Source organism: Mya arenaria, chromosome 3 (genome assembly GCF_026914265.1).
Source record: "Mya arenaria isolate MELC-2E11 chromosome 3, ASM2691426v1".
NCBI classification, from domain to species: Eukaryota; Metazoa; Mollusca; class Bivalvia; order Myida; family Myidae; genus Mya; species Mya arenaria.
Genome location: NC_069124.1, coordinates 9,137,819 through 9,201,234, shown reverse-complemented (window position 1 = coordinate 9,201,234; position 63,416 = coordinate 9,137,819). Strand labels below are relative to the sequence as shown.

At 36.9% G+C, this 63,416-nt stretch overlaps 1 protein-coding gene across 3 annotated transcripts; it reads right to left on the bottom strand.

Moving 5' to 3' along the window:
- Positions 1-4,637: 4,637 nt before the first annotated feature.
- Positions 4,638-44,628, bottom strand: LOC128225560 (pregnancy zone protein-like). Of its 3 annotated transcripts, none has more exons than XM_052935425.1 (37): positions 44,469-44,628; positions 41,124-41,329; positions 38,975-39,222; positions 38,469-38,541; positions 35,081-35,203; positions 34,664-34,748; positions 34,320-34,437; positions 33,840-33,954; positions 33,063-33,178; positions 31,737-31,916; positions 31,273-31,497; positions 29,018-29,132; positions 27,584-27,787; positions 27,297-27,448; positions 26,072-26,221; positions 25,191-25,308; positions 24,839-24,894; positions 22,477-22,552; positions 20,344-20,497; positions 19,871-20,099; positions 17,417-17,566; positions 17,141-17,239; positions 16,564-16,615; positions 14,588-14,674; positions 14,032-14,208; positions 12,454-12,671; positions 12,190-12,306; positions 11,655-11,814; positions 10,989-11,209; positions 10,489-10,826; positions 10,227-10,314; positions 9,818-9,886; positions 8,909-9,008; positions 8,599-8,723; positions 8,121-8,193; positions 7,515-7,658; positions 4,638-5,764 (listed from the first exon to the last, which is right to left on the bottom strand). In XM_052935425.1, the coding sequence occupies exons 1-37, from the start codon at positions 44,540-44,542 to the stop codon at positions 5,535-5,537; spliced, it is 5,265 nt and encodes a 1,754-aa protein (XP_052791385.1). In that variant the 5' UTR covers positions 44,543-44,628; the 3' UTR covers positions 4,638-5,534. The 3 variants fall into 3 exon arrangements, with proteins under 3 accessions (XP_052791385.1, XP_052791383.1, XP_052791384.1); XM_052935423.1 differs by lacking the exon at positions 20,344-20,497 and adding an exon at positions 21,316-21,508 and having other exon boundaries at positions 44,469-44,627; XM_052935424.1 differs by having other exon boundaries at positions 20,344-20,506; positions 44,469-44,627.
- Positions 44,629-63,416: the final 18,788 nt, after the last annotated feature.

Below are 63,416 nucleotides of genomic sequence, written 5' to 3'. Positions count from 1 at the left end.
TATAGTTCCCGAAGTATATTATGATATTGCTCACGCAAGATTGCGTATGCACTGTAGCAATCTCAACGAATATCTGTTCTCCAAAACGATTGTAGATAACCCCCAGTGTCAATGTGGAGAAATCGTGGATACATATCATTTCTTTTTTACCTTTCCACTATATCAAGCTCAAAGAAATGATCTTTTTGACCAATATCAGGCCATTGTCTCTCCAAATAATACTGTTTGGATCAAAGGAATCCATAAATATATTTATTTTACTCCAAATTTGAGTCGCGACGAGTTTTGGCAGTGATTACCAAATGAAACTTGTTTCGGTACTTTTGAAGACATGATCGTTTTCGTCATCAGCAGTATGATCGTCGTCACCTTAATTCAAAGTAATAACCGGAATCTAGCCGGAATGAATCTTATTCAATTATTAAATCTTATTTGTTAATGTTATAAATTCCAGTCTAACGTATGCTATAATAAACATGAAGTGTATTAGCAATTTAAGGCAACTTCCTATTATGATTAATATTATAATTATGTTCTTACGAGCATTATTTTAACAATTTATGCGTGTGCCCTTTCCTTACAATGTTTATGTATATACCATTGTAAACATTTGTAACTATTGTTTGCCAATGTTATGTATATTGTTGAAGGTGAATTGAAGTTTGAACATCCATAGTAAAATAGTCAAGTTTGCTGACACGTTTTGACACCTAGTATAGTGATGTGGAACATTTAAGACGCCGCAATCAGAATAAAGAACCCACACTAGATAATTAACTTTTCCCATGTATCATATACGGCGTGTTAATGTTCAAACATTCATCTACAATCAAGCTTTTTTAGTTCTCGGAAGGATTAGTACATTCATTGTATAAAGTTTATAAAATAATTAAAAAGTATATCATATAAATATATATTTATAACTATAAGGGCACTCACAGAAGTCAAAAATATAAGTAGGATATCAAATATCTTGCATACTCATGGTTCAATCCTTCATACTATCGGTTTCTGCCAGGAATCATCATCACATTTGAACTCAGCGTGTAGCATATCACGCAAGGTACGTCGTGATCTTGTATGTCCGACCATTTACTTGAGCCAGTTGTATGATATTCAGTTCCATAAATCGAACTTCTAATACCACCAATGATGTCGTCGCCGTGAATCGGATCTTCGGGGTGCAAATAAATTTGCGTAATGGCCACTTGCAAATCCTTTGTATATTGCGAGCGAACCTGTATCTGACGGACAATCGCTTACTCCCTATCGGACATAGGTGCTTCCAGATGACATATGTCTTCTTTATATTATGGCTTGCAAACTTTCAAACGTTCAAAAGAGAAAAGTCATATCTGCTGTCTTAAAAAAAGGATTGTAACTGTATCAACAATATTTTGAAATTACCGATTATAATTATTTTAAAGGCACAATTAACAAACTTGCACATGTTAGATGGCTGTACACCATAAATTTCAATTTAAAGTTCATCGTACCATTCAGTGCGCTCGTCAAAATATTGATCCTGGCACCAGGATCCTTTTTGTCGTTTTCTAGCTCAACAAATTTACTAACTACGCGGTATTCGTAGTCAAAGCGACGTTTCATGGTATATCTTTCACTGCCAAAGCCTTCATCATTAAAGCAGCTCACATAAGTGTGGCAAACATATCCGTGTCTTTCATTCTCGTTAGTTAAGGTCCAATGCTTTAAACAGAGATGATTCTGTCTGTTTTATGCGCATTAAAACTTCTTTTCGTGTAAAACGCCGGGAAACCCCGAAAATGTGTACAAACAATATTTTCTATTAACCAGCATATTGTAAACAATGTTTAGTTTTACTGTTTAAAATGAACAGGAAAGAAAATAATGCTATCATAATTGATTAATATATTTTTTATTACAAGAAACACGGAAGACTGAAGGTAAAAAAAAATCAGCTGCTTAATTTATATTGCCATTCTTTCATTTTACCTTCTGAATTTTGACAAAAGCGATGGGGTGTACTTATGTTTAAAATAAGTATAAGTATTGCGTATTATATCAATGAGTGCAAATAGTGAAGCTGGAAATTATCTAAGTAGGTTAAACACACGAATGAAATTAATGTATAAGGAAAACAGATACAAAATAGTTAAAAAACGGACGGATATAAAATATAAATGAGCTTAATATCATTATGCATTTTGCTTTGCATGTATTTTGGTGAAACAGCTCCACTTTCATTGTTACTGAGATTTGCATATTTATTTAGTAATTTGTCGTAAGAGGTATTTACGAGTGTAACAATTTAACATGAAATGAAATATATATATACGCATGCAATAAGTATTTTGTTGTCTGGTATGCCCTTTCTTTAGTTTTATATCAATGTTACCTAGGTGACCTGTATCAATATTCTTCACCCCATGTTGGTTCGTAAAAACCCCATTTTAACATGAATGTTCTTTATGTGACCCTTCTTTAAAAATTAATTATAAATATTCTTTATAATTATTTTGTTGTTTCACAATACATGTAATTCAAATTATCAGCTTAAAACTATATACACTTATTCACAGTAAAAATTAGCTCATATAACTAGGACTTAAATATTGCAAGAGTTATGTCCGTTTGTCATTTCTAAACAAAAACATATTTTCATGTTTTAAAACGCCCATTTATAGTTTCGCCTGCGGCATCGTTTGGGTGGGCGGCGTCCATTATGTTTTCCTATCAATAGCTTTAGAATCCTTTATCTAATCATCTTAGCGATATAACGTTATCTTGGACTTCTTATTTGCTTTGGTTTTGTTTGTTGCTTAAACGGTTTCCAAACCTTACACTGAAATAATAATATAAATGCAAGTGGTGGTATAGCACCTACCTTTTCGTGTAGAACTTGAAGCTCATTTATCAGTGGTGCAGATGTGTTTCAATCATTGTGTGTATTGTCTTGTGAGTCTCAAGTTGATTTTGTTTACATTGCAAATAAAACATTCACTTTTCACCGTGAAATTATTTAAATCGAAACGATATGTTAAATTAATTAAATCGAAACAAGCGTCATAAGCCGTCAGCTTGGAAATCATACATGTGTTTAGTCTTGCAGGTAGAGACAAAGAAAGGTTTGCTTTTTATCTTTCATTCCATTTATCATTCTGCGATTAACATTGTTATTGCGCAGAAATAACTAGTTGTATGTTGTCGAATCTTAATATACAGATTTAAATGCAACACTGAAACTTTTGGTATTTTACAAATCATTTAATTAACAGCACAAAGCAAACATGTCTACATAACTATTTGAGAATAGCATAGATATTTGTATTCGTGATAAGTCATTGCGGTATATACGTTTTAGTCATCTTCCTTCTCGTTTGTCTTTCAAATTGTCATTGGTTAAGAGAAAGAACAATAAGACACTGTCAATATTTTGGATACGATAGAAAACAGCCTTTGTCGCAATTGATTTAAGTCCATTTTGACGAACCTTTAGATTAATTTCAATGCTTTAGATAGCATTTTACAACTAATCGCACTGTCAACATCACAATTTAACAAAATTTCGTTCGTATATCTACCGAATTATAGGCTGTGTAAACAAATATTTTTTTCCTTTGAACGATTGAAAGGAAACTCTTTTATAAACTTCTATACACTACCTTGGAGAGGAATTCGTAAACGTCTAGAGGCTTTCTAATTATTGTGTTCAATCCTTTCGCTCTTTCGCTACGCTCACCCCGCCAATTCCCAATCATTAAGATATAAGTTCATGTCATCTAACTTATACATAAAGGGTCCAAATTCTTTAAAACATATTCTGTTATATACAACTCACGTGACATTTCATCCAAATCCGGCAATTTCTTTTACATGAAACGCAAATAAGAATGCACACACTATTGTAAAGAGGCAAAGAATACCTCTTTTAGACCGACTGTACCCTGCCTATAATGATAGGCTTATACAACGCATTCATGTAAAGCAAACCCTGTCAATAGTGTATTGTTTACTCTGTCAAGTTTCATCTACATACGACATGGGTTTTGGAGATGAAGCGCACACCAGATCCTCCATGTTCACTGCATTGTAAAAACATTAAAAGGCCATTGCTCTTCGCATTTTCCACTATGGTTGCTAACAATCCTTCCTGTAAAGTTGTACCGAGATCCAGCCAGAAGTTTTGGAGATGAAGCGCACTCAATTAAATCACTGTACTGTACATCTTAATATCAGACAAGGGCCATAACTCGGTGATTATAGTCGGAGCAAACCTGTCCGACTGCATGTACCACTAGGCTTAATATTTATCACTTCTTTGAAATTTCATCCAGATGCAACCAGAGATTTGTTAGATAACTTACGCAAGAAAGTGTGTCTTCAGACATACGTACATACCGACGGACGGAATGACGTACAGACAAACAGATACATTAAATCAACTTCACACACCCGTACAACTGGATTTGAGCGATTCTATTAAAATATCATTATAATATTCTAATTTTGCTTAAAGGTAACAACTCCGTATCATTTTTCGTTCACATCAATTGTTACATATATTGTGAATGTCACCCACTAAAAATTGCATTCAGGAGTCACATACGTCACATACGCAAAACTAATCCGACGCTGACGATTACATCAATACAGAATTACACTTTTCTTTATGTTTTTATTCAAAAGTACAAAACATATATAAACACAAGCTAAATAGTTAATTATTGCACAGATAATGTGATGAAGCTTTACAATCTTGGTTTCAATTCACGCTATACATAGAAGCCCTTAATACACTGCTGTTCATGAAAAGTATACAAACTATTACGATTACTCTGTGTCGCGTACAAGAAAAGCAATATGATCAACAAGTGAATAATCTACAATGGGATTTTCGACTGTCTTTAACAGCGTCACTACCCATGTTGAAATTCAAACTTGAAGTAAGTCACTCTGTTCACATACAATGTGGCAAGCCAAGGTCATGGGGAGATCTAAATCAAACTACAATTAATTTCACATATGGCAACTTCCGTTTTTGGGGGCATATTCAAGCTCAAAGCCACATTGAAATCAACCATACGTTAACCAAACGCGACAATAGGTCATTAGTAACTGGTCGCAGATGTGTAAAATGTCATTTTCATATTGTTCAATATTAAACCAGTGTTTGTGAATTTAATCAATAATGCTAAAACGGATTAATGAACAAAGTCATAAGCTGACAATGATGCCAACATTGACAAATACACAATCTGCGTGTCAACAGCATACTTGACCATTGTCAAGCGCAGAGGTTAACACTGGATGACGATTTATAGATTCTTCATCATGTTGTGGAGAACAATTTTATCATAACAACTGATCACACCTTCTTAACCAGCTATCTTCTACAATCTCCTAAATTAAATTCAATATTCATAATCAATATGAACAAAGTGACAATATTAGCTACACAAAGTATTAAATATGGCATACTATTTATGAACTATATAAAGATAGGCTAGTATTGTTCACTGATGCTTTGTAGTGCAGACCTGATAGTAGATATATCAGAAGCCTAGCTTTTGAAACAATCTGTTCAATTTGCGCTCACTAGAGGCTGACTTTGAGCGCCTAAGCCTGTCAAGTTTTCCACAAATGTTGTTCCTCGAGGCAAGCTTTCGGACAGTGCGTTCCGTTTTACTGTTTAAAAGTAAGATGGTGTCGGCAAAATTGAAGTCGAGGTTTTCCCTGTCGTTCTCTGTTGACCCCTTACTTCGGAATATAATCGCTCTGGCCTCTGTAAAACGCATACTACACATATAGAAGACTACATTTAATATGGGTAACATAGGCAATTGTGATTTACCCTGCATATGTATTATTTATTTTGCCAGCCCAAAGTCTACAAATTAATAAAACCAACAAGAAACGCCGCAAAGCAAAGAAAGCAACATTTCAATGATTGACAGAAGAACTTAATCCTTCTTTGTTATATTCAGTTTCAGCCATTTTTCTATTTTTAGTAACAGTGACCTTGACTTTGCACCCAGAGCCTTAAAACGCAATTAATTCAAAGGTCGCCTTAGCTCTTCATAAATACTAAGATTAGTCAAGATATGTTCACCTTAACTATGTAATTAAGGTGCAACTATTTTTCTATTTTAAGTAACAGTGACATTGACTTTGCCCCCAGTGCCTTAAAACGCAATTAAATGAAAGGTCGCCTTAACTCTTCATAAATACCAAGATTAGTCAAGATATGTTCACCTTAACTATGTTATTAAGGTGCATCTATTTTTCTTTTTTAAGTAACAGTGATATTGACTTTGACCAAATGGCTTTAAGGCAAGCTCACGAAAGGTCACCATAAACTGTTTCTATATGAAGTTGAGACAAAATATGTCTACACTAACTAAATAATTTAGTTTCAACCGTTTTTTCTATTATAAATAACAGTGACCTTCAACTTGACACCAGGGGCCTCAAACGTAATCACACAAAATGTCTCCATAGACTCTTCCTAAATACTTAATTAATCAAGATATGTCAACCCTAGCTAAAGTGATTAATTTTTAACGCTTTTTTCTATTTATATAAACAGTGACCTCTTCCCATTAAATACACTATTCCAAACACCAACTTAAGTTAAGATATGACAACTCTAAGTAAAGTTATTTAGTTGCAACGGTTACCGTTTTTATATTCTTAAAAACATTGACATTGACCTTGATCCTAGGGGTCCCAAACGCACTCCCATGAAAGGACGTCATAATATCTTCTAATATAAAAAGTTTGATCAAGATATCTCTAACTCTAAGTTTTTCACTTGCAACCATTTTTACATTTTTAGTAACAGTGACGTTGACCTTGACCATAGAGGACCAATGCGCAATTCAATGGAATGGCGTCTTAATGTCTTCTTATATTCAAAATATGGTCAGGATATGTTAAACTTTACTAAAATTATTCAGATTTATAGGTAAGTTTGACGCCGCCCACACTGATACCTGCCCGTCCGAACAACCACGTAATTCGTTGTTACCTAATTGCTGTCAACCTAGTTGTCATTCTAAATACCAGGTTTCACTAACAGAAATCCTGATCATAATGTCTCTATTTTTAAACGGGTATAATTGTTTTGTTAACCTATAAAATAAAGTAACATTTGTCGTCTTGAAAAAATACATAATGGTCTGAAAACACAATTAAAATATTCCAATGATAAAAAGGCGTTCATAGAAGGATATGCTAAAACGAATTTGCACATATTTTGGTGCATGGCGATTTCCAAAATCGCTTTTTATTTCGTAAATGACATTTAGAAGAACATGCAAAGAAGCTGGGGGTATTTTTTTTGGCAGCCATATTAGATTTTTTGAGAACACAGCAAAGAAATGAAATGGTAAAAACAAAATTATTGTTCCATATTCTACAGGCCCTTATAAACAATTTTACTTATAAAAGTCACTGTTATCTGGCGAAGACCGGCTTGACACCCGATAAGGCATACTTTTCATGCCCATTTGCTACTCTCTATATACGATTACCTGTGGATTCCAAGATGGGACATGAACAGTCGGCGCCGAGCCTGTACCCTACAAAGTCGTCCATTGATTTCTTCTCTTTCGGTCGTAGATCGGCCTTTATTTTGATGGGGTATTCACCACTTCGGCCGACTATTGCCTTATATACTACAGAGAAAAATATCAGAATGTTCAACTAAGAATACCAGTATGTGTCTGTGTTTGTAAATTGCCTTATTTTTAAAAAAAATACTCTTGATTATTGACGTATTACACATCGACTCATGAAAATAACAAGAACAGATTTAAGTAATAGTTAATGCACTAACATGAATGGCGAAATAGTTCTGTACCTAATTCTCTTTACGTTTAACAAAAAGCGTGCTCATACTGTAATTTAATTGTATTGTACATGCACGGTAAAATTGGTAATGATAATATCTGCATTTATCAAAACAAAAAAGTACCCCTAAATATGGTATAACTTGAATAAATGGTCACAGTGAAATTATGTTATTGGAATACACCTTTAACTGGTGAAAGTTTTCCGCTAATACCTATATTAATATTTATAGAAACAGTTTATTATAAAAGCAATGTTTCTAATACGTGTATGAGGAGACTACTTACTAGCGTACGATTCGCAATGAAGTTTCTGTACTTCTTCCATAGAAAGTTCTGTATCAGGACAGCTGGGACAGCCCTTAAATAGAGTATAGCGAATAGCGGATGTTCCAACCAGTGTTGAGATGCGCATACAGTGTGTACATCAAAACAACCCACAAGATTGTGTCGCGTTGTCGTTTCATGCTACACACGATAATCTATGATAACGCGACCACGTCCAAAAATAGATTTAAGATTGAACTAAATATGAATAAGTGACATTTTACCCAATTGGTAACGTAAAAAAGTAAAAATCCTAGTTCAAGTAATATAACATATATGCCAAACGATGACAGCTCTCGGAAGTATTGCATTCTTATATTAAAGTAGAAGTACAATAACGGACGCAATAGTCAAAACTTAGACGATAAAACTATCTAATCCTTCATGTATTCCGCCTGAAAGTTAACGTTGATTTGCTAGTGATATATCACCCAATTACCCTGCTGAATTCCTCCGTCACGCGACACTGCATCACGGAGCAATCTATGCCTTCATTATCCAAGGGGATTTCTTGCTTCGTTCCACACGTCGTTGCGATACTGTAATCCACTGTAACGCTGTATCCTGCAGGTGTAAAATGTAATTGGAATGGTAATGTTTGTAACAGGGAATGATACCAGGGATTCTTAGACTAATTGTGAATTATCATAGTGTGGTTTTTCAAATTAGATTTAGATAAGTATATGGTATATCTAAGTCAAGTAGTTCGTTGTAAACACATCAATATTGAAACTTAGCAGAATGCTTACTTGTTTCGTAGTAGTCGTAGACCTGTACACGGGCGGGGAGAGGGCTCATTCGAATTTCCTGCTCAACCTCGAAGTCCACACAGCTCTTTTTACTTGTAAACTTATTGACGGAAAAGTTTTGGTTTTTAAATACAGAACATGCTGAACTTCATATTTAAGGTTCATCTAGACCTATATGGTGACATTAGATTCATTTAAATGAATTGGGGTTCCCCTATGATATCTTAACATATATTGCCAATATTTTTAATGTTCTATATATTCCATGTATAAACAACATGTTTACTTTGTATTCAAGGGAAATGTTCACTAATATTGCGATTTCGAAAAGTAAGTTTCTTTTAAAATTTAACAAGTGTTACTAATGTTTCACCAGACAATATTTAACATCTTGGATTTAATTAAACTATTATGTCGGGTAATCATTTCAAACTTTTCAGGGAATAATTCTGAAAGTGTTCGGATTCAATTAATGCTCATATTGCGTGTTCAATAAAATTCATGTGGTTTAAATTCTATGAACATTAAAAACAAGGATCGGTTAAAATACTTTATGACCTTTCGGACACTATTTTTATATTCAGGTATTTCAAATTCTGCACCATCTGTTCTGGTGCTAGGAACAACTTTGATAATTTAACTAAAAACCATAGCATGTATTTTCGAACACTGAATGTGTTTGAGCATAATAAAGATTTAATTTTCAGGAAATTAACAACATGAAATGAATATTAACATATAAAAAGTTGGTCAGACATTGCACTTATAGTATATTACACCTGTGTAAGCTACCGTACTGGTCATTAAGAAAATATTGTACTGAATTTTCACATATAATCAGAAAAAGAAAGAAGAAACAGAAATGGTTCAAGTGAAAGTCGTAAACAAACTTTAGTATCAATCCCTTACCTCGTCAAAGTAGAGCTCTACAAAGTTTTCATCGATCTCGTACTTCTGGATCCGGCCTGTCCCAACGAGCTGAAAACAGGGTGGTTATGTAAACGCATTCAAACTTGTTACTTTGCTGATATTTCAACCAAAACTGTTTATTAGCCCGGTCAATGAAATTGAGCCTTCTGCATTTACAGTAAGTGCAATTTTACTTACCAAAAGTAGTCTTTACACTGGACATGTTTATCTTCTTTAATATTAATATTAATATTCTATACGACCTGATCTAGTGTGCTTGTAATCAACCCGAATCTGCTGCTTTATACATCTAGTTCAATAAAAGCGTCCAAATGGCCATACCTTCAAAACGTAGACTTTAAACAGTTCATTGTTTTATATTCCGATATAATAATATATTGTGTATGACCTGATCTAGGGTGCTTGTAACAGGAACCCAGCCAGTAGGCATTTTGATCTCCGCAATAGCCATATTTGAAACTCCACTCTTCAAGTAACTGCAAAATAAGCATGACATGAGTTAGCATGTTCTCTCTTTTGATGGAAATAATAATACACATATGTTGTTTTCTTGTTGTTATTGTTTTTCACAAAGATTTAGAAAAAAAAACCGTCAAACTTCATTGAAAAATAAAAGAAACATCATCATAACGGCGATGATAATCGCATACCTTGCACAGACTTCCAACGTTCGCATTGCACAGTTGTTCTTCTGCGTCCTTGATCTGTAGACCAGTACTTCAACGCTAAACGCCGGACCTGTATCTTCCGTCCGATAGACATTATATTTTAGGTTCACCTGGGCGAGAACACAGCCCGAACCGGACACTGATATTTCGACAGGTTCTGTATTTAGAAGGTCGGTGGACTGGTATACAAGATTATTGTCGGCTGTCACTCTGAAATTATATGCCTGACGATCTTGTCTTACATCAATTTGCAAATCCTGTTCTCCCGAGAAGGATACGGCGCCGAATTTAGCCAACGCTTGCAGCGCCACCACAGTGTCCTGTAGAAAATAGCCAACATTTTACAGCTGTTGGATTGTGGTAGTTACGTATGGTGAATTAGATAAAACATTCGTACAGAGAATGTGAAAGTATATCCAATAATTGGTATGTAAAACAGTCTACCCAGTCTTTGTGTTATAAAACACAACTATAAAAGTTACCTGTGTAGAGGAGAAACCTCCGTAAGCATTTCTCTGTCTAGAAATCCACTGCACGATAGGCGCCATCTCGTCCACGCTGGTTTTAGTCTCCAGCAATGCCAGAAGAACGTAGGCAGTCATCTCCACTTCGGCGGACGGCGCGGCGTAATACCACCAGCCGGCATCATCTTCATTCTCTTTATCTGCCTCCGGTGTCCGTTCCCAGTGAGTCTGACCGGATCCTTCAGGTATAAATACATGCTGATAAGCTAATAAGCGCGTGTGTGTTTGGCTTAAAATCCGTGTGCCACTAAGCGTATTAAGTAGGTTTTGCCTTCCTAGCCCAGTATATTGTATGAACTAGTTCATTTACTTATTATTTATAGTTCGGTCTTAAACAAAATATAATAAATAACCATTTTTTCTGAAAATTTACCAAATATAACAATATTTGTTAAAAAACACGGCTACCCTAGTTTCTTATTCAAAGAAACCAAATAGTATTTGTTAACAACATGACGACAGCATATTCATTCGTAGATATGCCTGCAATTTCTGCACTGAATTTGGTGGTATAGTCCACCTCTCAACCATTTGCTCGGTTTAAGCTAAAATTCGTTTGTCATACTAAACATATTAAGAATTTTGCGATTTAAAGTCGAATATGATCTATGTTATTATACTCACGTGTCAGTTTGCGTTTGTCCAACTCTGCGAGAACGGCGGTGGTGCGATCATCGCTCGGGTTGTATAGGCTGTATGCGTACGCAATGACGGACAGGGTGTACGTATCCACTGCCTGCAGATCCATGGCACCAATGCACGAGAAACCCTTGTCTATGGCACTCTTCGGGTATGCAAATGAACATGTGTACATGAGCATCGTCCATGGGAAGGTATCAGTTCGACTGATAATTTTTTTATAAGCACTCGATATGTTTAACATTCCTTCTATGTCGATTGATGTACAGTTTGAAATGTTATAATATTTCACGACTTATGATAAAGATTCAATACGCCTTTTTAAATAAAATTTCATAAACATGACTATCGGCATTAATTAATTTAGAGTGTATCACTTTTTAGATCAAACACTGGGAAATTAAAGTTCAATTTAGCCTTGTCCTTAAGTTTTATAGTGTACTCTATAGTAACACTTAGTAAATAGCTTTAACCTCTTTGGATGTCCATCAATTTACTGTCCCTATATGACTATGCATACCTGGTTGCTCCTGCTGAAGCCTCCCTCTAGCAGGGCCACTAGTGTAAAGGCGGTCAGGCCTGTTACCTCGTCCCCATCCAGCCCACCTTTCAGGTAAGAGCTGAACGTTTTTCCAACCTTTAATATACAATTTCAAATTCTTAAACTTAGTAGCTTCTTAAAATCGAACGCGAATAAAACTGCTAACGTTTTCAGATTATTTCACGTAATCAAAATCGAATCCGAAAAGTGTTTAGTTTTAAAAATACAATTAACTTTTGTTACCTTAGGGAAACAGCCATCCTCCTGTTGGTGGGATAGGATCCACAAACCACTTTTGTTGACATCATCTTCGTCAATCGTGACGTATTTGGCAGAGAGTGCCATTGACTTGACGACAAAGGCGGTGAGCCATAAACTTCCGGTTTCGTTCCCATACTGGTTCTCTCCCCAGATACTGTACGCGTTGTCGTTGTGGCGGTACTTCAGTTGCCGTTGGTAACCTTAGTGTACATTAACGAAATATTACGTTCGTTTGAAAATGCAGTGGTTGATTAAGCATGGAAAATATAGAACATGAGTAGTCCACGGGAAAAGAACATGAGTAGTCCACGGGAAATATTTGTAGAGACAAACACTAATCAAATATAACATTGAAGACTGTTTTCACAGTAACATATCGGATTGTGAATAAAAAGCTAATGAAGCATCCGTGTCGTTCAAAAATGCCGTAGAGTACACGCAAAATATAGGTCAACATCCAGTATGTCAGGCGGATAATGGCGTAGAGTATACGCAAAATATAGGTCAACATTCAGTATGTCAGGCGGATAACGCCGTAGAGTACACGGCAAGATATATGACTACTACCAGTATATAGGGCGGAAAATGCCATAGGGTACACGGAAATATATAGGACAACAACCAGTATATTCGGCGGAAAATGCCATAGAGTACATGGAAATATATAGGACAACAACCAGTATATTCGGCGGAAAATGCCATAGAGTACACGGAAATATATAGGACAACAACCAGTATATTCGGCGGAAAATGCCATAGAGTACACGGAAATATATAGGACAACAACCAGTATATTCGGCGGAAAATGCCATAGAATACACGCGGACAGAAGGTGTCACATAACATTTTGTGGAACAATAACAATACAGGACAATAATTGTCACCAAAAACATATTAAAGCGCAATAAAACTTACATCGGGAGAAAGTATTATGAATTGACAGAACATATTCAACGATTGACATTTGTGAATTAGTTCAAATCTTGAAAGAATGGAATGTTATTTTGCTTTCTTAAATGAATGTCATGTTAATTTGTCTCCTTAAATGATTGCCATGTTACTTTTTCTACTTATATAAAGCCATGTTATATTGACTACTTAAATGAATGGCATGTTATTTTATTTAAATGAATGATGTGTTATTTTGCCTTCTTAAATGAATGCATGTTATTTCGTCTACTTAAAAATGGCATGTAATTGTGCCTATTCAATTTAATTTGGTGTTATTTTGCCTTCTTTAATAAATGGCATGTTATTTAACCTATTTTAATGAATGTAATGTTATTTTTACTTATATTTTAACAAACATATTTTACAGTTACGCTTTTCTCTTCTTCTATGTCTCCTTAATATAAATATCAAGGCATTTATGAAATAACCAATAAAAAGATGTATTAACAAGTAAGTTAAGTTACCCACTTTGTAATAATAATAATAATAATAATAATAATAATAATAATAATAATAATAATAATAATGATAATAATAATACGCATGCGCAGGGATTTTTTTTTTTTTACAAGTTATTAGCCGGTGTTAAACGATGTCCAAAATACTAACCTATCCGCATATATCCAGTGGCTTTGTCCGTGATTTCGGGGGATGAGCGTCTAGTGGCATCGAGGTACTGAAGCACGAAAATGTTTGGGGCCCAAGATGCCATGTTCTGCTCACCACATCCGTATGGCATCTTCAAAAGGTTCTGCAGATTGGAAAGGGTTGGTCCCATGATGTCGCCTGCACGCAGAAAGAAAAGTATTTTCATATCGGAATTGTGGTTTGAACTCAGATTTCTATGACCAAATAACACACTGATTACAAGAGATTGATTTGAGAGTCTCTGGCTCATTAAGATAGATTGAAAAACGAAGATATGCTAGATGTCTTCGTTCACAATTAGGACTTTTGCTATTCAACGTAAAATGTGTTGTTTTATTCACAATACCACACAATGATTCGCATATTTGAATCGTCATACACGCGACGTTAGCATCCATAAGTTTATGCTTTAGTTCTCTGGTCATAAGGGGAAGATCATTTTGCCGAATATTACTTTTAATCAACGGAGCGGTAACACCAATGAAGACGTTCAAGTATTGGTTCCGTGTGTACAAACCTACAATGGCGACAGTTGCCCTTGTGGAATCGGGAACCAATAATTCCGGAAACTGCGGTTCGACCAGTTCTACGTCACTCACGCCATCTGATGCATGTATAGATAAGATAATATTTTATTAAGGCCACAATAAATTGATCATTTGTTCTACGGATTTTGCCAAAAAAAGTAGGAGCGAGCGAGCGAAAAAAAATACTTTTTTTAAATTAAGGCATTACAGAGGCTAGCGCAAAGCGAAATACTAAAAAACATATAAAAAAGTTTATTCTTACCAAATTTATCATACAATTATATCAAGAATGCTTTTTAATTGCAAACATAGGTTCTCAGTTATAAATGAAAAGGTTTTGATTGTATCACATGAAAATCTGTCTCAATATTTAAGAAATGGCAATAAGATCCAGTGCTTAACTATTAAGTTCAATTTAAACGTGGATATATTGTAAAGACAACATTCCTAATAGTAACGTGCAAAGACCAAAACTTTTGTATTCATTCCGTAACTTACTATCACAAAAAAACATTTTAGACTTGCCAGAGTAATTCAACATTTGAGCATTTCTAAATATTGGGTCAGGTCTTAATTTGAACCTCTTAATGCACATGATAAGGTTGTAGTGACTTTGCCATTGCAGAAGATCGAAAATGTAAATAACACAGAGAACATTTAAAAAAAAGACATTGTGGATTAAATTGCGGACATCATAATTAAAGTAACACCAAACAAATCTGCAAATGTTGCACCGGTCATTGTATAAAAGCAGGTGGTGGAATAAAGATGTTTTCCTTTCAAGACCTCGCCTTTGCCATGAACCTGCGGGTTAAAGGTCCGTGCCTTGAAAAATAATATCATGACGGCCTCCATAGCTTTAATGCCCGTAAGAAACAGGCCACTTTAATCACAGGCCACTTTACTGGACTTTCAGTCCAGCTAACCCCGGGTAATCCACCGCATTCATCCGGCTAACCCTGGTATACCCCCGGACCCTGGATGGGGGGGGGATATTTTTAAAACATTTACAAGTCCTACTATTTTATCTGTTTATAACAATTATGAGTATATGAAAACTGAGAAATGCATTTTAGATTTTAAAAAATACTCACGAAAACATGTTTAATTGTTGTAAGTCGTGTGTCCGTGTATTTTAATATAAGTTTTGCACTCAAAATCCGATAAAGTAATTATTTAAACTAAATTTTGAGTACAAAACAATGAATTACTAAAACACACATACATAATTATTGCCTTCGGCGCTGTGAAACTGTTGTTGTTTTCTGAAGACTATAATCCATTGACTATGACACTGATTTTCATTTAAAACGTGTATTTTACATTACGAACACTGAAAGTTACCTGAATAATACCGGAAACAAATAACAACAGTGCGTCCTGCAAAACATTCCCGACAAAAAGACTGTCAACAAATATCGGCTGTTTTGCGGTTACCCGGACCTGATTTTGTCCTGACACGAGGAAATTTTGCTCGCAAAGAATGTAAAGCATGGAAATACCTTCAAAAAAGGCGAAGTCGACGTTGCAGGTTTAAATTCTATGTAAAAGAACTTCAGAAAGTAGAGGAAATTCAGAAGTAAACAAAAAAATAATATGCGCGGCCAAAAAGAGAACAGTTCATATTCATTTTTGTTAAAACATTATACACTGACATCGTACATTTGAAACATTTGAGATAGAAGATTGAACGTGTCAATATATATACAAAAAGCTACAGAAACATGCTCAGTAGCAAAAAGTAAACCCGGTTTAGTGGCAATGGGCAAACGCCAAATACATAGAACACAAAATCACAAGCAAGAAACATAGAACAGCAAGTTTAATGTCTTGTTCAGCTACGGACTTTGAATACATATATAGAAACATAATCAATCTGTATTTTGCACACACGTTTTACAACTTCGGCACTGAATCGGAAAGTAAAGGAATTCAGTGTGATGATATAAAAATAAATAGCACATGCCTTTAGCACACATGTAAGCGCTGCTAGTTTCCTCTTTGGGTTGACCCTCTGCCTGCAATATAACATGTATGTTTCGCATATTGAAAGATCGCAATTTGAGTGCGGTTACCAAAACATAAACTGGAAAATTGAAATTGATTTTACGGTAAACTGTGTTTGTTGTCTTATATAATTATAGCTTTTGGTTGATATTAACAGTTTGGCTTTGGTGCTCGATCCTCTCAACAAGATCCGGGGCAGCGTTTGTCTTCAGGTTTATGCATGAGATGTATTATTTTGTGACAAAAACAAAACAACTACCCTGTCATTTTAAAATGCTTGTTGTCAATACACTAGACGCAGTGGACACCTTTGCAGTTGTTTTTCATTAACACCTAATGTATACTTAAATAGAACTTAATTGACACTTATAATAATTTATCAGAATATTATGCACACTTGCTAGATACATTATAGCCCAACATTTCACAAATGTAAATAGTTTCGTTAAGGTTCCATTCATCCAATGTTTTTTCGGTGTTAAGTCTTTAATACAAATGCAGATCACTCCTGCGGCCGAGTCTGCATATGCACATACCTCAATAAGGAGCTGCTTCTGGACGCCGTCAGACACACCGACGTAATCTGTGTTCAGGTTCACGTTGGTACACAACATCTGATCAGCAACCGATACCGCCTGTGTGGGCATGTTGTTTCAAACGTATCAAACATCAGCATATATGATGAATACATAAATATGTACCCCAACATTCGATCAAAACTCGCGTTTAGTTAGAACTGAATATAAATGATTTAAGTTTAATGCCAAACAAAACGTTCTTAATTTAAAGATACGATCAGGTCCAATACAAACCGTGGCTGTGAGGTCAATCTCGCCGATGATGGTTGGTATGATATAGAACTTGGTCGACTCGCTATCGCCCCCGCATAGACAGAAATGCCGGGAATTGCCGCTCGCTCCAGTAAACTCAAAACCGTCCGCCTCCCGAAGCGTTACCTCCATCTATAATACGATGTTGGTAGATATTAAGATTGAGGTCAGAATTTGCTCTAAGCGTTATCGAAACCTGGACTGAAAGTTGTCCCTTATTGTTGTACAACATTGACCATTCACACCTACAAAACATGACGACAAATTACGATGCACGGCGTTTTAGGCGCGACTTTTTGCTACCTAGTATGCCGAGAAATAAAGGCCTCAATATAATATTATTACATCAAAGGAATGCGAGTAGAAACATCGCTAAGCTTTTATTTTATGTGGATGGTATATCGAGAAATATTTACCAGTGCTACAAATCAGTATTCATCATGTCAACCATAAACGCTAATCTAACTTGTTCATAATTCGCAATATATCGTATAACGGTTTACAAAACAATGTCACAATGACACGAAAGTTGCAAGCAAGCAAAAAAGCAAAAACATTTGACAAAAGGCGACAGTGTGTAAAGACGCGTCACCTGACAGGGCTATTGTGGATCGAACGGCGTGTACGCTACAATGCAACATACGTACGGTTTTAGTGTTATCAAGAGCAATATACCATCCGTATAGTCAGTGTGTGTATACCACGTGATAAATTACGTCATATATGCTTCGTCGGAAGGCTTAAAATAAAGACTTAAATCAAAGATAACTTTTCCTTTACTTCACCATTTTAAATAAAACAAAGGGCAGTCTATGCCACTTAAAGAGCCCCACCTTCGTTTAATTACCGAAGTTTGAAAAGGTGATTAGTTTCATCAAACACTTCGACAAATTTGTTTCCAAAATAATGTTTTGACAGCGCTCCGTCAGACGGCCGTACTGTGAAAAGGTTGTCGAAGTATTTTAAGAAACTAAACTCTAAATCAAACTCTGGTAAAAGACCGAAGGTGGGACTCCGTAAGCGGCGTAGACTGCGCTATGTTCCATTAAAAATGGTGAAGAAATAATGAAGTTATCTTTGTTTAAAGTCTTCATTAGAAGCAAAATATTGCCTTCCGACGTAGCATATATGACGCAATTTGTTACGTGGTATACACACACTGATAGTGTTATTGTCGAGTGACTATCGTTTTATGAAACAGGGATTACAAAATAAAAACAGTGTTGTTCTTCTATTTCCAGCCTAATGTATATGCTTTAAAAAAATAGAAAACCATACCGGAAATCTATGCCGCTTCACCAAAATAGCCGCATGTGACCATGCTTGACCACGTACTACAGTCGTAAAAAGGCCGTGTATGTTTAAAGGCCGTGTATGATTAAAAGCCGTTTATGATTAAAGACCGTGTATGATTAAAGGCCGTGTATGATTAAAGACCGTGTATGATTAAAGGCCGTTTATAATTAAATACCGTTTATGATTAAAGACCGTGTATGATAAAAGGCCGTGTATGATTAAAGGCCGTGTGTGATCAAAGACCGTTTGTTATTTAAAGCCAAGTATGAGTAAAGGCCGTGTGTGATTAAAGACCGTGTATGATAAAAGGCCGTGTGTGATTAAAGGCCGTGTATAGTTAAAGACCGTGTATGATTAAAGACCGTGTATGATTAAAGGCCATGTGTGATTAAAGACCGTGTATGATTTAAGGCCGTGTGTGATTAAAAGCCGAGTGAGATTAAAGGCCGTTTATGTTTAAAGATCGTGTATGATTTAAGACCGTTTATGATTAAAGGCCGTGTGTGATAAAAGACCGTTTATGATTGAAAGCCTTGTGTCCGTGTATGGTTAAAGACCGTGTATGATTAAAGCCCGTGTATGATTAAAGGCCGTGTGTGATTAAAGACTGTGTATGATTAAAGGTCGTTTGTGATTACAGGCCGTGTATGATTAACGACCGTGTATGATTTAAGACCGTGTTTGCTTAAAAGCTGTGTATGATTAAAGGCCGATTTCTGTTTTTTGATCATTTCAAGCACACAGTGTCATAATGAGTCAACAGCTACCTTTAACGTCATTTAGCGAGAACAATATCAGGATATTATGAAACCCTTATAGACAAGTTAGATGTTTAACAGTGTAAAAGTACGAGATTCGTGCGGTAGGCCATGGATAGAGACCGTTTGATCAGTTTTGATTTTTTTTTGTTATATATGCCAGAAATGGCAACGTGATTGTTGTACGAAAAGCAAGCACAGGATGGATGTTAAAGAGTTTACTCTAGAAAAACATCGTGTTATATTGTCATATCTGAATTTTCAGGACGTTGTTTATTGCTCTCGCAAGCATGTGTTGTTCCTGGGTGTTGACAATAACATTAATTCACGAAATACCTACACATTGTTACTGAAAAGTGAAAACAAATTAAATGAAACGTACCGCTACACACTCCTCGAGGTAGTTAAACACGGTGACGGTCACCGGAAGTGTCTCTCCGCGGACCGCCGAATACGGAAGGGTCATAGAAGCGAAGAACGGCTGAAATCCTGTTATTGACGTCAGCGGAGATACGCCCACACCGGAAGACGGATGACTGCATAAAGCGTTACCTTGCCACTCGGTGATTGTGTCCGGCATAACCGTTTGCTTGGCCATCGTACCAGTATCTCTGATAAACAAAAGAAGGAGATATTGGAAAACGCATTCATTAACAATTTTTTTTCAAAAGCACTACATATTCGAGATACTAATATATTCTATGAAACATATTTTGAAATATTTTTCAGACTTTAAGTACAAGTATCTTTATTTAAAACTGCAAACATAATTTAAACATACGGCAAATTAATGACACTGAGCGAATGGCAACCTTATGGAGTTTTGGTAGTAACGAAAACTAATAGTTAACTAACCCAACAGAGAATAATTCCCACAGCCATGTTTCGGGAAACAAACTCCTAATTCTCTCAGGCTGAGTTGTACTAGAATGCTCACTGTTGTCTATACTTTTTTCGGCTGTCCTCTCACCCGAGGGCCCGGACATCATAGCAACTGGCATCCGATAATCTAAGGTGTCTACAATGATTATAAGTATCTTCCATGGCCGCTAGTGTAAGATGGGTTCATCCCAACCCAAAAGTAGGGTGTTTAGAGGAAACGAAGTTTACCAATTTCTCGCAGAACAACCTGCGCGAGGGTCGAGATGAACCTATGTTACAGCGGTACATCTCCATGGCAGATGCTTTTTTCTCCCACCCAGATAAATAAGATGAAGGTATAATGTGTTTTTTTCGCTGGAACTCTTCTGTGCGTAATAAAAATAATTCGCGTAAAGATTGTGATAATTTGTGGTTCTCATAGATATGCACGCAGTGGTTCAAAATACAAATGTATGTTTATAGTCAAATTGTTCCTTAAAAGAGTTTCGAGGAGAGTACAGAATGCAACGTGAAAACCTTTTTTGTATGCCATTTATAAAGAGAAATGAGTTATTTGGATTTTAAATATTGCCACAAAATAGTATGTCCATTGTACTACAGACGACGGTCTTCAACAAGGGAGGTAATTTCGTGATGAAAATACAGAAGAAGGTCCAAACGAATATTTTATCTTTGCACGTGGGCATGATAAGGATATCAAACACTTATCTGGGTTGGGAGAAATAGTTATCTGTCAGCGCCATTAATTTGCCATAACATGTGAGAAATTCAATAGTTTGGAAGAAAAAAATGACGAGCAACTGTCTTCAACCCTGACATTTAGAACCTACACTTGTATTTAACTTATTAAGGTTCATATAAAGCAACAAAATACGGCTGTTACGATAGTTTTGAAAATTGCTCGTCATTTCTTGTTTCGCAAATGATATATATCCTTGTACCAACCCCATCTGAATAAAGTCCCATAACCAAGTTTCCGGGAAGACGCTTCGGATTCGCTCTACTACCCCTGACTTAGAATTGTCGACACCATCACGTCTCATTTGCAGCATTCGTGTATCGGTATTATCAGCAAGACCGGCTTGGCCCGAAAGTGACTCAGGGGCCTCCATTGGAACCGGGCCCCCGAGGTAAGACGCTTAAAGACCCAAAGGGCACGCAGTTTATGTTTTGTTTATAAATAAGTGATATTTAATAGATGGAACATTCGTCGTTTTGAAGTGCTATTCAATTGGGGTGCGACGTTTCAGATGCACAGCGAATAACGGATGCGGTCGGTACAGTAGAACGCAAACGGTGACATGTGAAAAACAGTCTAACCGGCTTATGCTGTATTTAATGTTTTACGATAATATATATGGTTTTCCATTTTTCTATTAAAATATCTTTTATCATGACCAGAATTTATCATGGTCCTGTGACGATGTAATGTATACAAACTATTATTGTGTGACTCTCTCTGACGTCATGTACCATATCATTTTCAATGTTTTCTCAATTAGCATCGTTATATGTCACTTCGATATATAGCATTGGCCAGTGGCATATTGGATGCAAGGTTGCTTTTCCCTATGCGAAACAATTTACAAATTGCCGTTATCTAGAAAAATTCAAAAGCCTCCATACAAACGACATCGTGACGATACAGCTGACTAGTTGTATAGTTTTACAAATAAACGATCACGCATTGTTATATAATACAAAAACGCACGAATCAAGCAAGTAAATGAGTTTCTAAAACATATTATAGCATATAACGACAAAAAAAGATTAAAACTAACGGTAAGTTAACGGTAGAATTTCAAGCATTATATTGTCCTGTTATATAATTCAGTAACTGAAAATAAATGCACACCTGCTACCCAATGAACTTCAGTGATCTCTACCAGTCCCGCGTATTGTCAAAATGGTATGTTTATAAAGTTGTAAGCAAGAAATAAGTAGGAAATAACTAGCGAATAGAAACTAGGGAACGGCCACTCTATAGTTGATCCTATATCATCGTAGTTTGTTCGAGAACATTGACCTGATCTCTCATTAAATGCATACACTACTCTAAGCTTACTGTTATTGGTTAACACTGCTATACTGAAATATTGTTCTTACCATATGCGACCGGTGCGTACTTTTTGCATGGCCTCGACTTCAATACACCGTTGGACGCTACCCAAACTCTGGCATCCTGTGTTAAATAGAACATACAATTTATAAGCATACAATGGTGTTAGTGTGTAAGCTTATTTAAAGTCGAACTCTGGCCTTGCCCATTTGGCGAGTGCTCGACAAGTGTACTACAAGTCATGATATTTTATAGTAGCATTTATTCTGACAAATTACGTCGATATTAGCATGAGGGAAGTAAAACATACGGACAATTACATGTTTTAACAATATTCGTTGGCGCGATGTCTTTTTACATGCCAGCGGGCATTTGCAAAATGCAAAATAACCCACTTCAGAAAGATGCTTTTCAACATTTTTGATGTAATAAGGAGTTGATATTTTCTTACGTCGCAATTATATCTAACTATCGATTCATTAAGATTCCGTTTGAATTTTTACTAGAAAGCCGTTCGACATTATTAATATGTTGTTTTTTTTGCGTCAAATGTTCAAGACTGTCTAGTGGTTTCTTAATATATTACATGTCAAGAAGAAGATCAATAAAATAGAGAGAAAAACTTGAATTCCATTCCTTATTGCATAAAAATCAATTGTCTGTTCTTATATAAAGGCTAACACCAAAACACCACACGACATGGAGGATTGGATAACGCCAAACATGTCGGCACCTAAAACCACATCCTTATGTTGTTTTCATTTTTGCATGAAATATTTATAAAAAAAAACTGTAAAATTTGCTGAACTTCATTAAATTTGCATGGCTTTCAAAACACCAAAAATGTATGAACGAAAATAAAATATGCTTGATTCATAATGCACATTAAAAATGGATACAATTTGATTTTTTTTGAAGAATTTGTGATTATGCGATAAATTGCTTAAAGATACACTCTTACTCCCACATTAAATTTACCACAATTAATACTGTTGTTTTAATGTTCCAAAAAGGATGAATAAATGTCGAAAAAATGTTGTTGTTTTTTATGAAGGATACCGTCTAATCTAGTTTAATTTGAACGAAATGTGCATAAAACACGGTATTTCTACCTTTTGAGACTGTAGTAGATCACAGTAAATCATTTAGCATTTACTAATATTCAATTGTTTTTTTTGCGTTTTGAGCTATTAAATACACGGTTACAATCTTGTTATCAGTAATTAATATTTTTCATACATGCATTATTCAGTAAGCAGTTAAAGGTTTATCACTCAAAATTTATGTTTGTTATACATATGTATATATTATTGATTTTGAATTATAGTATCACTTTAAACACTTACTTTGCACAGTAGTTTATAAGGTATTGAATGCCAAAATGCACAACAACGAAAATGCTGTTGATGTATCCAAGTGTTCCATATTAAGGATATTTTAGAAATATATCTAAAGCAAAAATAGAGCAACGTAAAGAGTCATACACTGACTTATACAACGTGTAACAACATCCTTGATGCTCAGTATTGGGTCAATTACGATGTTGATCACTAACGTCACCATCTATACGTTCCATAAGCTTACTGAGTATACTATATTGAAAATGTACATCGTGTTGCACAAGTGCTTGAATCGTATTTCTTTATCATCGACTCGATGTCAACGTTGTAGTATTCCAAACGTTTTAACATACGTTTTTCAAATTCACAAACAATAATATTTAGCGTTTCACGAATACGCCAATCATGCGTATCCTTAAAATTAAGTAATAAATAATTAATTTAAACAATATAAAAGTCATGCCAAGTTTCTCGAAGACAAATCACTCCCTTAAAGTAAGGTATAAAACAATTTAATCTCTGAGATAATCATGAAATGAGTCTTTCTGGATGCAGGTTTGGGATTGAATTCAAAGTATGATCAACTGTAGATGATGTGCATTACTCAGACTTAGCAGTCCAAATCTTAAATATAGAGAGTGCACCTGGACCACATAAGGTTACTTGGAATTTAGTTATATCGTACATGTACAACAATGCACGTTGAAATAGTCACACTGAAATGTGTAACTCATAATTAGTTATAAAAACCGTAGCCTACGAGTTCGGGGACAAGTTATTAAATACCTATTGAATGTGTCTAAAAGATCACAATAACTGTATTAGACTTTTTGTATCAATATTTTTTTCTTTTCTCTTTAATCAGTGTATACAATTGTGTGTTCATAAAGGTTGTTTCATATCAAACTTATGTTATAGCTTTATTTTACAATAATAATGCTGGCTTGTTCATTTTGATCACGGGGCTCCCTCTGCAGTCGCGTAAATGAGACATTTGCAAAACAAGTCAAACGTATATGCCAGTGTAAGCCAATTAAAACGCTTGATATTAAAATATTAATAATCTTACCCTAAATGCAGTTGACGCGTCATTTCCCACGGGAGATGAGGAATACCAGCGCTCATCTGAAAAGTCGTCTAAATTGTCATTTAAAAATGTCATTTAATAAAGCATTTGATTGCGTTATAATGTACGCTGGAACGCAATTGCTGAACAAAGAGTACAATGAATCGGAAATTAAATCAGAACAAAAATGAAACTATGTGGTGGTGGGGTGAGGAGGGGTCTCGTGAGTGATTTCACGTTCAGAAGAAATATAACTACAATGGTGATCGGGCTTTTAACTTGATAGCAAGGACCGTCACCGCTTTGCTACAGAAAACGTTTTGTGCATTGTAATGTCCCTGCGTAAACTGCGTACCCGGATGGGATTGTGTTGGTGAGTGATTCTGGAAGTATTTATCACAGTATGCTCCATCTTCGTCATAGTAGAAAGTGTGCGCGTAGACGCGCTTGGCCTCGTTCACTCTTTTCAACACCTGCAGCGAAAAACAAGAACACCAATGGAACTAAAATTTAAAACGGGTAAATCTTCAATGGGCGATGTCCTAAATCTCGTAAAGGCCAAGATTAAGAAATGTTACTTTTGCTTGATCTGTATATACTTTGTACTTACTGTTTGAAGCAAGTGTTTACGTATACATGTTACTTTTGCTTGATCTGTATATACTTTGTAAAAAATAGATTAAGAAATGTTTGGCATGATAATCCCCTGCTGTGCATCTCCTGCTAATTGCACAGTGTCACAGTAGGGGCCAATTTTCTGTGTATTCGTTTGTTGGATCATGGCCATTTAGGGTCCATTTCTATAATAAAACTTTCAAAACTGCACAACAGGATTCTCAGATCGGAGATCTGATAAGAGGGATCAAGGCAAGAAGATTAAGATTAATACACATAGGTTGTGTACTGTACACAGAATGGGGGGGGTCACTTATAGAAGGCTTAAACTAACCTTTAATGACGAACCAACAGTTATATATTTATTGTTGGCACGGTATTATTTATTCTTTGTATGACGCAGTCTGTGGTTTTCCCTACCCTCACTTCTTCTTTATTTTCGTCGAAAACATGTTCAAATTCCGTAAATTGTAAAATAAAAGTATCATTTTTTTTTATCTTTCAAGCATCTTAAAGCTTTCCCAAAACATATATTTTCTTTAAAATCTTAATTTGAGACCATTATGTTCTTAACCTGCGCCTTATGTAAATATGTTCATTTATTTATGTATTTATACATACCTCGTCAGGAGTGAGATGGTTGTCTCCAGCCAACAAAGTGACACTCTTGTCCACCATTCCCACGGAACACAGGGATCCCGGGGCCGCCTGCAGGAGGTACTCCACCTCATCTCCAGGACGCGCTTCTGCTTTGTTGAAACCCATCTGCACCTGATGTGGCATGGGTAAAGAGTTTGTGTGTGTTTGACTCTTGTGATCTCTAAGGCGGCTTCGAAAACACTAGATTCTATCACGATATTTTTAAATATGTTAAATTTATATGTCAGATGTGTTTATTGGCATTTTGACTAAGTATATCGGTAACTGTTGTACGTTAGCCCTTTGTGTCCTTTTAATGTTTTATATGGGCAAACACTCAGGCGAAAATATAAAATAGTGTTCAGTCATCGATAATGCACCAGTCAATTGTAACAACGCCCCCCCCCCCCCCCACAAGTCCGAGAAATAACGGGGACCTTTGGACCAGCTAATCCCGGGTAAAATCTCTGCCCTGCGGGGAAACGCACACTACTGGTAAAATCCCTGTCAAAAGCCCCGCATCCCTGGGACATCCAAGGTAAGACCGATTCCCCGCTATTTTCGGCGCGAAATCAAAACCACCACATTCACTCGGCCATGCGGGGCCAACTGGAAGGCAAATACACAGCTCATTCCCCCGCTATCCCCGGTACAACCCCGGACCTGGGGTGGGGGCGTGGTTGTAATTGACGGTTGCATATTGAATACAACAAAAGCAAGAATTTAAAGTTTTCGCCATTCAGATTGGGTTTACTCAAATCGCCGCATATTTTGTAAAACAACCTATAAACCACATCATTGTCCAAAGTTTCAGTTATTCTATCATTTTATGTACCCATGTCTACTACCCACGTGTCCTGGGCGTATCGTTCAAGCACATCCATATCTTAGGCTTTACCACTAACCCGACCGACCTATTTTTTTATCCCCCATCCTACACTCCTTTTTGCCGTAGTGTGGAATTATTCTTCGAGTTTTACTAAAAAAAAATGTTTTTTATTTAATCGTGATATACCCTGATATATTTGGAACTGGAACAGAAATTCCCGAAAAATAGAAAATAGAAAAAATAAAATGATGCCTTCCTTATTTTTTGGAGATGTGCGTGGAAACAATGAACTGATTGGCTTAACATTGCTTGGACCATACTTAACATTAATAATGTATAAAAACATCCATTCACAAGAGGACATTCTATAAAACCTACCTTATTCCTGAAGCATTTCTGGACCTTGATAGTGGTCGTCGCGGCAACGATCTCATAATCCGACCTCATGTAGTACAAAAGCACGGTTGCTTCCGGTGTCATTTCATCCGAAACCGGAAGTCGTAGTTTGAAATGTCCTATAGCTTTCTTTTCTGAAATAATAATCAAGTGGCGCGTGTTTTTGCTTTGCTTTATTAACAATAAAAGAAAAATAATATTGCAATAGACGTCTAATATAATATTATTTATTAACAATATCGTATGAACTCTCTACATGGATATCATACCAGGCATCGGTTGCTCTGATTCGCCGAGAGTATGAGCAACTTCCGGAACAATGGTTTCCTCGACTACCGGAACTTCATGAACCATGGTTGTGTTTTCTATGGGCATGTTTTCGGCCCCGACATCATCTAATGAATCTGATGAATCTTCCTGTCCGTCATAGTATATATCCGGTAGAGGAGGAAGTGGGTAGTACTCGGTTTGTTCTAAAAACAAATGTGTGGATCTGGTTTTAAATTTATGTATGTTAGATAGATTTGGATTAACGACAACATAATTCTAACTTGTCTGCTATTTTTATACATTGATGCATGTACGCGTTGATAACAAGAATGATGCGTCGTGAAACAAAACCCTATACGTACTACGGCGACGAACTGGGATACCGCACCAACACGCACATGTTTCCTAAACATGATTAAATAACCTCACACACATACCCACACACAACCCCCCCACACACACCCTACTCGATGACAACCAAATCACACTTAGCCCAACTAGACACAACTCCCCCCCACACACATATCCCACAACCCACCCAAACACAACCCACCCAGACACAGATCACTTACACACAACCCACCCACACACAACCCACCCAGACACACCCTACCCACACACAACCCACCCACACACTCAGCCCACCCACACTCAGCCCACCCACAAACAGCCCATCCAGACACAACCCACCCACACACAACCCACTCACACACCCCTCACCTACACACCATCCACCCAAACAGAAACCAACCACACACAGCCCACTCAGACACAACCCACTCACACATAGCTCACCTACACACAACCTACCCAAACACAACCAACCCACACACAACCCACCCACACACAGGCTACCTACACACAGCCTGCCCAAACAGAGCACACTCAGACACAAGCGACCCCACAAACACATAACCCACAAACACAGAACCCACCCACACACAGCCCATTCTGACACAACCCACCCACACAGAACCCAAACACACACAGCCCACTCAGACACAACCCACCCAAACAGAACCCACCCACACAGAACCTACCAACACAGAACCCCCCACCCACCCACACACAGCCCACCCACACAGAACCCACCCATACTGACCCCCCCCCCCCCTCACACACACACACAGCTCACAAACAAAACCCTCCCCCTCCACACACACACACACACAGAACCCACCCACACACAACAACCCTACACAGAGTCCCCCCCACACACACCGAACTCACCCACACAGAACCCACCGACACAGAACCCACCCACACAGACACCCCCACACAGAACACAGCCACACAGAACCCCGCTCACAGAGGCCACCCAAACAGACCCCCCACATACACAGAACCATCCCACACAGAACCCCCACACACAATCCACCAACAAACAACCAACCCACACAAATCCCATGCACACTCTCATTCATGATCCTGACCTGTCTTGTATTTCTTGAGGATCTCAGAAGGCTTGAGGCCCGCGATGATGGCGGAGGTCCCATCAAACGTCTGTGCGATTTCCTCTGTGCTGAGCCACATTTTGTTGGAGAGAACCTAAGGGAAGTAGAGGGCTAGAATAAATAATGGCACTCAACACCAATGTTGAAGCCAGAAAATTCGTACATGTACTTTGAAGGAATATGAATCTTCATCCAGTTGCCTGGATTTGGTGGAAAGTAATTATTTCAAGTCAGGCGTAATGTTAATGATGATGTTGAATACAGTACATTTCTCTTTTGATAATAAATGTATAGCTGTAACGCTTTGGTCTCATAAGAAAAAAACATATTCGACATTTAAAATCAGAAACAAACTTGCCGTGAATAAATACAAACTTTTGAAACGCTACATATACAAACTTCAATTGTTGAAGGTATACACAACATTCTTTACCGTCGTAAATTAAAAGGGATGATGTATTCAGATTGCAAAGCGATATGATATAAGGTTCTGGTCTGTCTGTATTAATGGCATTGACCGCAACCACTGTGTGGGAACGGGCACCGGATATAGCTCGAAAAGTGATCAGTAAACAGACAAATATGCAGTTGTTTTTTACCAGAGGTAAAATCTTGATGTGTTAACTCTTATCTACCGTACCCAAAAATGAAACAAGTGTTTGACCTAATAGCTGAATGCTAAATTTGTCCTATGGTACACATTAAAGTGCTTACGATTAAGCTGACCTGGAAAAATGTTTCTTCAAATCTGAGATGATCACCTCAAAACTTACAGAGTTTCGACAAATATTGTTATTTTTAGAAAATATACCTAATAAAGAAAAAAATCTGAATCGATGGATTTCACAAGCATAATCTCAACTATTTCTATTGTAAGAACTGGCAATGTTACTTTTAAACTGTTAAAGATATGCCCTTAGAAATGTTCACAGTTCTGTACTGGGGATAGCCGTATTATGTACTGAGGATAGTTGAGAAATGTGTCCTGGTTATAACAGTAAAATGGGACAAAAATTGATAGAAACACTGTTAATATACAATATATGTATGTCCTTTTCGAAACTTCAAATAATCTGCAAAAAGTTAGAGTACAATTTGATGAGAAATTATTGAGCAAACTTAAGTTAACAATGAAATTGATCCATGCTCTCCTAAATGAACATATATATGCAAGCTGCTTAAATATCAGGGTTGGTCACAATACATACTTTCTCACTGAAGTGAACGAGAAGAGACCATTATTCTGTTCTTACTAATAGCAACATCGACCCAAGCTTAGAAAAACGCTTCACGAGTTCCAAATTTGATCACAATATCTCATTCCCTTCTGATGACTTTCTGTGTGCAAAAACGTACCTACTTGATTTACAAAGCCATACTATATATACGAATAGCAAACACCAAATAAATTCTACGGCCATATGTTTTGTGTTCCTCAATAAATCAGATTACCGGCGTATTTAAAATATTTAGATATTTGCGACTCAAACGTTGATGCTTGTGAAAAAACGTCATGGTTAACTAATCTATATCAATGAATCAGTTTTAAGTGCATACAGATACAAAAACAGCAACATTTTGTTTACCCGCATCCCTCGATATGGACAACATCAAACAATTTCCCTCGAGCTCGCGTATAGGTAAATGGCCGTTATCATTATAACAGTCTCGTTATTCTAATTACATCGTTACTATCCTCAGTCCACTTAATAGCTATTCCCTGTGCAGTTATTTATTTGCTTCATATATCCCCAGAACACCGCCAGGGCATCAAAAGGTATGAATATCTCCGTAACAACAAAACATATCGTATTGATATCTTACACATTACTAGATAATGTAATTACAATGAAATCGCTCGAGTCAGTTTTTATTCTTATTTTCAATTTGTTGATTAATGTTTGAAATCGTACCACATGAATGAACATTTTTGAGAGATCATGCAACTTTTGGCGAGAGTTGGGCTGTTATGCAAGAGAGACAGATTTCCATCGTAGTCGTATATTGCACAGGGTCAAGTTATTTGAATCTCTTTGATTTTGATAAATATATAACCATAAAATACAAAAAAAAAGAAAACTCTCCATGTGTCAAAATCAAACGCTTATCGATTTATCACTTTTTGAGCTATATCCGGTGTCCGTTCCCCTACAGTGGTAACACGAGAACAACATAAAACAGAGAAATAATCTTACAAAGCAATATTTAACTTTAATGCTATAACATATTCATACTGTCACTGTAAACCGGTAATCTTCTCCTTCCATCGCCGTGTAATAAACGTCAATTTCCGAAGTGCCATCGCAAGGCGTCGTTTCCGTCACTTCCGGAATGAATATAAAACTGTTGGAGGGCGAGTACCATTGGGAGAGTGTCTTGTATGCGCCAGACGTCCATGTCCGGTAGAAATACGTGTCACTTGTGTAGCGCCAGTCGTCACTATAAACTACCGCTTCCGCCTAGTTATAAATTGACATCGACGAAATATATTTAGTCTATTTAATGTACTTCTCTATTTGAGGTATCTGAATCACCAAAACCTAAGCCTTTAAGTCCAAATATTAAAACGCAAACATAACATTTACATGAATTGCAAAAACATAAATGTTTAACTCTCTTTGTCTGATATTTACTAAGAAATAAAAAAGGAATATTTATTTGTAATGACAGCCGAAAAAGGCATTGCATGAACCCAAACCTCTAGATAGTATTCTCCCCCTGCATCGTTCAGCTCAGATATTGCAAAATGGACGATTCCGTTGACATCCGAGGTGAAGTTTGCCTGCCAGTAGTAGTCCTCTTTCCAGCCGCGGTTCTGAAGAGTGACTTGAATCAGCTCGCCAGGGGCAGGAGTACCATCAGGGTTAGTTACGACAACCTTTAACATAAGCATTAACTTACAGTTATAATTTTAAGTGCCCTACATTGTCAGGCAGTCAGAGGCGCTAGACATCTAGCTTATTTATAATAGTTTCTTATTTGTGAACAATCGTAACTTATTGCTGAAGAAGATTCCCTTAATAATTTAGTAAATTGCTATAACTTCGAATGTGCATATAGAAACACAATATGAAACACTATATTAAGATGAACGAATGACTAAAATGTGCTTAAAATCTGCGTATCCAAATTCATAAGTTTAATACTCAAACAAGAAACGCGGCAATGCGACAAACCAGGTTTTAAATGATTGACTGAAGAACTTCAGCTTTCGTTGTGAGATTCAATTTCTTCTCTATTTTTATTAACAGTGACCTTGACCCCATGGACACCAGGAAAGGTATCCATAAACACTTCCTAGATACCAAAATTGGTCACAATATGTCAACCTTGACTAATGTTGTTCAATTTTTTTTTCTATTTTAAGTAAAGTGGCATTGACCTTGACCTCAGATACCCCAAAACGCAATCACATAAATTATCTCCATAAACTGTTCCTATATACAAAAGTGGGTCACAATATGTTAAGCTTACTTACGTTATTTTGTACCAACCAATTTTCTTTTTTAGAAACAATTACCCTGACCTTTGGGCCCCAGTCACAATCGCATGAAAGGTCTGTGTAATGTCTACCTAAATACTAAGTTTGGTTGCAATATTTAACCCAAGTAAAGTCTTTTGTACCAACTGATTTTTTTACTTAAGAAACAGTGACATGGACCCAATGGGCCCAAAACACCATCTCATGAAAGTTTTCCATAAACTTTTCTTATATACAAAGTTTGGCCACAATATGTCAACCTATTCTAAAGCAATTCAGCACCATTTTGTTCTGTTTTAAGAAACAGCGACCTTAACCTTGACCCTAAATGCAATTCTATGAAAGGTCTCCATTACCTTTTCATCTTTACAAAATTTGGACAAAATGTGTCAACCCTAACTAAAAGAATGCCGTGCAATTGGTGATTTTGCACCATAGAGGCACAACGACGTACGTCATTCATATATCCACGTTTCACTTTGTGAAACCTGTTTATTACGTTACACCATTGTTATATGTTTAAGACCCAATAATCTAGTTTACCCTGCCCCTGTAGGGGAAGCCAGGCTTGAAAAACCCATCTGAGTCGTCCTCAATAGCCAGAGTAAGAACGTTCATCGACATAGAAGGTCCGTCACTCTCACCGTACAGTTCCACACCTAAAGAAACGAAAACCATTACAATATCTGACGGCCAAACGCTGATCAAACAAAAATAGAGAGTCAGTATATACGGAACCAGTTAAAAGACAGTTAAAACAAACAACCCTCTGTATAAATGATTGGACAAACACCTTAAACATATCACCTGCTAATAAACAGTTGGTAAACGTCAAAGCATAAAACCTGTAAATAAAAAATCGTTATACGTCCTACCATATCACCTAAATATAAAGAGTCGGTACACGTCAAAACGTATCACCAGTTAATAAAGAGTCGGTACACGTCAAAACGTATCACCAGTTAATAAAGAGTCGGTACACGTCAAAACGTATCACCAGTTAATAAAGAGTCGGTACACGTCGAAACAAACCAGTTAATAAAGAGTCGTTACACGTCGAAACAAACCAGTTAATAAAGAGTCGGTACACGTCGAAACAAACCAGTTCTTTATAAAGATTTGTTACACATCAAAACATATCACCTATAAAGAATCAAAGCACTTTACCTGTAAATAAAGACTCCATATATTAATAAAAGTGGAGGAGTAAGATTAAAGTTTGAAACACCCTATTGTTTTGTTGTTGTTGTTATGGTAGTCATTACATGGTGAGCGCTTAAAGCTACGGAGTTAATTAACTGACATTGCTATCGGACGTACCTGTGCCATCCTCTGTGACGTTAGCTTGAAGCGTCAGTCGGCCGTAGGAGGAAAAACGTGATTCCCCCAATCGTAGCTCATCCGCATCAATGTGGAATTCATAACAGCCGTCAATCTAAGTGTGAATAAGTAAGTTATGACGCGGGGGCAGAAATGACAAGAAGAGCAATGATGGTAGCAAAAGGGTATTAATATAAGCTCTCATGCTCACATGTTAACATTGTAATGTCCATTATTAGATTATGGATCGTGATTAAAGTGCCTTCATATAATATGTGTCGAATGCTTTTATTTGGAGTGTTGTACTTTCGCATGGAAACGAACTATTTCCAGGTTTTTCAACCGTTTATTACATTGATTGTTTACCTGCTAGGACCGGCCTTTGTAATACAGAGATAAGTTTTAAAATCAAAAAAAAATCGTGTATACCACGACAAAACTGATGGTACACATTCATTGTTTGTCTAGCCTGGAACCTACATCGGCAATGATAACAGCGCAGGGTCGTAACTCGTCACTCTTAGGCCTGATCCAATACCATGACCTGAAGCACGCCTCCAGACGCAGTGTACCCTGTACGTTCTTCCCATATGTGTATCTAGAAATAATGTAAAATTCATTATAAATTATATGCCATTTTATGTATTATAACAGGCTAGTTGATCTCCTCGTTGGTTTGACAGTTATGAACATTTTATATCAGAGTTGTACGGCATCATGTCAATGTCATGTCAAGTATTATCAGTCTGTTTCAAAATTTCAATACAGAATTAAATAAAAGGCTGCATTATCTGCACACAATTTGGTATAAATAAGAAACCTACTTGGCGCAGACCGTTCCTGAAACCTTTTTGTTGGTCGGTAACAAGTAGGAGGGTGGGGTAACAGTCACCTCAAACTTTGGTAACACTGAAATGCACGTAATCAGAAGAGTAAGACTATGGCAGTAATCAAACAACGTCTAGATCATAAATCCGTATGCAAATGTTACATTTGATTAAAAGAAGAGGGGATTTAAATCATATGCTTTAAAAAAATAAAACACAATACTTTCATTAGAGAGAACTGTTTCAATAAGATCTTTTAAAAATGTTACAAAAGGCGAGTTCAAAGAGTTTCAAACATACCAAAGCAATCGTATATGCAAATGTTGTTAGGAAAAATAGCAAAGGAAATACAGCACTGCACTAAACTTGTCCACAATGTGTCTTGCCCCCCCCCCAAAAAAAAAAAATACCAACCGTATTCGTCGACCTTGAACGTCTGTTCCTCACTGGCTTTTGTCTTATCTTCACTTACGACTTTGATATTCCAATCCCCGAGAACGGGGTCTGAGCTCAGTGGCATCTCTAGAGTCACCAAGCCTAAAATCAACCAAGAGTATGTAGGTGAGTAAAGGTCATGGTACCCAACCCCCAGGCATTACAAGCAAATCTCTCAGTATAAATAGTAAGTAGGTAAGTGAAAGTCATAATACCCAATCCCCAGCATTACAAGCAAATATCTCAGGCTAAATACATGTAGAATGCGTGTGAGTGAAGGTCTTGGTTCCCAATCCAAAGACAAAGCAGCAAATATCTCAGTTTCAAAAGTATACATATGAGAGTAGGCCATGATACCAAACCCCCAGGCATTACAAGTATATATCTCAGGTTCAATAGTATATATATGAAAGAATGTCACAGTACGTAACCCCCAGCATTACAAGCATATCTCTCAGGCTTAATAGTATGTATGTGAGTGAAGGTCATGGTACCGAACACACAGGCATTACAAGTCTATCTCTTAAGTTCAATAGTATAAATGTAAGTTAAGGTTATGGTACCGAACACAGAGGCATTACAAGTCTATCTCTTAAGTTCAATAGTATAAATGTAAGTTAAGGTTATGGTACCGAACACAGAGGCATTACAAGCATATATCACGGGCTTAATAGTATGTAGGTGAATGAATGTCATGGTTCATAACCCCCAACATTACATGCATATTTCTCAAGTTCAATGGTATGCATGTAAGTGAATGTCATAGAGCCGACTCCCTGCATTAAAACATATCTATCAGGCTCAATAGTATGTAGGTAGGTGAAGGTCATGGTACCCAACACCCAGGCATTACAAGCACATCTCGCTGGTATGTAGGTAAGTGACGGTCATGCTACATAACCCTACGCATTACACACATATCTCTCAGGTGCAATAGTATGTATGTAAGTGAAGATCATGGTACCCAACACCCAGGCATTACAAGCACATCTCGCTGGTATGTAGGTAAGTGACGGTCATGCTACATAACCCTACGCATTACACACATATCTCTCAGGCTCAATAGTATGTAGGTAAGTGAAGATCATGGTACCCAACACCCAGGCATTACAAGCACATCTCGCTGGTATGTAGGTAAGTGACGGTCATGCTACAAAACCCCACGCATTACACACATATCTCTCAGGTGCAATAGTATGTAGGTAAGTGAAGATCATGGTACCCAACACCCAGGCATTACAAGCACATCACGCTGGTATGTAGGTAAGTGACGGTCATGCTACATAACCCTACGCATTACACACATATCTCTCAGGTGCAATAGTATGTATGTAAGTGAAGATCATGGTACCCAACACCCAGGCATTACAAGCACATCTTGCTGGTATGTAGGTAAGTGACGGTCATGCTACATAACCCTACGCATTACACACATATCTCTCAGGTGCAATAGTATGTATGTAAGTGAAGATCATGGTACCCAACACCCAGGCATTACAAGCACATCACGCTGGTATGTAGGTAAGTGACGGTCATGCTACATAACCCTACGCATTACACACATATCTCTCAGGTGCAATAGTATGTAGGTAAGTGAAGATCATGGTACCCAACCCCCAGGCATTACAAGCACATCTTACTGGTATGTAGGTAAGTGAAGATCATGGTACCCAACCCCCAAGCATTACAAGCACATCTTACTGGTATGTAGGTAAGTAAAGATCATGGTACCCAACACCCAGGCATTACAAGCACATCTTGCTGGTATGTAGGTAAGTGACGGTCATGCTACATAACCCCACGCATTACACACATATCTCTCAGGTGCAATAGTATGTATGTAAGTGAAGATCATGGTACCCAACACCCAGGCATTACAAGCACATCTCGCTGGTATGTAGGTAAGTGACGGTCATGCTACATAACCCTACGCATTACACACATATCTCTCAGGTGCAATAGTATGTAGGTAAGTGAAGATCATGGTACCCAACACCCAGGCATTACAAGCACATCTTACTGGTATGTAGGTAAGTGAAGATCATGGTACCCAACCCCCAAGCATTGCAAGCACATCTTACTGGTATGTAGGTAAGTGAAGATCATGGTACCCAACCCCCAGGCATTACAAGCACATCTCACTGGTATGTAGGTAGGTGAAAGTCATGCTACATAACCCTACGCATTACACACATATCTCTCAGGCTCACTAGTATGTAGGTAAGTGAAGATCATGGTACCCAAACCCCAGGCATTACAAGCACATCTCACTGGTATGTAGGTAAGTGACGGTCATGCTACATAACCCCCAGTATTACACGCATTTCTCACGGTCTCAATAGTATGTAAATGCGTGAAAGTCATGCTACGCATAACATGCATATCTCTAAGACTCAATAGTATGTAGCTGAGTGATGGTCATGATACTGTTACGTACGACGTCAAAGACGCAACAGATCCCTTCAGACAAAAGCATGCTCAGCCCTGAAGGGGTCGACTGGTCTTTATATACATAAATATATATAAATTCTCAATCCACACGGAGCCAGGGCTTTGCTAATTTGCATATTACCAAACAAGTACATCAACGTACTGTGAACGTACTTCCGTCTATAACGAAATGTTATACTATAAACGCATACGGCGGATCGTTACATTTCTCCCTTCACCCCCACCCCGAAAAGACTCGCGTCCGAGTCTTGATCTTGGAATCTTATGTGAAAGGCATCACCGTTCCGGCAGATGTCATCATCCCGCCGCAGCCACCATTTATAACGCGTGTCGTCAAAGACGCAACAGATCCCTTCATGCTCGACCCTAAAGGGATCCACTGGTCTTTATATACAGTAAATTCTCAATCCACACGGAGCAAGGGCTTTGCTAATTTGCATATTACCAAACAAGTACATCAACGTACTATGAACGTACTTCCTTCTATAACGGAATGTTATACTACGTCCATCTGCCTACAGCGGACCGTTACAATACCAAACCCCCAGTCTTACAAGCACATCTATTAGGTTCATGCGTAGGTATATAAATGAAAAGCTTTGTTACCCAATACCAAGCATTGAGGCCTAAGACAGCCTGGAGTTTTCAAATACATATTTTAGAAAATAATTTAAACAAACTGTCATTAGTGTCCCTGAGCTTTGGAACAAACATCAGTTCTGAACATCAACAATAAAATCAACTTGGTAATGGAACGCAAACGTTTATAAAAAAAGGCTACGAGGTTACAGCTAACTGACAAATAATAAACACATTTTACAAACTGTATGAAGGATCCCAATACGTTCGAGTTGTGTAATTTATTGAAATGAATACCTTTTAACAAAAAGTAGAAACATGTTGTCCAAGCACTTACCTGACTCTGTCTGGATATCGTTCCATTGCATTACCCGAAGACCGTCGGGAGTCTCAATGGTGATTTCCGGGTACTAAAATCAGAAATTATTTTTGTTATTCGACCATGTGTTCGTCAAATTATTCGTCAATCTTTTTTTATAATCGGCTTTTCAATAAATACACAAGTAGCCTTACTCAACTATGGTGGCTTTTTCCTGCCATTTCGTGTTTTTGCAATTTCGCAACAAAAATAGGAAAATAAGTATAAACAAATCGCCACATATTGTGGCGAAAATACGAAACTGCGCCTAACGGTCGCCCGAAAATCGCATTTAAAGATGCCATTGTCGCATTTTCGTACCGCCAATCTTTCGCCCCGTCTTCCCTTTTTTGTTCTATCGTCATCTACTAGGCATTAAAACATGTATCGATACCGTTATTAGAAAGCGGAAATGCGTCTAGGGGAGGGGCGAAAATGCATGTCACGGGTTATCAATTTTGTTACACTGTACATAAAAAACTCACGAAAAATCGGTTGGGTACAAGTTCAGTATCCATGGTAACGACACGGACTCTGACTGTTTCGCCCGGCTTGTAGATTGGTTTGTCCGTCTGTATTAGTGTGATGGACGGAGATGGGGCGACCACTACAACGGTTTGGGACATTCCAAATAGCTCCTGTGAGTTTCCGTTGTTAAGGGTAATGTTGACAGTTGCTATGTAAGATCGCCCTTCCTTGGGGGCATCAAACTTCTGACAGAAATACATTCGATCTAGAAAAAAAATATAAAACTAGTAAATATTGCATAAGTATTAACGGCCTTTGTGACAAAATGGTTTTATGTTCCATTATGCAGAGTACAAATGTACCTTAATGTTATAAACCGTAACTCACTACAGTGTCATATGAGCACTTAGTGGGAACGGACACCGGATATAGCTCAAGAAGTGATAAGTAAACTGACTATTATGCAGTTGTTTTTCTTTACCAGAGGTAAGATCTTGCTGTGTTAACGCTTATCTACCGTACCCACAAATGAAACAACTGTTTGAACTAATAGCTGCATGCTAAATTTGGCCTATGGTATACTTTAAAGTGCTTACGTTTTAGCAGACTTCGAAAATCGTTTCTTCAATTGTGAGATGATCACCTCAAAACTTACAGAATTTCGACAAATATTGTTATTTTTAGGAAATAAATCGAATAAATAAAAAATCTTAATCGATGGATTTCACAAGCATACGTTCAACTAGTTTTATTGTAAGAACTGGCAATGTTACTTTTAAACTGTGAAAGATATGCCCTTAGAAAGAAATGTTCACAGTACTGTACTGGGGATAGCCGTATTATGTACTGGGGATAGTTTCAAAGTTGAGAAATGTGTCATGGTGATAACATGTAAAATGGGACAAAAACTGATAGTAACACTGTTAATATATAATATACATGTTGGTCTTTTTCGAACTTTCAAATAATCTGCAAAAAGTGAGAGTACAATTTGATAAGAAATTATTGAGCAACTTAAGTTAACAATGAGTTTGATCCATGCTCTCCTAAATGAACGTATATATGCAAGCTGCTTAAATATCAGGGTTGGTCACAATACATACTTTCTCACTGAAGCGAACGAGCATAAACCATTATTCTGTTTTAAGTAATAGCAACATCAACCCAAGCTAAGAAAAAAGCTTCACGTGTTCCAAATTTGATCACAATACCTCATTCCTTACTGATTATTTTCTGTGTGCAAAAACGTACCTACTTAATTTACAACGCAATACTATATATATATATATATATATCAGATTACCGGCGTATTTCAAATATTTAGATATTTGCGACTCGAACGTTGATGCTTGTGAAAAACACGTCATGGTTAACTAACCTGTATGAATGAAACAGTTTTAAGTGCATACAAATACAAAAAAAACAGCAACATTTTGTTTGCTCTCATCCCTCGATATGGAAAAAATAAAACAATTTCCCTCGAGCTCGGGTATATGTAAATGGCCGTAATAATTATCATAGTCTTAATACATCGTTACTATCCTCAGTCCACTTAATAGCTATCCCCTGTGCAGTTATTTATTTGCTTCATTTATTCCCATTACGCCGCCAGGGCATCAAAAGGTATGAATATCTCCGTAACAACAAAACATATCGTATTGATATCTTACACATTACTAAATAATGTAATTACAATAAAATTGCTCGATTCAGTTTTTATTCTTATTTTCAATTTGTTGATTAATGTTTGAAATTGTAACACATAAATGAACATTTGTGAGTGATCATGCAACTTTCGGAGAGAATTGGGCTATTATACAAAAGAGGAGACACATTTCCATCATAGTCGTACATTGCACAGGATCAAGTTATTCGAAACTCTTCGATTTTGACAAATATATAACCATAAATTACAAAAAAATGATAGAAAACTTTCTATGTGTCGAAATCAAACGCTTATCGATTTATCACTTTTGGAGCTATATCAGGTGTCCGTTCCCCCACAGTGATCAGGCTACGTGAATTATTTTCATATAACGTTGTGGTGGTTGTAATGTTTTATCTTCTGTTGTGACAGATGTCTTCTACGATGTTGTGGAGGATAATAATTAAGAAAACATGAGTTTGCTTTGTTATTCATTTTATACAATAAGCCCGTGCACTAACCCTGAATCTCCACCGAGTCGTCAATTGGCATATCCATCGCGAAATCCGGAAAATCAATCTCCTCGCCATAACTGACGTTCATGTCCATGTTGATGGCGACGTTCCTGTCCTGACCTTCATAGGAGGAGGCGAGGTTCTCCAAAAGCAGGCACATCTGGTTAGTTCCCCCTTGCCGCATCACGGCACCCATCGAGAAAACAAACTTCCTGTAGCAACACACAGATAGAACATATTATTAAAACCAACAGCCTCTGTGACCTGGACAAAAAATATTTACTACCTGTCAGTCCAAGAACAAATACTGCCTGCAGTGTAACAAAGCCCAGACAGTACTTGTGATGCAAAGCGGATGGACAGAGGTAAAATCTAGACGTAACATATCATTCTGAATCATATGAGGCAATATTAATTATCTCAGTAACAAAACAATGACATACGAATGTAGCTGTGTGCATGTATATGGATGTATACGAGTGTTAAATATAAAAGCGGGTAAAAAAGGTCCGATTAAAATGGTTATATTCTACTTTTCAGTGTCATGCATATGTGTACATTTGATTGTTTGTATATAAGTCTTAACGTTCATGTCTCCGACAATCTGGTCGCCGGACGAATTCTGATATAAGCTGGAATGCTTCCGACGTATACATTTGCCAAAGTTATATTAAGTCATGAATATGTTTGCACATGAACGCTGGTTGATCAGGACATTCGCATCAATACTCGGATAGTTATTACTTATTGTTCTTCTCTTTACCAAACAATTAAATCGGTAACCGTGCAAGGCTATCCTCATCTTTGTTTCCAGTGCAAAATCCATATAAATAGTCAAATATATGGAGCAAGGTCATAACACGGCGACCACACTGCGGTCGACCTTATACAAGTGCGTTCTTGAAGCCACTTTAACCACTTAACAATTAAAGAGACACTTAGAACTAAAAACAGTGCGGTAGTGTTTTTATAGAGTCGTTGGGTCAAACATTACTAGGGACGTGTATGGTTTTAGTTATAAAATAGTAGTTGTATAAATACTACTTATCAATTGATCTTTGGTCACAGATTGTATCGTATAAAGTTATCTTCTACGTGTACAATTCTGCCACATGAAATCAGAAAATTTCATAACTACAACATGCAAGTATTTGAGCACATTCTTTGTTTAATGGTGTCTTCTCCTGGTGTCACTATATTGTGATGTGCAACACAGCATATACAGAAACGAAATATATAATGTTTGTTTTGTAAATGCAATGTGTGCGTCTATAGATGTGATCTCAGGGTTAAGGATATTCCATTCATAAAATAAAAATTATACATGTTACCCCAAACCCATAAGATAATGATATTAATAGGAAGTTTTTTTTATAAGGAAACAAACATTTGCCCAAATGTATTTTTGTCGTTGTTAAATACACTGGTGTTGAAATACAAAACACCCACAAAAATCCCCCTTCAAAGATATAAAACCCTTTTAGTTAGTTTAATGTATATTTTAAAAAGTCGCCCTTTCCATTGGTGACCCAGCCTTTGGGGTCACAAAACACCATCATTTAACGATAAGGCTTAGGGAACAGTGACATGCTCTCTTGTGACTTCAATGAGTTGTGTATATTTGTCTTGGTACTACTTTGTGCGGGAAGCCAATCTTTAATGAATAAGAATATGAAAAAGCTAACAACAGAAATGAAATCCAAATATTTTAAGTTTTTCAAATAATTCAATCACCTAATAAATCAGCTCTTCATATAATTTCAAACACGGTTAATTTGAAACAGTGAATCGTTCCAGCTTACTGACAGGTTGTAGACGATGTTGGTTGGTTGGTTGGTATAACTTATACTGGTTTGAGGAAACGCACTTTTTACCACCAAGGCTACTTATCTACCTGGGCCGCTGGCGATCGCCATTTCTTTTCAAATTTGGCGAATTTATGGCGGCAACGATTTTTTTCTAAAATATTTTCTTAAAATGACGTAAGTTGTGCCCATACGGCCTGCATGATAATCGATTCTGTCATAAATCGGAGTCGGGTCAAAAAGGCCCAGTACCAAAAAGGCCCGGTCCAGAAAGGCCTACTTTTAAATCAAAGGAAACACCTGTATTGTGTTTGAGGGTGTTGAACTTTGATAGGATTAGCGATGTTTGTCTTTAATGAGGTGATAATTATCGTTTCACATTATCAGTTGCGGTGTGTCTTTGATATTTCACGGTTAGTAATGTTTGGCAGAAGAAGTGTGATAAAGATATATTCATACTACGTATGTGTGACATCTTTAATAATATACTCAAAATAGAGTAAATCTATATTAAATGTATTAATTAAAATACTATGTTCCAGTTTATTTTATTAGTCCAATATATTTAGTCTTTAGTAATGAGTTTTCCGTACATATTGTGTTCTAAGGAAGTAAGGCCGCGACAGCATGCTGTGGAATGTGATACCTGCCATCGCTGACAACACCGCATTTGCGGAACAGGTAAGATTTTGAGATAATACATATTATAAAACCTAATGGACAATTGATGAGGAATTTGAGAAGAGGTGGAACAATTTTATTGTGTAAGTAAGCTAAGTACTTATATATTTGAAGTAATAATATTGCAGTAAAAGGCTTAATATACAGGCTTTAATGGTATAGTGCGACAACAAAAATTAATCCGATAATTAGGGCCAGCAGTCATGGCCCAGTCAAAACCTCGCTAATCAACACAATAAAAAAATAACTGCTTAAAGTCACTCGCTCATGTTTTAGCACTAAAACTATTTCCCCGGTAATGCATAATGCAATCCCAAGATATGTTTCCAAATTCCAAGTATTATAATTTTGCAGCATCAGTTTTTATGTTATTGAAACAAATTTCCATATGTTCAGTTATAGCCGCCCTGACCTTGACGTCACCAACCACAAAAGCCAAGATATATATCCATATGCGCTTGCTATACATGGAGATCCTTCGCTATACACCATTCCTGACTGAAGTAATTAAACAGAAACGGTTTGCTTTATCATAAGCAACCTTGACCCCACCAATCCTAAATGAAATCTCAAGGTACAACTTTACACGGGCTTGTTACATGCGACGTTTCATCACTATGCGCCATTTCAAACGGAAATAGTTTGTGTGTATTTTTCTATATTTTTGAGAGCTTGACCTTGCCCACATTAATCCCAAAGCTATCTCACTGTATGCCTCTATATAAGCTTGCTCCCTGCCAACTTTCATCACTGTACATGAATAAGTTATTTACTGGTTAAATTGATTTCCAAGCCATACGAGTTATAATACAGAAGTACGCCATGCAAATTTGAAAAAAATATACAAAAATAGAAGTTGACTTACACGTCACTCTCGCAGAACGTCCACCCTACCGCTAACAACAACAACAGAAGCCGACACGGTCCTAAATGCCGCATCTTCCCGACTATTTAACTTCGCCCTCCTTCTAATAAAACCTTTCCTGCCTCGACACTAAACCGAACAGAGAGAGTCCGACACATAAAATGCCTGTGTTTTTATACTCGGGCTTCGGGAATGTTTGCCATCTCAATGGCTTTAGTGGTTTTCGACTAAGTGGCTTCCGAAATACTGGATTACGCTGCTTTGGCAAAACAAAGAATACAATAGAAACAGTGTTTAGATGACGATTACACGATTGGTGTGAATTTATGTCAGTAAGACTTTCCATTGTCTAATTTAATTCTCATTCATCAGGGTTTCGACAATGCTAAATCTGTGGTACGCATAACTGCATCGCTCTTACGTACGAGAATAACTAGTTTGAGCATTAATAAATTCATGGCGATGATTGTATCGTATTCAAACTTTGGGCATCGCTCGGCACGAGTAGTTCGTATCTCGTACAACATTACGTCCGAATGTCCATATTGTTCAATATTACCAAGAACTTGAAACTGTTCCCTATTGGAATGCGTTTTCTTTTCGTCCATAATTTAGCTCTAATGTCAGAACAGTAACCAGAAGGCTCTTACAGTGCAGTAGGGTGTGGATATATTACAACAATATTCACTTATCGAGTGTATATGATTAAAACGGATCATTTTCCCTAGTTATAATAACCGCCAGGTGGCGTTTGTAAGCACCAATGATTCGTGCGTATATTTATGTAAAGGCATTCCGTTCCGGGGAACCGAAACGTTCACATCGATTCAACTGATTGTTAAATATTACAAGAAAACGTTAATGGTGAAAGTTTGCTTTATTTTGTAAATTCAATATATGAATTATCAAATCTGTTTTCACTTGCCTACAAAGAACATAGCGATATAATGAACAATTGTTCAACTCGATATCGCACGTACACATGATTCATGCAAATTGATGTGTTTTCTATACAGCATTGTTTATGACCTTACTGGTGATGAGGCCCAACCGACGTCTAGTGGTATAAGATAAATGCTGTGATTCTGGATAACAAACGAGTGAAGGTTTCTAAGTCCCCTCCCAAAAAAAGGGTTTTATCTCGCCAGGCGACCACGTCTCTAAGTTCCATTTCTGTCGAACATGTTGTCACTAAGATTTACTTCCCTCATGCTGCAAGATCAATGCTGTTTATGTTGAAACCTATTTCCAAATTAAAAATATTATTGATTTTATTGTTTTCTATAGGAGGTTAAAGAATTGTATTCAGGGAATAGCTGCGCAACTGGCAAATATTGTTATAAATACTCAAGTGGCATGTAATGCGATGAATACAAATAAGACAGTATCGGTCTGAAATGATAGTGGATGGTCAAGCCATTTTGCTCAAATTTTCATTTGATCGAAATTTCATAAAAATGTTTCAAATAAAATTGCCGAACTATATTGATGTTCTACGTTGCAGTATTGCGACTATGTTCTAGGTCGCAGTGTTGTCGAGTATATATCTATGTTCTATAGGTCGCAGTGTTGTCGAGTATATATCTATGTTCTATAGGTCGCAGTGTTGTCGAGTATATATCTATGTTCTATAGGTCGCAGTGTTGTCGAGTATATATCTATGTTCTATAGGTCGCAGTGTTGTCGAGTATATATCTATGTTCTATAGGTCGCAGTGTTGTCGAGTATATATCTATGTTCTAGGTCGCAGTGTTGTCGAGTATATATCTATGTTCTATAGGTCGCAGTGTTGTCGAGTATATATCTATGTTCTACAGGTCGCAGTGTTGTCGAGTATATATCTATGTTCTATAGGTCGCAGTATTTTGTCAAGTATATAACTGTATTTATGTTTCAGGTTGCAGTATTTCCCAATATATAAATGTATCTATGTTTTAGCTCGCAGTATTGCGGATCATATAACTATGTGCCTGCTTTAGATCGCAGTATTGCGGATCATATAACTTTAAGTATTCTATAGTTCGCAGTATTGCGGATCATATAACTATGAGTATTCTTTAATTCGCAGTATTGCGGATCATATAACTATGTGCATGCTTTAGATCGCAGTATTGGGGATCATATAACTATGAGTATGCTTTAGTTCGCAGTATTGCGGATCATTTAATTATGTGTTATCTTTTAGTTCGCAGTATTGTGGATCATATAGCTATGTGCCTGCTTTAGTTCGCATTATTGCGGATCATATAACTTTGTGTATGCTTTAGTTCGCAGTTTTGCGGATCATATAACTATGTTTATTTTTAGCTCGCAATATTGCGGATCATATTACTATGTGAATGTTTTAGGTCGCAATATTGGTGAGTATATAACTGTCACCTTTTATTTCTCCATTATGAGTTCACCAGTAAAATGCGTATGATAATATAACAGTTCATACATCAAACAAATATGAAGGGTGCAAACAAATAACTTAACAATTAAAAAGCGTACGTACACTCGATACAGCTTACAAGTATTTCTTAAAGTGCCACTATTTATTAAAGGGGAAAATAACAAAGGATAGCAGTAGAGGTTCCAGAGGGGGAGGGGGGGGTGCGCGCACCCGGCTCGCGCCTCCCCTAAAATCGTTTTAAGTTTACCTTTAATGTCAAATCCGAAGGAAAAGTTATAAAATACGTTCGGTTCTGAGAGAGGGGCGAATGTCTAAAGGTTGCGCCCTTTTATTACGCCCTTTCTAACGTCAGTCTATGGCACCGCCCCTGGACAGAGTAAAATCAACGGAAGCATTTCGACGAACGCGAATCCAGATTGAATATAAGATGTCAGATAATACTATAAACTAGTAAAATATGATAAAGATTGTATGATTTCGTAGAATGTCAGTATTAAAATAAAGTACTAGTAGATAAAATTTAATAAATTCTGTTTTCAATTGTTCGTTAGTTAGAAATGCTGCATGCATGTATGACATAAGCAGTGGGACTCAACAAAAAGTCAAATCTCAGATATAAGAACAGAATAAATGAACAATATAAGTATTTGTCATTATTATTAAGATAATGGAATACTCATTTTTCACCAGACCAAATCGTTTGTTTTACAACGCTCATGAAACACACGTGTACTTTACGGAAAGCTGCACAAAACAGTCAAGTACCTCCTCGCCACGTGCACGAGCCGGTGGACGGTGCCAATGCACGTCAGTTGCCTGCTTTGAGTAATCATGACGCATAACTGAGAAAAAGTGATAGGACTTAATACGCGCGCACTACGGCAGACGTTAACGTTATTGCACGACGTTTCTGACGATAACAACGCCAAGACCAATGATATAGGACAATACATTGACAATTCTTGGACCGTGGAAGAAAGTCAACGCGAGTATACAATGAATAATACAGATATCTTTTGAGTAGTCATTGCTCAGTTTTAAATCATAATAATTGTCTGGAAAATGTTCTGTTTGAAGTTTCGTTAAATAATAAATATACGGAAATACATGTTTATAAGTCCGGTTAATGTATGGTACAATAAACTGATTTCAATGACGCCTGAATGACGTTATGTTACGGCTATATGATGCTGATGGTACAACTTGGGACCGGTTCATAACATCTACATTCAATAAGTACTTTCCTCAAAGCCACTTGTAAATCAGACCTAGTGTACTTAGAGTGAGTACTTGTTGGTGTGCTTGTTATGTTACAATGACACATGGTATGAAGTGGGAAATAAAACACCGGATTTGAGTTGTTTTTATAATCAATTAAAAAACAAAACAACATCAATACTTTCCGTCATGGATACATTTAAACCAGTGACATATCATTATACGTCTTCAACGATTATTTATTTTAGTTTATATAGCAAGGTTTAAGTTAATGCATGACCTTTTCAAACTATAACGGGCATTTATTGGCAAATAACAAAGATTTACAAGTGCATAGTATCACTAGTTATCTCATCCTCTGCACCCCATCGTATCATAACCTAGGTTATGATAAGTTGGGTGCCGAGGATGTAGTTATCTGTGTTCAAAGTCTCACGTGAATATCTTGTTCGATAATTAAGTTATAGGGTTTGCATGACCATAACTCTTTCAGAATCATTAAAGTAAGCACTTATGAACATTGCTCTTGCAACACATGTACCAAGTTTCATTTGAAAATTTTGATCGTATTTTGAGTTATGGCCACTGTTCAAAGTATTTGACGACAACACCAAGGTTATCACGACAGCCAAATATTTTTTCTTTGCATAATGTGTGATCACACATGCATAACAATATGTAAAACCATGTTTATACCACAGATGATTTTCTTAAATAGCGCTGTCATACAGACATCGGACTCAACTTGTAATGCGTACCCAGTATAGATGATGCACATAACTAGCAATATCACTTTTGGCAGTAATTGTAAATGAATGATGTCAAAAATAGTCTTTTCAATGATAATACATGTAATGAATGAAAATTATAACAGTCGAAACTGGTTGGCTCGATCTTCCAGGGACCTCGTTTGTTATTTGCTACGTTATCTCAACAAGAGAAGAGTGTTCATTGGACATAGTAACCGTACACACATCGTACAGTTCGCAACTTGACGCATTCGATACTATGAAAATATCATGTGATTTATTTATTTATGTACGAAATAAAGTTAAAATTATAAACACGTTTATGCGAAAACAATAACAATTCACTATATATACAGCGAGTGACTGATAAGCATAACTTAGGTTGTACCGGGTCCTTCTCTATTTTGTTCGGCATATGACATTTGTATGAATTGTTCCATTTCGAGAAACAATCAGAGCCATATTTTTATGTGAATGACGCGTTATGAAAATGCATTGATATTTATACATTTATTGACATAATTTTGACGTTTTGTTCTCGTGCCAATTAAAGACAGAAACTATGTGTTGGCATGTCTGCTAGAACTAATAAACCATTTAAATTTGATAATAATTATGATATAAATCAATATCAATCGATTGGCGCCTTATGCTAAATGAAGCCAAACAAACAAATCAATGTGAGAAATTCTTACCTGAGCCCACGCTCAGGCCAAGCATACAAAGCGTGAAAATCTTACTAGGGACCGCAATTGTTGCGGATCCGTGGTCTAGTGGTAACATATTTAACTATCAATCCAGGGTCGCAGGTTCGACCCCCCGTCGCATCACTTAAAATACTTATCGTCTTCCGGGAGGGACATTAATTGGGGTTCTCGTGTGACAGTGCTTTACACTGGTGCACGTTAAAGAACCAGGGTAGCTCTAACCCGGATTACATTCTGTCTGTGCACTATGCTCTAAAAAACTAAAATGACTAACAATCTTAACGGAGCACTCGTCGAATGGGAAAGGCCCGAATGCGAGTATAAATAAGCTTACACACACACACATACACAGAGGAACCGCAAAAATGACATCGAGCGTGGAAAAATATCGACCCTCAAGATATCGAGCCATCCGATCGAATTTTATATGACCATCAAAGCACTGAAAGTGCTGAGGGACGGTACTGCTTAAAGCTGGCAGCAGGAGAGTTACAACTGGTTGTATGAATGTCACATGTGTGGGAAGAGGAGATTGAATCAGACAGTACATCACTCCTAGTCTGGTATTGTTTTGTAGAAGAAAGTTTCTTAAGTGGGAATTCAGGAAAAAAGGGCAGGGTGCAAGGTCAGACTGTGATCTTCTGATGTGCATTGAAAGAGCGCTAATGGGGCATTTGCAAGGGTCAATGTTCAAAAGATATTGTGCATGTGTTGTAACTACTCTCAATACCAATACAAATGGTAAGGGTTGTTTTTTATCTCAAATAAGTATCACAATTATGTGTCTGTATTATTTTTAAACTTTTTTGAATTGACATTTTGAATATCAAATATAATTGATAATTATTGATGGAAGCTCTGTCAAACAAAAGGACACAGTGGGGAATAGTAATACAGCAACGAGTCGGGAAAGGGAAGCAGGTCACTGCCTTCTGCCTTTTAGGCCTAGCTTAAGCACGGCAATGTTAAAAAATTGGGAAACAACTAATAGGCTATGACAACAACTATTTTGGCTTTGGTAAGAAGGAAACCACTAAACATGAACACTGAAGTGCATACAGATATAACTTTTATTGATAGGTTGTAAATGTTTTTAATGAATTTCAAAGGAAAAATGTAATCCAAAATAGATTAAAACAATAAAATGTTGAATACGATTTATAAATGGCAGCTAATATAAGAGTATAGCTATTGGAGGTTTATCATTAGCTGTAGCAGTTAAAATGCTGACAGTGGTGTATGCATAGGATGTAGCTGGTTAAATTTACATATCAACAGTCAACAACACCTGTCTTAGACCAATGCCTTAACACCAGCAGTTCAATTTCAGAAAAAAAGAACAATATATATGAAAAGGAAACATTCTCTTATGTGCGTTTTTATAGTTGGTCTATGATTTAATAAAAGTTATTATGCAGTATTTTATTTCATAATCTGAATAGCTCTGTAGTTGAGTCCAATTAATATTACCTATAAAATATGTCTTTATTTCTCCATAATTATCAATATTATACCAGGGTTTATTAGATCAATTGGGGGTGAACCAAAAGTATCAAAATCAGCAAGTTCAATTTTTCCTTAAAACAGACTGAACTTATGAATTAGGGCTAGTATCAGGGCTTCCGTTAAAGGAAGTTTGGACGTATATTACTCCCTAGAAATGGGTAAAAACTTTCAAATTGATTCCTTGGAAGTACAAAAACTTCCATAATTTTGAAGAAAACTTCCAAAGTTGAAAGCTTGGAAGTACAAAAAATCAAAACCTTTTGTTAATATTACTTTTATAGTCATAATTTCAATCAGTTTAAGTGTTTTTAAGTAAAAGGAATTATAACAATAAAAGTAAAATTGAAAATTATTTGATTTTTAATATATTTGTTGAAAAAAAGTTGAAAAAGATATTGTACTATGGAGACTTAAACTTCCATATTTTAGTGTAACACTTCCAAAAGTGATTCACAGGAAGTTCATACTTCCAGTTTCTTAATGGAAGCCCTGGCTAGTATGAGGTAAAAAAATGCAATATTGTAAATGAAAAAAATAAACATTTCTATCCCTGTCTCAGCTATGTGTATACACTAATGAATAGCATGTAGGGGTCCTGTGATTTTTACAAGACACACTCAGAAGCTTTTTTTTAAATAAATGGAATTTACTCGGTCCAAAAACTCAATTAAAATGTACACTAAGATATGAATTACATAAGTTTTGGACAGTTATTTTTCATCTTGCAATGGTATCATCTGGTGTCTAGTCCCTTGAAATGTATTTCAACCATGCCTGAATGAGAAAAATTCAAGGTAAAGCTCTAGGAAACAATGGTGTAATATGAAGGCTATATCAAAGGATGGATTTCTTTTAAAAGAATTGAAAAAAAATACCATTACAATTAACCAGTCTGTAGTGTTATATGAATCTATCATGAACTACTTTGGCGAAATGATAATGTACAGGATATTTGGCTTATCAAAATAACCCCTGTTCTAATAGCAACAACATAAAACCACCACACATACTATTACATCTGAGGCAAAGTGAAAGTAATGCAATTCATGGAAGATGACGCAACTGACAATTATCAAATAACATGAATGACAGGAAGAGTATATCCATTATCACACTCTTTTGAGCAGCATTTGTCATTATTTACAATTGAACAAAAAGAAATCTACATAAAATGAGATAAGCACTGAATCATGAGTGAAGTAATAAGTGAAGTGAAAACAATGAATCTAAATGATAAACATGAAAACGCTATAACATTGTAGCAGAAAAAAATATGCAATGAGTGAAAATGATTACAATATGTCAACAAGAGCCGTCGTAAGACAGCGCGCTCGACTACGCCGCTTTTTAGAATACAATAACGATGTAATAATACCAAGTTTGGTCTCTTTATGTCAAACCTAACTGAAATTATTCGATACATAAGTTGACTTTGATGCTGCCCTCCCACCCGCCCGCCCAAACAAAGTCATTTAAATAACTTGATTTCCCATTATGAAAATGTGGTTAAGAAGGAAATTAGACAAAAATCAAAATAAAAAAATCAAGGGCCATAATTTGTATTAAGGCTTAAAATGGAGTTATGTTTCTTGTTGTAAGAAGGTCTTAAATAATTTTGAATTTTATTAAGTGCATTTAATGAACGGTATAGAAGTTTTTTTTATTAAAATCCCAACTTGCCCTTAACTTTTGCTTGCCTCAAACTTTAACCTAAGTCAATCAGGGGCCATAACTTGTATTTAGGATATGGAGTTATGTAACCTCATTGGTTGATGGTCCTGAACAATTGTGTGAAGTATTAAGTCAATTGAATGAAGGGTATAGAAGTTATTAAACAATATCCCAACCTGCCCTAAAACTTGGACCTAAGTTCCATAGTCAATCAGGGGCCATAATCTGTGTAAAGAATAATATGGAGTTATCTAACCTCATTATGTGATGGCTCTGAACAGCTGTGTGAAGTATTAAGTCAATTGAATGAATGGTATTGGAGTTTTCAGTGAAAATCCCAACTTGCCCTAAAACTTAACCTGCCCTAAGTCAATCAGGGGCCATAATTTGTATTTAGGATAATATGGAGTTATGTAACCTCATTGTGTGATGGTCCTGAACAACTGTGTAATGTATTAAGACATTTGAACAAAGGATATAGAAGTTATTAATAAATATTCCAACTTGCCCTAAAACTTTAACCTAAGTTCCATAGTCAATCAGGGGCCATAATCTGTTTAAAGAATAATATGGAGTTAACTAACCTCATCATGTGATGGCCCTGAACAACTTTATGAAGTATTAAGTCAATTGAATGTAGGGTATTGGACATATAAGTGAAAATCCCAACTTGCCCTAAAACTTTAACCGGATGCCGACGCTGGAACGAGTAGTATAGCCCACCTATTCTTCGAATAGTCGAGCTAAAAATCATTTATTTATAGGTTAAGCAGTGCATTTGGTTGGGGGAAATCTTGATTTGTTTAAGGCTGTAAACTGCAAAAAGGTTTGTCCAAAAATAATTTCATAGCTGTTAAGGAATGTTTGGAATATGTTTCCATACGGGCATTAGGTTATTGTTATTTTAATTAATTATCAATTTGGAAGACATTTCTAGGCAGCCATAAGTAGAGCCTGTTTTTAAACAGTGATTAGACTTCAAACTTAGAAAGAAATGAAAAATATATAGACAATTCAAAGCAGAAATGAGGCTTATTGCTGAGTTGTTATCGGAAATAAGACATTGACTGCCCTGTATATAATGAAGTGTACTAACTATATGATATGAAAATGTTCATAGACAACAGTGGTAGAAATAAATAAAAACAAATTCATCTAGATTATCTGTTAGTGACACTGGTATGGCAACAGAAATTGAAGTATGTGAACATCAATACAGAGTGAAAAATCGCATCTTAATAAAATCATAGTTAACTTCAAATACAATATCTATGCATAGAGCACTGTCAGATAAGACACAAGTAATAAATGCAATAAATTTGGCACTGTCTGTACATACTGGTCATCTCAAGTTGCAGCAGAATGTGTAACACAGGAGTTTATCATTCTTCATTTAGTATGATTGCCTTTCAGACCTTTCTAGTAATGTTTGAATATGAGGAAATGGTAGTTGAAGTAGTATACTGTTCAAGCTGATGGTCCAGGTACACAGATAGTTTGTGTTAATGAAGGAACTTGGTGTAATTTCAATCTGTTCAGTTACATGTTATCTTGACAAATTGGTGGCATTAAAACTGAATTGTTTAAAATAAAAGTGAAGACTTCCTTCTGTTGCCTGTAAGAAGCAAAATCAGCTGGGTGGAAACAGTCAGCATTGTGTCATCTGAAACTCCACCATCCAATCCTCTCTTGGCCTATTTCACAAAGGTAGCTCAGATTTTCTGCAAATGTTCACATATGCTAATTATAAATTCAAACCTTGAATACTTCAAAATACCTATCAACTAACATATTTTAAACAATCAATAAGAAATACAGCTGAAATTAGAGACAAAATAAAGAATGTTTTGTATTTGGCAACGAGTGTTGTTTTTTTCTTTAAAATGTATGATGTATCATCTAGACAAACACAAATCTTAAGCTGAATGAAACAAAAATGAAAAAAAGTTTTCAAACAGCATTAATGCTTGTTGTTTTAAGTATGGTTATTGATCTGACAAAAGATCATAGGCTTTTGGACCAAATAAATGACACTCAGCTTAAATTTTCTAGATATCTGATGGTTATTCTAAAATTATATTCACCTGCATTATCAGTACATTGTTCGTTGTGGTAGTTGTAGTGAATGGTTTGTAGGGGTTGGCAATAACATCAGTAAGGCATAACATCAGTATGTCTCCTGGCCAGACATCTTTCTCCACAGCTTTGAGCCTGATGGTCACAACCTCATTGCGTCTTGAACAGTAAGACCTGGGGTTCTTCCTGCATAAGAAGACAAGAAGAAAATGCTTAATAAACTCAGTGATTTACATTAACAGAGAAACACAAAAAAATATGTACTAGCACTATACAAATTGAAAAGCAAAGTTATATACATGTAAGTGGTGGCTGTGTGAAAAAGTTTAGGGCAAACTTAGAAACTGATATATCAGCAAGTTGATAGTTAGATATTTTTCAGTAGTTAAATTTATATTTGAAGGTAAAATGGATTGAAAAAATGTATGATATATGAAAGATTCCATACCTGGATTATTTTGCTGGAAACTGACATCCTTGTTATCCTAAAGGAAGACAGTGACAGCCCTTGCATGTTAACAAACCAGCACCGGATGCATTTGCTGTTCATGCACGACCAAACCGCTATTACATGGAGTGGAATTTCTTGTTCCTAGTCTGCCAAAAACTGTCTGCGGATGGTAAAGAGCACTTTTGACCTGCTGAATTTGGTAAGAAATGTTATTCCATCATGGAATGCCAACTGACCTTCTATGGTACACCACATTCCCACAGGCAAAGACTGGGGTATGGCCCTCTTTTTTCAAAGGCTTCATTGACGGAATTCATCTGCAAATACATATGTTTCATTTTAAAATGGCGATGTCTATTTTATCAATTGATCAGCTTAATGATTTTTTTGTATGAAGAATAAGGTTCATTTGTAGTGCGTCAATACTGTGCTATAGATGCTGGAAAAAATTAAAACAACTCCAATCAATAATTAAAAATGATAATTAAAAATGATAAAATAACGGTTGAATTAATAGTGTTGCTATATAGTGATAAATGTTGAGACCAGGGCCAGTATTCAGTATTGATCTTAGCCTTATCCTTGTCATCGAAATTAGACTTTTGGATGAACAAGCCCGAATTCTTATGCTATTGCATGAAATCATATTTTTGAACAAGCCGTGCTATATAAAATTCAGAATTTGAGCAAGCCCGGAAGTCATTTTACCAGTGCAGGGCTTGTGGGCTGGTGCTAATTTCGACCACTGGCTTCAATCAAAGTTGCTTAATAAATACAGCCCCCAGTGAGGGCTTTACCTAGTCATTGATACACAAAAAATCTAACATTGTTTTGCACAATATCAGTTTTGATAAGAAGAAAATATAACTCTATTTATTAGTCCTTTTTAAAGGAGGAACTGTCAATGTCAGGGGTGTTAAATATTCATACAGACTTCTCAGGGATGTGATTGACCTGGCAGCCGGAGGGCTGAAACATTTTGGCCATGGGTTTATGGGGCGCTCTTTGGGTCAAAAGCGCACTGCTGTAGAAGAAAAAAATGGCTTTTAAGAAGCTCTTTTGAGGGCTCTCCTGACTTTAAATTTGAAGCAAACTTGACTATTAACTTAAACAACTGAAAGCTACCAAATATTTTTTTCCGGGTAACTTTTTTTTTTTTTTCTTTTTTTGAGGGGGGAGGGGTCTCTGGGGCCATAAGATCCTTAATGTGGTATTGTGTAAACACCTAGTTATTATATTAGTCAGGCAGGTGCATTGTTACCTTTGTGAGCACTTTTTCAGTCAAAGAAGCATAGTTCGTAACTTACTGTCAATCATATTATAGCATTTAACTAAAATTTAGTCTACTTTCAGTACAGGTACAATGGTATGTAATCAGAGTAGTATGATTCTAGAGTGCCGTAAGATCTTAAACAAGTTGAATCCAAGTTTGTGTATATATGGTATTAATATGAGCCATAATCAGTTGTAACTGAATCTATTAACTGGCGTAGATTGAAATTGGTATGATATAAGTGTGCAATAGAAGCCCTTTCATTTTGATCATAATTGAAATCTCCCAATAAAGCGATCTTGACCTGTAATAGCTTTTTTGAGTTTTTGGAAAAGAACTGAATTATTTGAAAGTGTTGCTTCCTTTGGTGGGCAATAAGGCCTAAAAAAATAATTGTTTGGTTAGGGTTACATCCTTTTAAAAAATAGGTAGGGTATTAATCTTTTTTATTAGGCTTTATATAGGAATGTCGTTTTCATCATTGGAGAATGGTGTTAAGGTTATCTTCTGTATAAGCATTTAAGGTTTTAAACTACTGTAACGTGCGACGCCAATGAAACACCAACAGATCCCTTCAGAGAAAAGCATGATCGACCCTGAAGGGGTCCACTGGTCTTTATATACACTAATTTCTCTATTCTAACAGATACTGGGTTTTGCTAATTTGCATATTACCAACCAAGTTTACATACGTATACCGAACGTACTTCCGTTTCATACGGAATATTATTATGAACGCACATCCGCCCCCTACTGCGGACCGTTAGTGGTGTCAGAAAAATTAAGGAAACTTCGTCGGGAAAATTACATAATTTTGACCGGAAGTCGCATGGTTTAGGTCCAGCGAAAATTAGGACTATTTTGTTCAGTATTTTTTACTAACAAATTGTGTTGGACTGTAGACTTGTTGTAGTATTTTTTACTAGCAAGTGTGTATTTTGTTGAAATTTAACCTGGCTTAGTATTTTTTACAAGTAGGTGTAAATTGAGGCCTGTTCACTTAGTTTTAGTATTTTTTACTAGCAAGTGTTAGGGTTGATAGTGCAAGGAGTCGCAGATTCAGGCAAGAAAGACCTCAATAGACGAAAAAGATCAACAGAGAGGTTTGTGGAAAGTTAAAGACTTAAAAAGTAAAATATTTATTGATAATATATGAACTTATAGTTGGCCTGATAAAAATTTACCTAAATAATAAAAACAGTATTTTGGATTTTGTATATATAGATCTGTGATTAGTTATCGCTTTAAATTGATTGCGTGTCAGAGGGATTTGTGGTTGGTTGCAGTGTCTTGCACTTGTATTTGTCACATTGGGTATTCTTTATCTAATGGTGATATGGAACAGGATTTTTTCTTGAAAGTGCTAGTGATACATTTGCTTAGATATTGGGTATCTAGAAATTGCTAAGACAGATATTGGTGTATTTTTTACACAGTCTTGGGTGTATTTTTTACACAGTCGTTGGTGTATTGGTATTCGTGGTGGAAAAGTGTATTGTTTACACCAGTAGGCCTTGAGTTAGCGCTATATCAGCATTTGTAGGATTTTACTCATTTGTCATATCATTTACTATTTCTAGTATTAACTATTTTTGATATTGAAGATTTGAAAAAAAAAACAAAAAAAAAAACATCAACACACAATCATGTTTGAATCATCATAATTTAATAAATGATATAAAGTAAAAAAAGTAGAATATTAATAATAAGAATGGCGTTGAAAATAAATTTGGCTACAAAGGATGAAATTGCAGCTATTATACCGGGGTACGGGGAGAAAAAATCAAACCTACTTATAAGGTATAGGGAAACAAATGGTCCATTTGATGAAGAAACATTGAGGTATGTGTTGGGAGAGGAGACTTACGATAAAATATCGAGTCTGCTGGACTTTTCAATGGAGGAGCCAGCTGAATCTCTCGAGCATGATCTATTGGATGCAGATTTGAGACGGCAATTGAAAATTTTAAGGGAGGGGGTTGACTCCTTACCTGATGTGCCTCTCACACCAATAAGTGAAACGTTAGGGGCCATTCCAAAAAAAATGGTTGATAAACCTAAGGTACCAAAGACACTGAAAACCGAAAAATTGGAGTTTACTCCTAAACAGAAAGTGGCGACAGTGCAGGTACCTAGGCTTAAAAAAGTTGAGGGTAGTAGAGTGAAGTCTACTGTGAAGTTGGTGGAGGTCCCTGAAAAGAAAAGCACACATTCTGTGGAACGGGTAACCACTTTAAAAGAAACAGACACCGACAGTGATACTGAAACAGATATGTCACATATGGGGGGGTATCTTAGTAAATCAGTCCATTCTAAATCTAAACATAAATCACGTAGAAATAGGCATCGTAGTAGATCACATTCAAAATCACCTTATAGAAAACATAAAAAATCAAAAAGATCCCTGTCACGCAAACACAAAACAATCAAAGCGCTCAAGGTCTAGAAAGAGGCGTGCTCATAGGCATTACAGTAGTAGTTCATCCTCATCCAGTAGTAGATCACCATCATTAGATAAAAGGGGGAAGAGATATAGCTCTTCAAGTGAGACAGAAGATTCTGACCAAGGGGTAAGGGGTAATCCCAGCAAAATACCCAAGTACTTAACATATGACGGGGTGTCAAACTGGACATCCTTTAAAGTTAAGTTTGACAGTTACAGGCGAGCTATGAGATGGACGGATGAGGAGAGCTTAGATTATCTGTCTTGGTGTCTACAAGGAAAGGCACTTGATCATTATTCTTTAATGGTCCAGAATGGGCATAAACTGTCGTTTCGACGGTTAATGCGCATGCTAGATAACCGTTTTGGCACCACAGAGCTGCCAGAAACGGCAAGGGCAAAGTTTGATCAAGCTTGCCAAAATGGGTGTGAGGCATTGGAGGATAGGGCTGATCGAGTCCTGATGTTAGCTACACCAGCATACAGAGAGTTTAGGCACTTTGTAGTACAAAGGGAAGCTGTGAAGAAGTTCTGTCAGGGGTGTACGGATAAGGAGGCTGGTAAGTATGCGTGTTTACGGCACCCATCATTTATGGAGGAGGCATTGAACTTTATAAAAGAGTTTCAGTACACAACCTCAGCCATGGAGAGTGGTCGCCGCAAACGTAGGCCGGATGAGGTACAGGTCAATGTGGTTGACGACAGCAGAAATGCGCACCTTGAAAAAATGGTTGAGTCTCTGACAGAGCAGCTGGCTGAATTAAAATCTTCAGTTGGTAACCAGGGACAAGGCTTTGGGTCTTGTTACTTTTGTGGGAGGAAAGGACATTTCAAGAGAGATTGCCTGAAACGTAAAGAGTGGCAAAAGGAAAAAGATAATAGCCAGGGGAGAGCAGTTCAGGGTCAGTCGCAAAAGGGAAACGGCAAAGGGCCGGGGCCAGTAGGCCAATCCCTAGGTCCGAGGAAGAATTAGGCCGTAAAACTTCAGTTAATAAGGCCAGGCAGGAGGTGAGAAGTTGTGTACAAAAACCTGAGCTTTTCAAAGAGGAAGAGATAGTAACATCAGTGCATAGGGTATGTGCGGGATCTTCGTCCGTAAACATGATGGTAGGTGATGTTAGGGTAACAGCTAGGATAGATTCAGGTGCAGAAATAACAATTCTGTCTACTGAATGTTATAATAAGTTGTCGTCAAGACCGGCTAAGGTGAAAGAGGTATCCATGCAATTGGCAGATAAGGATGTAGTTTTGAAAGGGTTTGTAACTCAACCGGTAGAAATACAATTAGGAAAGCAAAGTTTCAAATCTAGACTGTATGTAGCACCAATTAGTGATGAGTTGTTGTTAGGACATGATTTATTACATCATTTAGGCGTAAGTATAGACTGGTTGTGTGAAACATTGGTAGTTAGAGGAGAGCATATTCCATTACAAACACAATTTAAAGAAAGCAAACCAAAAATAGCAAGGGTAACGATAGCAAAAAGACTAGTAGTACCTCCAAATTCAGTGGTTAGAGTTTCATGTAAGATAGATCAGGCATTGCACGACTACATAATCGAACCAAGTAGTCAGCTCAGTATTGAATCCCCTAGGGTACTGCGGAAGGCAGGGACGAGGCCTGTCATGTCTTTTGTGAATGCTACTGATCATTTTCAAACCTTTAAGAAAGGGAAATTAGTTGCAAATGCATATGAGGTTCAGGGTTTTGTACATAATGAAGAGAAATATACTGTTTCTTACAGTGAGGAGGTTTGTGAAGTGGGCCTAAAGGACAGACAAAAGCAGTGCTGTGATGAAGGGCATGGTGAGAAAGGAGGTTTTTTACCCCAAAATAAGTCAGGTTTCTAATCTGATAAAGACTCACCTGAAAAGAGGATGGGAGGAAGTAAAGTTCCGGAGCATTTAAGTCAACTGTTTGAAAATTCCAGTAATAATCTAGATGAACAGCAAAAAAATAAGTTGGCAGATTTGCTCTGTAACTATGGAGAGGTCTTTGCCATTAATGAGTTTGATTTAGGTAGTTTTTCTACCATTGAACATACCATTGATACTGGGGATGCTCGCCCAATCAAGCAAAGAATGCGTAAAACACCAGCATGCTTTGTTAATGAGGAAGAGGCGCATCTGAAGAAAATGGTTGACGCAGGGGTAATCCAAGAGTCAGTCTCTGACTGGGCTTCAGCTCCTGTGTTGATCCGGAAAAGAGATGGTTCAGTTCGCTGGTGTGTAGATTATCGGGCTTTTAATGATGTGACAGTGAAAGACAATTTTCCCCTCCCATTAGTAGATGATTGTCTGGACACATTAGCAGGTAGTGTATGGTTTTCGAAACTAGATGCAAATTGTGCATATTGGCAGGTCAAAATAAGTGAGGCGGATAGAAAGAAAACAGCATTCTTAACTAAGTATGGTCTGTTTGAGAATGGGGTTTGGTTTGACAAATGCCCCAGCAACGTTTTCTAGGGTGGTCAATCTTATTTTGAGGGGAATGAATTGGAAAACGGTGTTAGCCTTTTTGGATGACATCTTGGTGTTGGGAAAAAGTTTCGAAGATCATATGCATAACCTGGCTGAGACATTAGAGCGGTTTAAGAAGCAGGGGATGAAGCTTAAACCGAAAAAATGTGTATTGTTTCAGAAGAAAGTGGAGTTCTTGGGTAGGATTGTAAGCGAAAATGAGATCGCCATGGCAGACCGGGACATAGAAACAGTTGTAAACTGGCCTACTCCATCTTGCTCAAAAGATGTAGAGAGATTCCTGGGTCTGGCTATCTATCACCGGTTCTTTGTGAAAGATTTTGCAAAAGTAGCTCAGCCACTATATAATCTGACAGGGAAAAAAACATTTATCTGGGAAGAAGTGCAAAATGAAGCATTTAATGAACTAAAACAGCTCTAACATGTCCACCTGTTCTGGCTTTGCCAAACAACCAGGACCCTTTCATTTTGGCCACTAATGCATCAGATTATGCAGTGGGTGGGGTGCTGAGCCAAATTCAGAATGGGGTAGAAAAGGTTATCTCATATTGTAGCTTTACGCTCACAACGGAGCAAAAGAACTATTGCACTACCCGAAAAGAACTGCTGGCTATTGTAAGATTGACCAGGCACTATAATCTTTTAGGTAATGTTTTTAGAGTGCGGACAGACCATAGTAGCTTAACCTGGTTGTTACGGTTTAAGGAGCCACAAGGTCAATTAGCAAGGTGGATTGAGGAGTTGTCCCAATATCACATGGTGGTGCAACATAGACCAGGTTCTAAGCATGGTAATGCAGATGCCATGTCTAGGTTGCGGGATGATCTGGTGCCATGTCACTCTTATATTGCAGGGGTAACTCCAGACAAGTTACCATGTGGTGGTTGTGATTACTGCAAAAGAGCAGATGATCGGTGGGGTGAGTTCACCAGGTCAGTGGATGAAGCGGTAGCCTTGAGAGTGATAACTGGAGAGAGTAGGGAAAGGAGAGCAGAGGATAATGTCAAAGAAGAAAAGGGAGGGTCTGAGTCAAATGAAGGTTTAGGGACACCTTGTTCAGGCAATTATTCAGGCTGTTTCAGCCAGGATATTCCTGACGGAAGTCGCCAGGGAGATAAAACCGGCAGTACTGCCGGGAAGGCACTCAGGGGTGACGGAGATCAGGGGATTGCCGAGTTATGTCGGGAAGGGATTTTCAATGAGCGAAATCAAGGGGAACATACCGGATTGTACACCCGGGAAGGTAAACCTGATTCGTGTGTCAGGGAAAATCATATGTTTGAACAAGGAGGCAGTTTTTCTGATTCATTGGGCTATGATATATCTGACAGTCAGTCAGGGTTTGACATTATCAGAGATGGAGCGGACATCATGATTAGAACCTGTTCTGTTAAGGTACCGCAAGAAGCGACAACAGAAAGTCCATCTTGTTGGGGGTTTACTTTTGAAGAACTTCAAATAGAACAAGCTGCTGATGGAGATTTGGGTATCATTAGGGCTTATCTTAAGGCAGGTACTGTGCCGACAGAGGCAGAGGTTTTTTTAGCCTCCTCTGACAGCAAGTACTATTGGATAAACAAAGAATTGTTTAAACTCAGTCATGGTGTGCTGTTTAAGCAAAAGAGGGAATCGGAAGATTTGGAATTGGTGGTACCCAAAGCATTGCAAGAACTGGCAATCTATTGGCATCATGATATACCTTCTGCCGCACATCAGAGGATTGCAAGAACCAAAGCTAAGATTAAAGAAAAATTCTTTTGGTTGCACTTGGGAAGAGATGTTGAAAGATACATCTTGTCCTGTGATGTGTGTGGCAAGAACAAGAAAACTAAGGTATATGGAAAGGTACCACTGACTGAGTACCATGCCGGGGCACCAATGGAACGGGTCCATATAGATTTTATGGGACCTTTGCCAAAAACAGCACAAGGCAATGAGCACTGCTTAATGATGGTGGATCAATTTACAAAGTGGGTAG

Coding starts and splice junctions, on each gene's coding strand:
- LOC128225560 (XM_052935423.1), bottom strand. CDS start 44,542: ATGCGGCATTTAGGACCGTGTCGGCTTCTGTTGTTGTTGTTAGCGGTA. Junction 12,672..14,031: donor CACTGGATATATGCGGATAG/GTTAGTATTTTG, acceptor ATGTACACTAAG/GTTACCAACGGCAACTGAAG. Junction 9,887..10,226: donor TTACAAGCACCCTAGATCAG/GTCATACACAAT, acceptor CCCTGTTTTCAG/CTCGTTGGGACAGGCCGGAT.